The following is a 72,089-nucleotide window of genomic DNA, read 5'->3' on the forward strand; positions in this document are numbered from 1 at the left end:
ATGTTTAGTCGGACTTAAAAGTATTAGAACCAGGATATATAAAATGCATACACCGACTTTAAAGTTGGTTTTAATAGTAAATGTACAATTCAATATATCTTAAAGATAAAATTAATAAACTTTGTTAGATGCATTTGAGACAGTTCTGTACTAATTCTGCTTTGATGCGACTGTCGTACAAGTGCAAGATTTAGCTCTTAAAAAAACAAGTTAAATCCACCATTTTCTACAACAGAAAATGCCGGTACCAAATCAGTAATCTGACAGTTGTTATCGATTCACTAGATGTGTTTTAGCTTTTGATTTTGCCATTTGTTTAGGGACTTTCCGTTTTGAATTTTCCGCCGAGTTCAGTATTTTTGCGATTTTACTTTATTTTTTATGTTAGTTAGTGATTGCAGTATCGAAGCTTAGACATTGCACTTGAAAACTATGTTCAATCAGGGAATATCATTTAAGGAAACAGTACAGCCCTTAGATGGTGTAAACTTAAAAACAAACCAACGTGTATGGCGTTATGATGTATGGTTTATGGTACAATAGTATAATGTGTACGATACTATAGTCGATCAAAGTTTAAAACCATGCAAAATATTGATAAGAACTAATTTATATTTTCATACATTAATTTACAATATTGTGATCAATATATACAAAATATTCAAATATTTTTTAAATAGATAAATTATTTTATAGTCGCACGTTTTCTTTGAAATTGAATTGCATTGTGGGTAATTTCGAATGGTTTAGATAGAATGTGTATGGTGCAAACGTGTATGGTGTAATGGCACAGGATGTATGGTGTAATGGTGCATGGTGAATGGTGTAAAGGTATATGGTGTTAGTGGGAAAATTACACCCTCCAAGGACTGTATCAAGTAAAGACTATAATAAGATTTTTAAATTTTCTCATCTCGTTAAAAGATGAAATGCGTTTTTCAAACATGGCAAGCCAATTTAGCTTGATTTTTATAAAGGTATATCTGATATTTATTTAGATTTAAATTGTGTTTCCTTTTCAGATGCACCAACAACTTTGCCGTGTAAACCCAGAACCTTAACAGATGAAATAACAACGTTAACGTATAAATACCCAACTGAAGCAGATGCATCAATAACTTGGTCAGACAAACTGACAACTCGCAAAGTATTCCGTTCCGTTGGGGTCTGTAAATTATGCAGATTAAAATGCGATTGTGCATGTGTACAGAGAACATGTGTTGATACCAGTTGTTGTGGTAGTAAAGGCACTGTTACCGCGTCAACACCAACAACACTCAACAGTACTCCATCTTGATAGCTTTGCAAGCGATAACCTATGTGTATGAAGAGATGATTTAGAAAAAAAAAGCACGAATTGGAATGCATATCAGATTGATGAAACTTAAATTTAATATACTTTTAAATAACTAATTTTATCAAATTTTATTGCTACAAAATACCAAATGTAATATCGTTATACGCTCACAGCTGCAGTTACTCAACCCAGGAAATATCATTTTTGTTTATCAAATGCTGACAAGAAATAACACGCGAGACACACGATGTATTCCCCCCATGGGGAAAAATCTCCAAGGTTTTATCAATAATTTCATGGTAATATTCTGTGTGTTCAAATATGATTTAAGGTCAAGGACGTTAAGAGAGAAACATAAACTAATATAAACTTGGGATGCTTTAATTTTGAGCATAATCATGATAATGATGCATTATTTAATAAAATATTCTCATTTTCCTAATGAATATTAGATCAAACACATGTGTTGTAAGCTCAAAATTTAAAATGATTTTACGATCATGATATATCTTGTCGACCATATTTGTTTTCTACATAAAAGATTTTTTTTTTAATTTCACGGCTATTGTAATAAAAGTGAGTTTTAACACAGTGACGGAATAGACAGAAAAGAATCTTAAAAAGGATTATATTTGTTATTTCTTTTGCAAATATGCTTTTTTATTATCATCCCTTTTATAGCCAATAATCTTGAAAGTATAAAAAGTATATGTTTATATTGCAGCAGTTGAAAATCCTATGAATACCGTAGTTAGGCAATAGGATATCAAATTTTGCGTTATTTTGGTTTCGTACCTGATTAATATGACATTATTAGAAGTTAAAATGTTTAAAGCAGGATCGATTGTTAAAATATTGTTCAAAAAGGGATCTAGCTTGTTTTTTCGTTCGATTTTTTTTAAATCGTTGGTTAAATATTATTATCATTTTCACTCTCTTTAATGAGTTTTAGTCGGTCAGATATTCCAAGACGTTGCACTATTTGGTCTAGATTTATAATTGTGCGCTATTTACTTAAATAGATTATTAACACAAATTATCAGGATACTAGGTTTGCAATCGTAAGCTACTTACCTTCATAAATTAGTTATGCATGTTGGATATGAGATATCAGGAAAAAGTTTTATTTTATAGATATCTGAATTTATACATAATCATAAATAATTTTCCTTATTGTTCTTTGAAAACCAAATTTTATTTTTAATACTTTCTACAAAAGTTTTGCAATGCCTATTTATAACATCTGGTATTAAAAACATTGAATTAGAATATGATCAAAATATAGATATAGTGTAGCATTGCTATACATTGGATTACTAGAAGTTTTAAGTATGAACTTTTCTTTTATCTGACGCGTTATAGTTTATTGACATGACTACATGATAAAATATATATTTCATGAGTAAAATAATTATAATTAGTTTTTTTTAAAATTTGTGTTGATAACAGATCACTGATTGTTTTTATTTAGTTGATTTAAATTTAAGTGCTTCTTCGATTCACCTTTTTCTATTTAAGAAATGTAATGTCAGGGAATAAGACAGTTGTTATGTCGTTTGGTGTGTTTGTACGTTTTAATGTCATGGTTGAATTATAACGGTTAAATGCTGGTTCACTCACATTCTTAGCGACATTAGATAAATGTCCAGTCACATAATTAGTTTCTCTAATTCTTACATTACTTATCCATTTCCTGACATGTTGATTTTTATTTAATCAACGTGTGGATCGTTTAATCTCAGTTTTCATTGGTCAAAATTCGATTATGACTTCGAATTTTCTTACTTTTCTCTGAATTCCATACTGTGACGCCACGAAAAAAGGCGACCATGCATGATGACGTCATCATTTTGCAGATCATTTAAAAAAGAAGTATTGAATTTGTCTGCATATTGTTTAAAAATCATTAAAGAAACAGATTCCACCACCAAATCTCTTGTAATACGATACTTATCAACTCTCGACAGTTAAATTTTAAATAATTAAAACGCTCGGCGAGCCTCGCATTTAAAATGTGTTAATCTAAATTTCTCGATTGGATAAATAACGTATCACACTCGATGCAGTGGTTGAATCTTTATGCAATTTGAACAACATTTCTCTATTTGAATGATTACAAAAACCACACTGATCAAATGTTTCTTAGCTAAAGTCTATCATTAATTCATGCATAATAAATTGATACTCATATCAGTTCGCAAACACGAAACTTAATGTTCTAATTTGACGCTGAAAAAAATTAAGCTAGTTTTTCACAGCATTTCCCATGACAATTAAACAATAAAACAATCAATTGTAAACAATTATGTAAAATGACGCACAATTGAAAATCTATGCAGTTATGAAACTATTCTAGAAGCTGTTGTAAGGAAGGAGCTGTTCATTTCATGTCAGATAAGGTCTCAGTGATATAAGCGTTTTCAAAATGATTTAAGGTGTTACCCAACACTTCCACTAAAATTTATTTGGCTCATTTAATTTTCATAAAATTTTGTCAACGTATTTACTTTGACCCTTTAACGAAAATATAAAAATTTCAAAAATTTTGAACCAACCGTTTTGTCAGAAAAATTACACAAAAAGACAAACAACAGGGTCACATCATGAGATAGAAAACTAAACACTTATCAAGACGTACCCAACTATAAAGGAGAGGGTTTGAGATATAATCTTCATATTGCTCAACTTGTTGTACCCGTCGTGCTTCTTCTGTATTTACAAATTTTGTGATAAGTTTAATTCGATGATGTCACATTCGAGGAAGAGAAGACTGGATGATAGTGATGCCAATGCCAAAGTGAACACATGCGTCTTCTTCTGTGATGTACAGATATTTTGCAACGGTAAACCGAATTTAAAAATGACATTAAAAACGTAATGGCTACTTGATTTAGTAAAACAATACACAAGTAGAAGTATCGACCCAGTGGTTTTAGTAATACCATTGACATTAAAAATAAAACATTCAATTAGAGTCTGTTCTGTAATAGTCTGGCAATAGAAAGTTTGGGCTTCAAAAGTCTTCATGATTAATAAATTTATACAGAAAATATACCTTTTTAAAACATTTGATATTTCACAAATAAAACATGGATACAAAGAAAAATCATTTCTTAAACACTGATAAAACCCATTCTCATTGGCAAAGTGATATTGTCATAAAAGAGGGCCACAGATACCAAAGTGACATTCAAACTGAACCATCTGAAAATAAATACTTAACAGTACTGAATTGACTGCAGTCAAAATAAAAATAAATTAACAACAAAAAACATATCACATCTTCCTATATCTATCTTAAAAAATATTTAAACCTCTTAACAAGAATCAGGTTTTTAGTTTTGTTTGTATCTGTTAAAAAGTACCTAGAATTAATAAAATCAAAGAATGTAGCACAAAACTTAACAATACATACTTTCGTAAAGTATATCTATATTATTTTGGTATATGATTATTTCTAATCTCATATGTTTCTACTGAAAAGGAATGAAAACACTTATGATTGCATTGAGCTCTTCACGTTTTTAATTTTTTTATACATCTTTAACTTATGACATTGGAACACAATTCAAGACTTATTTCCATTTATATGAAACAAACATTAACATAGACGGATGACATCTTTCACTCTTTTCAGAACATATCTGTTGATACGAAACCATTTTGTTGTACAGCAGCGTACAATGTTTAAGGTTCTCGACGTTTTTAAATCAATGTAGATTTAACAATATCTCTTGGGTTTCACTTTACATAATGAAATGCCTGTACCGAATCAGGAATCAGGAATTTGTTTTCCATTCGTTTTTTTATGTGATTACGGTTTTTATTTTATAAAGACTTTCCTTTTTAAATTTACTTAAGAATTTTTTTTATTAAACTCTTGACTTATGACCATGATAATTATTAACTGAACACACTTTCACTAAACCAAAAGTTGGTAATGATCGTTATGATTTATGCTGTAAATCTACCCCCTATCTGACCTTACCTACAATAACCTCATTTGTTTTTGGTGACAATCAAAATTACTTCTTTTATTCACCTTTTAAAATATTTCTTATTGACATGGCGTATAACGGATTCTTGTCATAAACTTAAATATCACATTTTACATCTGCAGTCATTGAACCGATCAATTTAACTTTTAATGCAACATTTGTATGTTTCTTTAAAAGTAAGAAGGCGTAGCGAGATTGCAAATTAACAAATATCCACAAGACTAAAGTTCATTGGCATTATCATTTAAACGCCACCATATGGCTTTCAACAATGAGCAAAACTTATAACGTTATCATATAGTAAACCTAACAGAATCCAAAATCATTGTTCATTTCAATACAATCTCTTGTTATTTGTTTATTGCACCTTCTCCAAAAATCATAGGACATAGATATGATAGAAATTTGAGTCTATGGCATTTAGTTAATGTACTGATTTAAAATTCCAATGCATAGCCACAGGCATTCCAGAACCTAAAATAACATGGACAAAGGGAGGAGATAAACAGTTATGTCAGTGGTATGTTGTTATAGATAGTAAAAATAACTTGATGTTTCTTGATCTGTCAAAAAAGGCTTTGCTAACAGAATTAACCATGTAAGTTTTAGATTTATATCATTCCGCTAATTCGAATATAATTTTATAATATTTAAACAACATTCCTGTTTCTATGTTTGCCTTACTGTGGAACGACTGTACACGACTGTTTATTTTTAATTTGATGTTAAAAGAAAAGCCCAACATTGTAAAAAAACAATGTTTGCACATGACATATTTTTCAAATATGACGTCATATTTGTGCTGTTTCAGAAAGTCAAATATCTGCATGACGTAATATTGTACCTTTTCAACACTTCGTATGTGACGTCATGGTTATGACTTTTTGCGTTCAGGCCTGGTTTGTCACTGAGGCGGGTGTGTCTATTTTCTGTGTTGGTCTTCAATGCATTATGTATTATGGTTTTGTTTTCTGTAATTAGTTAACGTCAGTTTGATCATGTAAATCTTTTATATTCATTTGATAAAATTTACTGTTTGTAATAGCATACATTGTTCTTTATAATAAGGATGTTCTTATCACAAGCAAAACATCCTAGCCGTATTTGGCACAAACTTTTTCAACTTTTGATCCTCAGAGCTGTACAACTTTGTCCCCCTTTTTTTGACTTTCGAACTTTTATATCTGGGCGTCACTGGTAAGTCTTGTTTGCATGAGGTGCGTTTTTGACGTAATGAATTTTAAACCTGATGCCTTTTGTTATCTATTATTCATGTGTTTTTTTTATGCCTAATACGTTCTGCTATTTATTTGTATTGTAGTCCTGTATTATTATGTTGTCATTTTAATGTTATATTTAACAATGCCATCAAAGTGCGAGGTTTGGCATGCCACAAAACCAGGTTCAACCCACCATTTTTTTCTTTAAAGATGTCCTGTACAAAGTCAGGAAAATGGCCATTGTTATATCATAGTTCGTTTCTGTGTGTAACATTTTTACGTTGTGTTTCCGTTGTGTCGTTTGTTTTCTCCTATTTTTGAGTTTGAATTCACATTACTATAAGACGTGTCACGGTACTTTTCTATCCCAAATTCATGTATTTGGTTTTGATGTTATATTGGTTATTCTCATCGGATGTTGTCTAATGCTTAGTCCGTTGCTGTGTGTGTTACATTTTAATGTTGTGTCGTTGTTCTCCTCTAATATTTAATGCGTTTCCCTCAGTTTTAGTTTGTTACCCCGATTTTGTTTTTGTCCATAGATTTATAAGTTTTGAACAGCGGTATACTACTGTTGCCTTTATATGTCGACATTAGATTATCGGCTACTTGATTTATATAATTTTAATTGTAAAGCAATTATATGCATAGGATTATTTTGAGTATTCAAAGTTTTTAGAATAAGACATGGATAGAAAAAACTAATATTCTTTACGTGCCTATAGATGAAACTAATATATTTTATTTTTTAGAAATTTACCTAAAATATTATAATTGTCCGAAAAAATGCATCACTTGTTGTGACAATGATCCATGCATGTGACACGCATTTCATATTTCGTTTGTGGTGTTCTGGTATGCTGTCGTACATTCATGGGAGATGTCCGATGTCTGTGGTTTACATGTTTTGATCTACTATTATATTATCATTTTTATATCTCTAGGTGCTTAGTGTTTTGCGTTTCTTTGCGCTGTAATCTTGTACGTAGATTTGCCATTTTAGCGATATTTTTAACACTGTCAGATAAGCGAGAGGTTTGGCTAGTTATTAAACCAGGTTTAACTTATTTTCTAAATATATCCTGTACTAAGTCATGAATATAGCTGTTGTTCTCTGCAGTCCGTTTCTATGGATGTTGGCGTTTGCTTTTGTTGATAATCAGTGTTTCGGTTGTTCTGTTTTCTTCCTCTTATTGTTGATGTGTTTCCCTAAGTCTTAGTTTGATACCTGGAGTTGTTTTTGATTAACCGAATTATGATTATTGAACAGCAATATACTACTGTTGCATTTATTTGGTACGCCAAACACTCGTTTGGTTTACATTATAACAACTGGTAACATCCGAGACACACGAGTAAAAATAATATGACGGCGTGTTACCTTATACGTTAATTGTGTGCATTAATTGCATGTTATCTTTAAATGTTGATTTATATTCAGTTTCTAAATGATAGCAGATGCCAGTGGTATATTTATTTTCTAAATAATATTGCCTGAAAATTCTAACTAAGTTTTAGTTTCATCCTTACGCTATAGCTAATGAATATATATATATATAATCTGTTATAAAACACTTCTGACATTGCTGTTACATGTAATTGAAAACAGGTTTCACAAGATAATATCTTAATTGAAATCCGGATATCGTTGTGAATGTAATTTGTGTTGAAGTTAGACATATTCACAAAAAATAGTCAATTTATTAACACAACTTGCTTATTTTTATAATTGAAAGCACTATCCTATATGTTTTTAACAAGGTACAACTTATGGGTTCTCAACTAAAATTTGTAATTCTTATATATATACTATAACAGATTTGTTTTTTTACAATTTGTTAATTTTTAAGGTAAAATTATGTTGTATTCTACTAAATTTTTCAGTGTCCAGAAAAATGAAGAACTCATTAACAACATGGAATGTTACTGGATTTTCCTTAGTGAAAGTATGCACCACTTCTTACCAAAACACAAACTATCGAAATATAAAAGCCTATTTTATGGTACGTTATCTGTTTTTTTTTTTTATTTTCTCCTGACATTGTCTGCTTTGACAGAGCTCGATGTTACATTTTCCATCAATAACAAGAGCTGACAAGTAACAGTATTTTTGTAAAGCTGATAATGGCTTACGAAAAGCTGCCACAACTTTTTGAAATTTGGATCATAATGCTCTTCAACTTTGTAATTGTTTGGCTTTATAAATATTTTGATATGAGCGTAACTGACGAGTCTTTTTAAGACGGAACGCGTGTCTGGTGTACTAAATTATAATCCTGATACCTTTGATAACTATTATGTAGGTACCAGGATTATAGTTAAATACGCCAGACGCGTGTTTCTTCTACATAAAAATCATTAGTGACGCTCAGATCAAAATAGTTATAAAGCCAAACAAGTACATAGTTGAAGAGCATTGAGGACCAAGCGAATGGAAAACAAATTTCACATTCCTGACTTAGTAAGGCATTTCCTTATGTGTAAAAATGTTAATTAAACCTGGTTTTATTGCTATCTAACTCTCCTCTTACTTGCATGACTACATTGTTTAAAAAAAACATGTTGTATACATAACGGCATATCTATCAATAAACAAAGATTTGTTTCTTATTTCTAAACGCTGACGCATAAGTAATTTTACAATTTAGATAACTAAATGATTATCAACATTGATTTTCGACATTTGAAAAGCGACCTCCGACTTTCCGTATATGACTGTGTCAGTTATTTGTTGGGATTTATTATAAACTGTTATATTGAAAGTAATGTTGATTGTGCGTTTTATAGATGAAACATGACTACATTTGTATAGCTATATAAATATGACTTATGGCACTTCATATTGCAAATATAACGAGCGTAAATGTTGGTATTTTAGAGGGTTAAGCTATTCTCAGACTGTATATGAAGCACTTACACAGCATGTTATTTACTGATCAATAATAAGGTCTCAGAAAAAAAAAAATATTCAATAATAATATGCTAACTTATGTGAACCAGCCGTCAGTTACTTTGAGAACTCTTAGACCGTGTTCACATTGAACTAATCTCGATATAGTGTAAGTATAATCAACAGTAAAACTACACATTAGTACGTTCCTATTGATTAAAATCAATGTTAACATGCAGTTCAAATATGGTTTTGACTACATGCAGTCCATAAAAGGCCTTGTATTTGTTTAGTATACATAAAACTAGATAAAAAGAAGGAAGTTACATTCGTTATGTCTGCTGATAAAAAAAGTTTATCAATTAAGTTAACTGCAATGTATAGTAGGATTTTTTTTCTACTAATGTCAAGGGAATATTGTGTTCGAGCTTTTTCTGATGCAACCGGATGCAACCGGATGTGACGGATGTAACGAACTATTATTCGATGATATTTCACCTCAAAGTACTGTTCTTTTCGCAAATATGTATATTATATAGTATGCATGCTGAAGAACACTCATATTTACAATATTTAAAGATATATCATGCTTTTCCAATATGAGTTTGTTACTTTTTTGCTACATTTACTGGCAATGTGATAAGATGATGAAAGCTGTATATTTTTTTCTCCTTGGAAATAAACTCATCATAGATACCAGGACTAAATTTAGTATATACGCCTGACGCGCGTTTAATCTACAAAAGACTCATCGGTGACGCTCGAATCCAAAAAAGTTTAAAAGATCAAATAAAGTACGAAGTTGAAGAGCATTGAGGACCAAAATTCCTAAAAGTGTTGCCAAACCATCTATTTGCATTTACAAAATACAGTCTACCGATAGGTGGTATGGATATCATATTGGCATGAAGTGTGTCCCTTATATGCCAGATTTGTTACTGTTTAGTTAAAAAGCCTATTATGTTATCATTCTAAGAAAAGACCCGTCTATATTCAATGATTTAATACTAAAAATTAAACAAAATTTTCCGTAATATCGATGTCAATTGTTATCATTTAGAATTTCTTATTATACAAACGATTCTTTAAATTCTAAAAAGAACAGCAATAAAAGAGAGGCAACAATTATCAAAGAGATAATTAAACTTATAAGTTGTAAACAAACAAAAAATGCCATGAAAAAAACACCAAACAAAAGTATACTTAAAATAACTTACAAAACTAAAAATCGACCAACCAAACCACAGGAAAATTCGAGGTTGCTCCCATGTGCTCAGGAAGGGTATGACTATCCTCATCAACATGTGGCACCCGTCATATTGATCATGTAAGATAAAAACCCGGTTACGAGGCTTATTCAGTAGGTCACATTTGAAAAACAAACAGGACGGGATTATGATAAATACAATTGAAACATATCTGTCGTTATCTGAAAAACAGGTATTCCATAACGATCAACCAATTTATGATGGCGTCCGTCCAATTTTAAAGGGATGCTTTAAGCTTCATCCCTTATAACTCTTGGTTTTAATTAAAGATTCCCAATACACGGAAAACCTGAAGGGAATCATGACAGGAGTTGTCTGGAATAGTGTATTAACTGATAGATGTTAATACTCCATATATATAGACTCCCCTGTAATGTTGTTATATATAAATGCAAATGCATCAACTAGGAAGATAAAATCATTTCTTTAGGCGTACAATTCTTGGCAGTGGAAGAATACAAACCAACATAGATACCAAGATCCCAAATCCTTCAAGCTAATGTCTTTCTTATCCAGTCTCATTGGCACTCATACCACAACTTCTCATATCTATAAGCTACATTACTCGAATTTGGGTACATATATATATATATACTTCCCTAGCTTCTAAATTATGCGAATGCACTGTTTCTAAGAGAAGCAACTAGTAAATAAGGCTCGTGAAATTTATAAAGTACTATTTTTTTGCCAACAATGGTAATATTAAAAGAAAACACCTTCTATATTGGTTGGGTTTTGATTGAATTTACCTTTAATCAGCTTCCAAATTCCCTTCATTTAACATGATATCTTCCGACCTTCTAAACCGTTTCTCAAAAAATCCCAAACGCCAAATATCAAAAATAGATTTCCCCATGTCAAATTTGGTATTGTTTATCCTCCTTCTTTATGGTAAGTAAGATTTTATTAATTGTTTGTTAAAAAAAAAATCAGTTAGGCTCAGAAAGTGTTTCTTTTCAAATTAAAGATAGAAGGATGGTAAGCTTGACTATATATTACATGCAGATCTTTCGTTCCTCTTTTGTGTTCGCCATTTCGCGCAACGCATCTTGAACTGATGACAATTGAAGTCAGCTTCATATCACACTAAGCTAACAATTTAAAAACTAAAGACTTTAATGCTGCATACCAGCCTATATAAATTAGTCATTTGTTAAACATTTAATTTCGTGATTCGTCTGTATCCACGTAATTCACGAAAATGAGTATCCAACGAATATAAATGAGTCCATAGTATTTCAACTCTAGTTATAAATCATGTGAACTGCTAATTTTTCTCTATAAGACAAACGATAAAGATAGTTTTTTTATCATAATTTTTATCAAATGTAATTGATGTAATGTAACACGTACATATTATATATGTGGTTATATTGATGTAATGTAACACGTAAATATATTTAGGAATACAAATATCAAAAGAATGAAAACATGTTGTTAATATGTTAATTGCACAAGGAAACATATTTGTCTACTTCAGGATAAGAATTGTATGCGAACTCTCACATGTCAGTACCTTCCACGCGCTATTTTGATAATAAATAATGTGTGTTGATGATTCATAACATTTAAGTACGTATGTTTATATTGTTTACAATTTGTTTGTATCACCTACCTTCAAATATAATTTTTTTTTTTTTATATTTCATTTTTCCTTTCTCGATGTATCTTTTTGATATTGTCTTCCATCACTTTATATAGTTTAAGTAACTTAATACATTATTTTTCTTTTAACACATTTAAAATATATTTTTTAATTGTTACTTAATTAGTAGGATCTGTTTATTCAATCTTAGACCCACATGTGAAATGGAGTTTATTATGCTCATTTTACAGGTTTAATAATCGGTTTCTACAATAGGTTGTCTATTATCTTTTCATTTTGTGATTTTGTTGGTTTCTCTTCAAATTTTGAGTATTGATTTTTCCTTTTATATCTTATGCTTCTTTGTTATAGTTATAAAAAAGACACAATCCTCAATCCGGAATGTATATGTTTCATTCATACATGTGATATACACAAAGAGATCAGGTTCTGCTTAACAATTCGAATTTTTTTTTGTATTTTTTTTTTCTTCTAATGAGATAATGGCTTATTTTCATCTATTGTCCTTTGTATTTACTTTTGCAGTTATTTTAAGCACGACAAATGAAACCTACGGGTTGCAATTGAAATGGACAAGTTTATAGAGTACAAAATCAGGAAAATCTTTCAATTGCATGGTATTGTAAATAACAAGATGATACGGAATGATTTTCAACGAGAGAACACTCCACAAATTATCAAATGACGTACCAGCTAAAACCTAATGTATACCTTTTCTTTGGTGGATTTTATGGGAAAAGGTGAAACTCGAATTTAAGTGTCAAACAACCTACACAATTTTATATAGTTGATGTGTTCCTTCGGTTTTAGTTTGTAACCCGGATTTGTTTTCTCTCAATCGATTTTTTGACTTTCGTACAGCGGTATAATACTGTTGCCTATATTTATAGACTTGGAAGCACTTTGCCATATTCAGGAAAATAAAGTTATGATACGTATAGTATAACTTGCACAAGCCCGTTACTTTTAATGCTTTATTTTTTTTAATGATATTCAATTACATCCAATATGAAAATCGAAAACGTAATATTGTTGGCTACATAGTGTGCTAGTAATCTTATACAGTAGATATGGGGTCAGTAAATTCCAAATGGAATGAGAGCGAAGCGGTTGCTTTTAATTTATCATATTCCAAGAAATGTGTATGTGGTAAGCTAAGATTCTATCTTGCTTGAAGATTTGTAAAGATAGTCAATATATTTTACAATATCAATATGAATGTAAACTCCAGAACTTTAGAGAAAGTCGTTGCAATATACACCACTGTCATAAGATGAATTACTGTATATAGAAATAAAATGCTTGAGTAAATAATTTCTAATTTTATTTTATAATTCCAGTATGTGCTCTGTATTTTTCGGTCTACTTTTACGGGATGTTGTGAGTAAAAATTCATTACTGTCACCACAATTTATAATTATAACTGTCATATAAGAGAGAGTGTAGCTAGTTATTCATCAAGGTCGAATCCAACAGAAAATGCCTCTACAATGTCAGAAATATAAGGGTTGTTTTCGATTTTGATTTTTCCATTTGATAAAGTACTTTCCCTTTTGAATATCCGTTGGAGTTCGGAATTTTTGTTAATCTACTTATGCCGGACGGGCGATGGTAAACATAAGACTGACAAGTGGCTCTCTAATCAATCAGTTTCAGATAACTTTGAAGTGCATGAAAGGACCAAGAAAATTCTAAAAGGTTTTGAAAAACGACGTTAGTAATTTTTACCTAGAGGTAGAAGGTACTCTTGAAATAAAGTAATTCATTCCGTTAAATATTTTTCATCAGCTATATACGTTATTTATCTTACTGATCGTGGTCATATTTAAAAAAAAACAAAAATATACATAGAAGAGATAAATGTTAAATATTTATGATAGATGACTTCAACGTCCTTGAGAAACCTTTAAACCCGGATATGAAATTTTTATATCATGTATTTGTTGTTTTAGTGGAAATTTATCACTGAATCTGACACCAACACGTTCTTGACAAAAAACATAAAACGCAAAACAATACAATAGCGATTGTTTTAAAAAATGATAAATTAAGTGTACCGATGATAGAAACCGGTTTATTTCTGTAATATATATATATATATATATATATATATATATATATATATATATATATATATATATATATATATATATATATATATATATAGACGTTTTAACATTTAAATAAACGAAATTAACTTTCATCTTGAACAAGGTAAGATAGATGTGATATCTCATTGATTAGTTTGAATTTTGATGTTTATGAAAATGATTGGATTTTTCGCTACTCATATTTTAAACTTGTTCTTTTATTTCGTTGTCCATTTCAACATTATCTGTTGTAATACGCTAAAGCTTTTTGTCAAATAACTCAGCCAGCAGTTATTCAATTCGTATAAAATGTGCAAATCAATTTCCATTTTTTATATTTAAAAATCACTATGTTAGAATTTTTTATTTTTTTTTCAGATCAAAGATAGAAAGGGGTGTGATTAATTATGGTTCAGCATTGAAGTTGATACAATTTTTAAAAAAGTTTTTATAATGTAGTACATAACAAGCTTGTTCAAAAATATAATGAAATGATTGGTCTCGTTTTTTTTTATTCAAAATTGTCTAAATGTCTATAGATTGTATATAATAACATTAACGGTATCAACTTCTCTGCACCAGATGCGCATTTCGACAAAGATGTCTCTTCAGTGATGCTCGTGGCCAAAATATGTAAAATCCAAAGCTTATATAAAAGATGAAGAGCTATAATCCAAACGTTCCACAAAAGTATAGCCTAATCCGTGAAGGAAACAGAGCTTGCATGAAGGAGATACATTCCTTAATTTATAATAATTTTTAACATTTTGTAAATGGTATACTCAAGTTTTTTTTGAAAAGAAATCTAAACGATAGCATTTTAAAATAAATGTTAAAAGAAGATAATCTGAAAAAATGAGGTCACGGAACTCATTTTCTTTCTACATAACAAAATAGGCAAATTCAAATCAAATTCTTTTATAAATGTAACATTGTATGAGTCATCTTCAATTTTTACAAGGCAAAAAAAGAAACGTTACATGCTTGTAAGATCATTTGATTTTACAACAAAAATTTGATAACAATAAGTTAATGGAAAAGTTACCTAACATAATTAACAAATAATAACAAGTTTTCTCTATTGAAAACAATATTGCACATTTTCTGACATTTTTAACAGGACGAGTACAGAATTCAGGTTAACATGTCAATACCTTATATGACCACCTCTTGCATTTATGACCACCTGGAGACATTGCTGACCAAGGCAACACACGAATATAGTTATTCTCTAAAAAGGTCATCGAAATGTGTGCCACGTGACAACGGGTGTTGTCCTATTGAAAACGTGGTTAAAACGATGTCTTCGGAGAAACGGGAGAACAACTGGAGCCAGAAATTCGTCCGTATACCTTGTTGCAGTTAGGTTATAACCAACGATGATTTTGAGCTCGGTGCGTTCCTAGTAGGATATTCCGCCCCATACCAAGATTCCGTCAACACCAAACTGAGGTGTTTCCTGCACGCACGCATCAGAAAATCGTTCATTGCGCCTCCATTAGACCCTGGCTCTGCCGTCGCTAAATTGCAAGTTGAATTTAGATCCATCGGTAAAAAGAACCTGTCTCCATGTTTGCCTGTTCCATCGAATTCGTACCCGAGTCCATTGAAGTCGCGCCATCCGAGACGCTGCGTAAGGATAGATCCCTTCAATGGACGACGAGCTCTTAGACCAACTTGACGTAATCGGTTACGAACTGTTTGAGCAGATATTCTGTTGTTATGTCTTCCGTAGGTTTGACGTGAAGTTTTTGACGCGTTTACAAATCGATTCCTGAGAGGAATGATGCGGATGTGCCTGTCTTGACGTAACATCGTTTCACGTGGCCTGCCACTACGGGGGCGATCATTTGTTGTGCCAGTATCTCTAAGACGAGTCTTAAGCCTTGCAACAGTCATTCTAGAGACATTAAAATGATTTGCAACCTGCACTTGAGTCATCCCTGCTGCCAACATCCCAATAGCTCGTTCTCTCTCACTTTGGCGTAGACGGGGCATTAACTTACGTGTAACTTTTTCAATTTTTTAATGCGATCTTTTGTTAACAATCGTGTTCGACTCAATTAATGACCAAAAGGACAACTCGATTCCTTCTCTATACTGGTAAATTAAAAAAAAAATGGTTATTTGTTTGAAATCAGAAAATGACGTCACGTCATTTCCGATTTTTTTTATAAATGAGTAACTTTGATAGATACATCATTCCGGTTTCTAGTTTTAATCATGAAAATATTTGAAATTAATGTATGTGATATTTTCAAATTAAAAAAACAATATAACATTTCTTTTTTTGCCTAGTATATTTGGCAAGTTGAAACAATACGATTCAAGCAAAAAGTGTTCTTTATTTGTAAAACAAGCAGTCGTTAATAATAAACATTAAAACACATATTTATCTTCATAAAGACGGAAGCATTTATAATAATCCATCATTCTTGCATTTTAATTAAATATCTAGACCGACTGTGTACTGCTGTTTTATAATCCAAGATTGCGGAATACAAGTTTTCATTCTTTTTTTGATATTTATATTCCTACACAACATTTATTCACATCAGTTTGATAATGTTTTGAAAATGTTATTTGAGACCAAACACCTTTTACAAGTTATTGTTAGCGTTACAATATTTGTTTTTGTTTTTTGACTTTTCAAACCAATTCCAAAATTCACATTTTAAAAACAAAGAAAAGAAAAAGTATCCTCCGTAAAAGTATTTTTTAAGTTCAGGAATAAAAATACAACAAACACACATAATTATCTTTTTCTTTAATGAGATATAACACTACTTTTATTAAACATAAATTTTTCATACTTAAAAAAAAGACTTCTATAACCTTATCTTATAAAAGTTATAAACAGATAAATATTTACTTTTTGACATATCCTCTTTGTTATAAACACATAATGTATATCATGGTAGGAATTTATCAATCAAGCATACTATTCATGATAAGTTGTAATTATTTTGGAGGGATACAATTATTGTGTCATGTTTACTACATAATTTACTTATTTTATTTTCGTTCAGTCAAACTTGTTACTAAAAGATAATGAAAATCTGCTATTTAATATGGTAGTTGTTGGTATTTATTTGTTTAAAGTTACTATCATAATTAAAAATGACATTCTTGACATTGGTAACATCAAGAGGCATCTTTCAGAATAACCATGAAGCCAACTATTGTGACCATGATTTGTCTTGTGCTGCTATGTGTTTTGTCGGAGGCACGTGGTAGAAGATGCAAAAAATGTCCACAGTATGATACAAATCAAAAGAAGTTATGCCGGGCTACTTTCGGTAAGCTTGAAGATTATAAATTATTTAATTGTATCAAAGTTTGTTTCATACTTTCTCAGTTATTTCAGAGAAGGAGATTTTTGTAATTTGGACAAGAACAACCTGAATGTGTCGAATAAATCAACATTTTATAAATAATTTATTATATATATGAAATGAACATATCAATGATATTTCATGTAACTTCGAAAGTGCTAACTTCTCTTCTTGTGATACTCTCGGGGACAAAACGCCTACCAGCAGTGCCATCAAAATATAGCAGGTCTATAACTATGGATGCTATAGTCACGTTCGTTTACCAAAGAATCATTAGTGCGCTTGGATACAAAAAGATGGTTATCCCGACAAATAAAAAAAAAAAAGCAAAACAAACCTATTTCTGAGTCTTGGAAACACACTTTTAAGAGATTTTATCTTTAATGCATGATATGCAACAATGATTAATGTATATGCAAACCTGATAAGTTTGACAAACATCATTTGAATAGAATTTTATTTTGTATTGTAGCAACAAAAGGAATAATAAAAAGCAAGAGACGCGTGGGCGATAAGATTGAATAAACAGTGAAGCCAAATTATAATTTTATAGTGAGTAACCATGCATTGTTTTATAGCAATTTATCGCAATGCACTAATCTTAACATTTAGAACACAATACGGTAGTTTTCTTAATCTGAAAAATGTGCAGATCAAAAAAGCAATTACATATCAAATTGGTTTACGTGTGCTCAATTTATTTCCTAATTAAACGGGGATATAACAAGTATTGTATTTTCAGATTTTTTCGGTCATTAATCATTGCTATTGTTACAGAATGTGCAAAAATGTTTAAATTTTTGTGATCACCGGACATGCTCATACTAGAATTTGAAATGAGAGTTGTTTTTTCCGACATATTTTTTTGTCCTTATTTTCACAACAATAAAAACTTCCCTCAAATTCTGAGTTTACAGCATAATAAATTGATCAAATTGCACTATTCGTAACTTCACAAAAACTAATCGCCAAATCAGTTTTGAATATTTTGAAAACTGCAAACACGTCGTAGAAAAAAAGAACGTGGTATATTTTACTTTCATATTATGCCAAATTAACTGCACTCAAACAATTTCTAAAAAAAAACAAACGTATACAATATTCCGACATATACTATATTGCTAAAACATTCAGAAGGATGATATCTGGGTAAATTATACTTGATCATTTAAACGAACAGAAGCTTTGAATGATACATATTTCGTTAAAATTCTTGGATTATATACTTGTGTTATAAATACATATACATAAATAATAACAAAATCATTCGATTACAAGTCAATTCTTAATTTTAAAAGGTAATATATTTCAAATATCATTACGTGTTTTTATTATATTTTTGTAATGTTGTAGATCAAGCTCCCAAGTATTGTTAAAATTCTTTCTCCGACAAGTGAATGCGGAGTGTTTTTATCTACAGGATATGAATATCTTATATCAGGTCAGTATTTAATGCATTCTCTGTTTTGTTTAAGTGACTAAAACAAAGTTGAGTAATTAATCATGTGAACAAGTTAAAGACGATACCAATAAAAAATTCAATAATCAGACATGCAACAAGATAACAATTTAAAAAACTTGATTAGTTATGTTCATTCAATTGTTTAGGAGTTAAGTGTGCCTTCTGTTTTCACTAAACTAGTATACATTTTTTTTGTCCAATTTGACGCCCGCCTCCAGTTGCGGTATTTTCTCACTGTGTTGCAGACCTAATATCTTAACCCTCGGTTGTTACCTGCCATTGACTGGGGGTCTCATTGGGGGGTTCTGATCCCGGATCCCGCTTACTGTTTTGTCAGATTCCCGTATCCCGCTTATACCATGTACCTTAGCAATTCTCATTTTTTGGACTTTCCCGTGTCCCGCTAGACCTTAATTCCCGTTTTCACGGCACAATAATTTGACTTTCCCGTGTCACGCTTACAAAAAATCGGCAATTCCGCGTCACACTTAGACCCCAATGAGACCCACTTGACTCGGTTGTTGTCCCTTTTACGTAATCTTGATTTAAATAGCAAACCGTTACATTGAAAACAAAAGACTAAATGACGCAAGCTATACCAAAATACAAAGACAAACTCAGCTGTTGCTGCTTCGTATGTTACATCCGAATTGTTGTTTAAACAAATATAAACCATGCAAAAAATGATTTCTGTATTGTAGCAATCGAAAAATAAGGTTGGGGTTATGCTCATGACAAGGAGACATATCAATCGTCATGTGTGAATTAGATATACCATTACGTTCAAACAATCCACAGAGGCTTCCGATAATCGTATTAAGGGATATGGTCATCTTAAGAATTCGGAACGTTTAATACAATAGCTTCTTTCTGAGCAGTAAACCTATATCAATAGGATTAACCTTACACATTTTAATTCATTTTGTTACACCTTTGAAAAAATATGATCCATACAGATCTGTTGACATGTTACTCCACAGAAAATGTAAAGTTAACAAATTGAAGTTTGAAAATCCTCTTTTTTCTTGTTAAGTTTAGTTCTAAACAGACCATCATTATCAAAATGTAGGTCAAAATATGAAGCAGCCGAAATTAAATAATCACCATGTAACCACTATAGGATGCGCATGTATATGGAAAACGTCTTGCATGTTGATAATTCCATAGTGTTTTTTTTTACCAAATGTGACGTGTTGAAGTGCTCCTTCACAAGTAGATAATTTGATGAATTTAAAAAAAAATCAGCTTCTTTATTGTTTTGGTTCGTAGAAGACCAGCAAAATTGAGTTCCTCCTATTAATATACAGGTATAAATGTCAAAATTGAGTTCCTCCTATTAATATACTGGTATAAATGTAATGCACTGCTATGAATCGCGGATACCATATATAAATTCTTTAATGGAGTTCTATATTATTTTACGTTCGAACATTTTTCTTCATAGAAAATCACAATTCATTTTTCGTATTTGTCCATATATCTGAATAAAATCTTATGATTACTCAAAATGCTTTAACATTTGCTTGAAAGAAGAAACTCCAAGTCAAATTCATGAAGGAAAGAACTTATTAAATGGCAAATTCAAAAGCTCAAACACAAACTAACGAATATATAACACCTGTCATATTCTTGACTTAGTACAATCATTTCCTCATGTATACAATTGTGGATTGAACCTGGTTTTATTGCAGGGTAATACCTCACTTGTATGAAAGTTTCATTGAAATTAGCGTTGTTCTATCCGCATTTCATTTAAAATGCATACGGCACGTTTTTTTTAAACTCATTTTTCCAAGCCAGGCTACGACAAAGATACATAAAATCGAACATAAAAACGAGCAGATAAACTTATGTTAGATCTTCTTTAGTTGGGGACGTTCGCAACGTATGTAATAAACACACAACCCATTAAGATATACATTTTATTTCATTATTCCAAAAAATATAAGATACATTGGAAAACATACAAAGCTTAATTTATTATAATTACTTTTCCTTTTCATTTTCCAGGAGTGAAATCACGATATGGAAATACTTACGAAACACACAACTGCTTTTGGAATGACCAATGGATTGATATTCCAGCAAATACACAAACAGAACTCACAAATGGAAAAATGTATGCAAGATGTAATTCATAAACCGATATTTAAATGTTATGAACATTTCTATGTGATTACAATAATAATAAAAGCATATGCACAATAAATGAATTCTAAACAGTATTATTTTCAAATTTATTTAGAGGGGCGAAAGTTTAACGCCTTAAAAGGCATATATTAGTTTTACTGCTATACAAATGGAAACATTTTTCACATGTAACCTGATCGTACAAACCAGTTATTACTGACATGATTAGAACTCATGTATGATATAACATGCTAGGTGGAATACAACATACTATGTCGAAGTACAAAAGTACACAAACAACAAATAAAAAAAGACTGAGCTACACGAACCCCATAAAAACTTGAGTTGGTCTCATGTGCTTCGGAAGGGTAAGCCGATCCGGCACCACATGTGATATCTGTCGTGTAGCTCATGTTCGAAAATAAATAATTCTAATTGGTAGGTCAGTTTTATAACATCGGAAGTTACTTCCAATTTATTTTAAATATTGTCGATTTTCTGTGTGGTAGAGATTGTTAAAAGATGACAACAAGTTATCAATTGATCATGCGGCTATATAATCATAAATAAATCTTGCAATGCGACACACAAGCAAACTTGCTTTCGATTTTTTGAAAAAAATTTAAAAAGTGTGACAGTATATACATATAAGAACACTATGACTTTCAGATGAAAAACATTAACAAAAGCACCTTTTCTCTGATTTTTTTTTTTGGCGGACAGATTTTGTGGTAAAGACTGATCCTGCAATCCTTTGTTTTTCTATTATACCCAAAATTGGTTTTTGTTTATTTTGCAAATAAAGAACATATATTTTATCATTTTATCCTTATAAAAGACAAACATAAACATGGCAAATGTTCATAACAGTTGAAGACTATATCTCGATATGTTTTGTTTGTTATTTTTGAAAATTCAAAATGGAAAATCCCTTATCAAATTGCAAAATCAAATGCTCAAACACATCAAACAAATGGACAACAACTGTCATAATATTTTTTCGCATTATCATCTACTTTTTATATACAGTCCGCTAAAAGTTAAGCACCACCATTTGTATTGCTTCTATTTTTCTTTATTTAAAAACATCAGTTAATCCTCGAAAAAGACAAAACATTCATGTAGCAATTTTGCAAACATATACCATACACAAACCATAAACTTAAGTTTGGTTGCTTATGAAGCTACTATATATTTAAGTTTTGCGTTCATAGAAATAGTGTAAATTACACAAATCAGAAACGGAATTTAAGTTTCACCGTGATTTTATTATTTTACAACATCAAATAATCAAATGTTATTAAAATTCTCCACAATTAATCTATGGTATTCGGCAAATTTAATGTCAATATTTGAGTCAATAGGAAGTGTATCTTTCTTCCGATACAGATCAATAGCACAGACCTATTTCATTCATCAACATTTGCAACTCTTAAATCGCCAGTATTTTGCAATGGTGGATCTCTGTGATTGAGATTTCTGCTAATGGTAACATAGACATGTTCGATAGGGTTCATGTACGGAGACAGAGTAGGCAAACTGTTAGTTGTAATGGCTTCTTGGTCTTTATACAAGGTTACAATTCTTGCCCTCTGTTGTCTAGCATTGTCTTCCATGTACATATGTCTGTTCGTTCATGCTGCCCTTCAAAATATGCATTCCGTGCTTACCACGGTATGAGAAGCAACCCCATACTGTAACACCACCAGCAACGAATGCAGTCGTTGGGCAGTTGTTATTGTGATCATAGGCAGTTTTATTTCCCCACCAAACCGTAATATGCCGTCGATTGGTCTTAAAAGAAACCAAATCTTATATGACCTGATCATACGGTGGCTGATCTCTTCATTATACTCCTAGGTTGCCTCATTGAAGTCGACGGAACAATGTTCGAACACTAAAACGACCACCTGGAGGCCAGTGGTGATCAAGCTGCCGGGTAGGAGTAAATGAGTTGGCTTAAGCACGACGAATAAGCAGTCTCGTCTCTCATCGCGACAGGTTGTTTAACAATGTTTAACGGGATCTTCCAAACCTTGGTCTATTATTTACAGTCCCTGTGTCAACGTTGTTAAAATCTGACAATGACGTTGTATTTAACATACAAATGGTTGCCTATGCTCTAGGTGTTCCACCAAGTAGCACGTAAGACAAAAAATAGCGCTTCAAGTTCTTTAATGTGCAAATTTTTGGCAAACATTACCATTTTACACAGAACAAATCATTATCAAAAATGCCACCGTTCGCAAAATGACACACATATGTTGTCACTTACATGATTAGGTATTTGTCACATGAAAATCAGATAAAGTGGTGTCACTAAAAACAATCTTGTTCGCTTTTAAGACGTGCCATATGGCAAACAAGCTAAATGAATTGATAATACGTGAAAAAAAATTCTGCCGCAACAAAACACCGCTGACACCCAGTTACTTTCCAAGCACGGATTTGCATTTGTTTCTGTTACGTCCCTTGCCTCACAGTCACCTTGGCAAACAGTTTCACTTCCATATTGGTAAAATATATTTTAAAAATAAATAGTTTTACTCAGCTGCAATAGTTATGCTCTTACGTGACATCATGAAGTTAAATATCCTCAGACAAATAATGGAAAGAATGAAAAAATGCCAATTTTGAACTTTAAAATGTTTTGCAATCAAATTAGGTCCACCAGATAATGTACTTCTAAAGTCAATTCCGTCCCACCAGATAATGTTCTTCAACAACATGTCATCGTTTGGTTAACCTTCCGTTTCTCAACTACAAAATAATGACTTAAAATTCATTTTTGCCGTGAAGTAGTTTAGTGTTACAAGTTGAATTGTATCATCTCAAGTTTGCAAAATTGTCAAGAAGGGTGATCTGCAAAATCGTTTGTACTATAAAGATTAGGGCGGTTGCTATCATGATCATGTTTGAGCCATACCCATATCACTGGCTTAGACATGACAATTATAGGATTTTTGGGAGTAACATATGCAAAAATATAGCTTTGTTTTCAATTGTAGTCAACAATATTCATGTGCTTTATTATAAAATTCCCCAGAGGACTTGGTGGACAAAAGAAATGTTAGCTTGATTTTATTTAGTAATATCTGTCGACTACATCAAAGTCAGAAAGAATCCCATGGAAAAAAAACCTAGATCAACATAACCAAAAATAATAAGATGGGTTATTATTGCCAATGAGACAAATTTCCAAAGATAAAATGAATTGGACGTAAGCAAAAATAATCAAGCTTTCATCTTTCAACAACGAAAAACGTCATACCATAGCAAAATGGTTTGTAAAATCAAATAAAAACGACTAAATTAACACGAATAAAATCACTATTCAATACATGATATGGTCATGTGTATGCCTTATCATTACTCCCTGTTTTTTTCATTGCCATCCATGTAGTGTGATTGATAAAGATACTTATTTACACAACTCGTACATCACTTAATAAATGCAACAGTAGTATAACATGTTCATACCTACAGTAAGTAATAAAACATCCGTTCTTCATGTTGAACTTTTTGGAAGAGTTCAAACCCAACATTAGTATTGGAGGCATATATAACTCAATTGCAGGTTGCGTGTTTGCTGTTTTAGGGATGCCAATATTTTTCTGAGGTCTTGTATAACCCTTAGTGTGATTTTTGTAATGAAAATACGGAACATCAGTATCTTACAAAACTTATGTATATCCCATGTAGCAAGCATATTGTATACTATACTGTGAGAGGCGAGTAAACAAGCAACACCGTCTGTAATAAATCAGCAAAAGACATTATCAACAGACTACGACAGGCAAGTTTGGGATTAACTGGACCCATCTTTCAAGCTAGCAGACCCTTAGATGAAGATGCTTTGAATGAACACGATTGTAAACAAATATATGATTCTTTCTAGAAAATAAATTCCAGGAGAATTTTTTCTTAATATGAATGCAAATTGCCAAATTTTATTTATCGTATTTAAAAAAAAAAAAAAAAAAAAAAAACTCAGAATCAGTAATTTTTCATAGAATGTATGTATAATTTCGGAGTAAAAATATTTTTTTTTTAAATTTGCAATTATTTCTTCATTAATCAATAAGCGTTTTTGACATCGAGATGTTGTTTCGTTATAACGATACATTAATTTAAATGAGATCATTTGTTGATTAAAAGACAAATCACTACCGTTTTTCGAAAAATGTTGGGTTTTTTTTCTTTCCAAATGGTAACCTGTTCTGAACGAATTATTTTTTCTTATTTCAGAACATAGTATAGACACATGCTCATAAAAATATCAATTTGGCTATTTTTAATTAAAGTTCATAGAGCTAAGGCTGTATGCAAAATGATATCAATTCTTGCGACGTTTCCATTTACTGTTCCTTGACCTTAAGCCTGTATGAATTAAAATAAAATAAAATGCAATTGATACATTATTTTTTCTTCCTACAATCTTTTTTGTTGTTTCATAAGATTAGTTTTACTGACTAATATTGATTGCCCTATGTGCGTGTATTCTTTGTTTGAATACATTAACTACTCTATTATAATTTATTGTTTGTTCTTTCATTTAAAAATTCATTGCAGTTGACTTTTTTTATAGCATTATTTTGTGCTATATTTTTTTGGATTTGAGCGTTACTGATGAGTCTTTTGTAGACCAAACACGCGTTCAGCGTAAAAACATAATATAATCCTGATAACTATGATGAATTTATTTACAACCACTGGGTCGATGTCACTGCTGGTGGAGTTTTAATTCCCCGAGGGTATAACCAGCCCAGTAGTCAGCACTTCTGTGCTGACATGAATTATCATTGTTATGTTAATATTTATAAATTAAATGTTTACAAAACTTTTGACTTCTTGAAATACTAAGGCTTTTCTACTGCAGGAATATATTACCGTAGCTGTATTTGGCAAACATTTCAGGAATCACTTCTAGGAATTTTTATTCTCAATTCTTTTCAACTTCGTACTTTATTTGGCCTTTTAAACTTTTTTGAATTCGAGCGTCACTGATGAGTCTTTTGTAGACTAAACCCGTGTCCGGAGTAAATACAAAATATAATCCTGATATCTATGATGAGTTTATTCACAACCACTGGGTCGACGCCACTGCTGATGGATTTTTGATTCCCCGAGGGTATCACAAGCAGCCCAGTAGGAAGAACTAGTACTTATGTGCTGACATGAACTATCATTGGTATGGTAATATTTATAAATTAACTGTTTAAAAAACTTGTGAATATTTGAAGTACTTAGGCTGTTCTACTTCAGGAATAGACTACCTTAGCTGTATTTGGCGAAACTTTTAGGAATCACTTTTAGGAATTCTGGTCCTCAATGCTCTTCAACTTCGTACTTTATTTGGCCTTTTTAATATTGTTTTTATTCGAGCGAGTCTTTTGTTGACAAAACGCGCGTCTGGCGTAAATACAAAATGTTATCCTGGTATCTATGATGAATTAGGAAGCATATGTTCATCGCTTACAAAAGTTTGGCTCCTAATGAAGATTTAAAAAAAAAAAATACAAATCAAACACTTAAAATTTACAAAATATTATTGCATGTTCAATGTATCATATTCTTAGTCAGAAAAATACCTGTACCAAATCAGAAATTTGACGGTTGTTACCAATTTGATGTATTTGAGTATTTGATTTTCCCATTTGACAAGAGACTTTTCGTTTTGAATTTTACTCGGAGTTTTGTATTTTTGTTATTTCATTTTGTATTTATACTGGTCACTTCCAGGTATAAGACAGTTGTAAAAAGTAACTTATAAGTACATGAAGTAATACAGAAAGAAATCAATCTCACGAATAAATGTTTTTCTAACTGTAAAATAAAAAAGCGCCTTATACCGCAGTCCCACTAGGCCACGATCGCACTACGATCTGTGAAAAAAATGCAACTTTTGATGATCGTAGTGCGATCGTGTAGATCGCAGTAAGGTCGTAGCACGGTCGTGGTGAGGTCTTCAAGATCGTGATGAGCGTGGCCAACTTTGAACATGTTCAAAACAACCATGGTGAAATCATGTCGTAGTAGAAGCGTAGTGAGAGCGCACTAAGGTCGTAGTAAGATCGCAAAAGTCGCTGTACCATCGTAGCGAGAGCGTAGCGCAAGCGTGATTCTATTCGGAGAGACTGCACTACGATCTCACAGCGATGTCATTACGACCTCACTACGACCATCCCGTTCTCACCACGAACCAAATATGCTTCCACTACGACTATACCACGTTTATACCACGCTGTTTAAGACCATAATACGATTCTTGCACGCCCTTGCCGTCCTCATTACGCTCTTTTTACGACCTAACTACGTTCATACTACGACCATCATTCTCATTGTCATTTTCACATAAAATATATTATATATCTCAAGATTTTGTTTGTCTGTATGTAGTTCTTGTATGACTGTATTGTTTCCGAGAAATCTATGTTTTAATCAGAAATAGAAGGAATGGAATTGTATTGATATGGAACACGATGTTGACGTTATTACTGATAACGTAATTAGATCGCGGTATGAACGTAGAATAATCGTAGTAAGAACGTACTTTAATCGCAGTAAAAGCGTGGTAAGATCGTGTTGCAATCGGATAACTCGTGGTATGGTCGTAGTGAGAACGTGCTGAGCGTAGAAAAATCTTGATAAGCGTAGAGAGATCGCAGAATCAACGCGATGAGAACTTGATATAATCGTAGCGGGATCGTTGCAGAAGCGTAATGGGGACGTAGTAGCATCGTGAAAGCAACGAAAATTTACATTTTCATGCCGGTCATACCGCGACCTCACCACGATCTGAATTAATTTTAGATCGCAGTGAGCGTAGTGCGATCGTGGTCTAGTGGGACTGGGGCTTTACATACAACGAAAATTTTAACATCTATCATGCAAAACGAAAAGCAAATGATTTTCCTCTGTGATAAAGAATGCATATGATATATAAAAAAAAACAAAAACTGACATAAAATCATATTGGCCGTGCATTCCTTTTGTTCCGCAAATGTGGCTTAACATTCAGACATTAAACCAATATACCTCTAGCACATTATTTGGTCTGAAAAAATGAGATACAATACCAGGTCTTGGTGAATTAATCATTAAATTATCATCTACAACGAGCTTAAGGTATGATAACTGTGATACTACAATATAATAATGATAAAGTCGGCACACACATTTTCACTTTACAAATTTTTGGCGGCTGCTTTCAACTTTTTCTATTGTTTAACACTTTCTAATTTTTCTAATAATTTTTTTTAACTGTATGCAAATTTACAAATTCTTCAAAAGTTTATGTCTTTCTATAAATTTAGGGATAAATTTGTATTCAGAAATGAAGGTTTTCCAAATCCTTCTGTCAAAGTCGACCTTAGTTAAATTTGGCTTTTATTGTGAGATCAATTTTGAAGAAATAGCTCTTCGTCTTACTTGGTTCTTTAAATGTAAATACTCGGAATCGAGTGTTTTTAATGAAGGTTAAAAAAAATGATGAAAGCATGAACTTGATAAGATGTTGTTTTGATCTATTTTGGTCGATGACGACACTTGTGTTTTAACTTTTTAGTTGGTATCAATTTTGTTTCTAAACGGCGGAAATCAATTATTATATATATAGAAGTAAGAATAATGGTTTTTTAATATATTTTGCTGAAGAAAACAAATTATATTAAATAGTGATCGGTCTATAAGTGTCAATAACACAAGATTCGCAACCAACTTGCAACCATACAGTTAATTGATCCACCAATACTTTATTTATTGCTCAATTGTGAATAAAAAGATATCTTTTGCTGATGGTACCTGACTATGATATAAGACTTCATTTCTATGGAATTTACAGAATGACTTATAGATTTTTATTACATAATGTTAAAACATTGCAAATGTAATGAAGCACGTTTAATTCGACTGCGTATTAATAAGTGATCAATAGGAATAGATATACCAATCTAACATAGATGCCCTATTAATACTTTTTGATTGTTTTTCATCATCGTTGAAAGATTTCGAGATAAACATGATAAAAACATAGCAAAAATGTTAAAAGGCAGTAAGTCAGTTCTTAATAAAAAAAATAATTATCTATAAAAAAAAATAGAGCTGGTATAAATTATTTCAGGTAAATAACTATTTAGAAATTAGAAACTTCCTACTTAAGTAATTGTATTTTATGTGTGTACAGCATTTGCATGTTGAATAAAGACACAGACAATTTTGTTAATCAATGTAAGATTTAATATTCCTTTTTCAGATTAACCATGAAACCAACAATTTTTATTATCTTTTGTCTTGTACTAATCAGTATATGCTCTGTGGCGTATGGAAAATGTCAAAAATGCAGAAAATATGAAACAAATGAAAGGAAGTTCTGTAGGGCTACTTTTGGTAAGCTTAAAGATTAGTAAATTTCCTTTTTTATCACAAAAAAGGTTTCATAATTTTAAATGACATCAATGACCTTTATAGCTTTTGTTCGGTGTGAGCCAAGGCTCCGTGTGGAAGGCCGTACATTGACCTATAATGATTTACTTTTATAAATTGTTATTTGGATTGAGAGTTGTCTCATTGGCACTCATACCACATCTTCCTATATCTGTAAAGTTGGATATTAGTTTTTGTTTCATGTTAATTAAATGTAATATATTTTGAATAAAAGAGAGAAGATACCAAAGGGACAGTCAAACTCTAAAATCTAAAATAAACTAACAACGCCATGGCTAAAAATAAAAAAGACAAACAGACACACAATGGAACACATGACACAACATAGAAAACTAAAGAATAGACAACTCGAACCCCACCAATAACTAGGGGTGATCTCAGGTGCTCCGGAAGGGTAAGCAGATCCTGCTCCACATGTGGCACCCGTCGTGTTGCTTATGTGATAACAAATCCGGTAAAAAGTCTAATTCGGTAGGTCACGTTCATGAAAGGGAAGGGGATTGTAGTTACGACGTAAGGAACATATCCAATATCATTTGTAAAACGGTGATTCCGTAACGGTCAACCAACTCGTAATGGCGTCCGTAAAATTTACGAAGGGATGATTTCAACTTCACCATTTGGAACTCTTGGTTTAATAGCTTCCTTGTGAGCAGCAACCCTCTATCAAGAAAATCGTGATAGGAAATGCAACCACGGGAACATCGTATCAATTGGGAGACATATACCCCGTATGCATGTGCTACTAGAATGTTGCTGCTTAGAAATGGAAAGTTCACAATTGGAAAGCTGAAATCATCTCTTTTGTCGTAAAGTTTTGTTTTCAACCGATCCTCATTGTCAATTTTTAGATATAAGTCAAGATATGCGGCCGACTTTACTGTATCTGTAGTATCCTTTATCTCTAGTGTAATGGGATAAAGAATAAAGATAATAACACAAACGATATATTATAATATATTTGCATAGTTATTGTTTTGGTATGAGGATTTTCAAAACAGATAATTACCTGTAATTTACGTGAAGAAACAAAACGAATAAGTAACTAACAACAAACAAATAATGGCCTGTAAAAAAATATCATCAGCGAATTATGAAGTAGAACAACATCATCAAGACATAAACGAATGACGAAATGTCTTTCACTTTCTTGAAATATAAGTCCAAGACGTAGATGTTAATACCATGTTTAAAAGCGAGATAACCGAGTGGAGAATTAACACTTATAATACGAAGAGGTACTGACAAACCATAGAAAGGAGACAACAATGAGAGACGAAAAATAACAAAGGGACATTCAAAGCACTTCGGTGTTGACATGAATATCAACTTTATTGTCATTTTTATAAATTTCCTATTTACAAAACTTTGAATTTTTCAAATATCTAAGGATGTTCTTATCGCAGGCAAAGATACCCTTTGCCGTATTTGGCACATTTTTTTGGGGGTCCTCAATGCTCTTCAGCTTTGTACTTGTTTGGCGTTATAACTATTTTGATATGAGCGTCACTGATAAGTCTGGTGTAAACAAACACGCGTCTGGCGTATTGAATTATAATCCTGGTACCTTTGATAACTAAATCAAAACCATAAAGCTGCGTAAAAAAAGGGAAAATAAAAATTTAATGCATGGTATTTAAGCTTTTTTCTGAATAACTATATATTTACAATTCATTGAACATGTTGATTTTTTTATGTTGAAAAGTATACAATTAAATATAACGAAGTCCCCTCAATAGATTTAAATCTTTGGGTATCGCAAATCACACATTCATAAATAAAGCAAATATCTAGCAGTTCAGACCGAGCCAAAATGATATATAGAGGAAGTGTATCTTGAATTACATCTAGAAATTGACAATGAAGCTTGGTTGAAAACAAAACGTAATGACAAAACAGATGATTTTTTTTAATTGTGAACTTTCCATTTTAATGAAGTCACATTCAAGCAGCGCCTGTATATGGATTATCTATCTAACGTCCTATAAATTTGGAGGAATATGATTGATCAAAATTAAGCAACCGCGTGGAGACCGTGTATGTTTTAAATTGGGTTAGTAAGGTTCCAGTTTTTATTAGTAGGCGGCGGCTTGTTTCAATAGTGGTGTTACATCCCTTAAAAAATAACACGGTGTTGAGGAACAATCTTAAAGGTTTAAATAGACACAGAAATTGATGATGAACGTTTGAAAAAAATTCCCAAAACATTAAAAGCTAACACGGCGTTATTGTTGGTATTTGGTTTCATATAGACTATTGGAAGTAGGTTCTTGATACTAACGGCATTAAATCCTTGATCTATTGGATTAGTCACTAGTCTGAATATCATATGTTAAGAGTTTGGTAAGATAAATTCGGTACATTGTGTTACATTCGCTGTTTCCCCATATGGCATTTACTGATAACTATGTGACTAATACAATCTCCTAGGGTTTGTATTTCCTATCGTGATTTTCTTGATAGAGAGTTGCTGCTAACCAGGAAAGTAGGAAACCAAGAGTTCCACGTTGTGAAATTGAAATCATCCCTTCGTTAATTTTGACCGTTACCGAATATCCGTTTCACAGTTGATAGTGGATATGTTTTTAACTTCAATCCCGTTCCTTTTTCCCGAATGTGACCTACCGAATTAAGCTTATTATCGGGTTAAGACTACCATGAGCAACACGACGGTTGCCACATGTGGCGCAGGGTCTGCTTGCCAACCCGGAGCATGTGAGATAAAAGTTTATGATTCGGTTCATGTGGCTCATCCTTATAATCAGTTTTCTACGTTTAGTGTTGTGACTCTTGTTTTTCTGTTGGTCTTTTTTTAGGCATGGCGTTGTCGACTCAATTTTGACTTATGAGTTTGAATGTCCCTTTAGTATCTTTCGACCTTCTCTAAAAAATATAAAAATAAGGACATGTGGTATGAGTGCAAATCAAACTATTCTTCATCCAAGTCACAATGTGTTAAAGTAAACAAGTTGAGGTCAAAGTAAGTATCATGTTTTATATGCTTATAAATCAAAATATATCCCTTGAAACATTCCAATACCGTATGTATTGTCTGACTACTGGTAAACTTCTTCCTGTACTAAAACAGAATCCATACAGAACCTTCTAAAAAAAATTGCATTTTCAACGTTAATTGCAAGATTTTTATGATTTTCTCTCACTAAATAACTGCATTTTCAATGAATGTAAATTGGTCAATTATCACATTGAACTCGAGATTTAGAATACTGCATTAAGTGGATGGTATGTATCATATAAAGAACTATTTACTAGACAAAGATGGATGACTTAAAATTATGATCTATGAAAAACGTCATAACTTCAACTTTACAATCATCAATATTCCATTTTAAAGCAGTTACATACCATCTGTTGTATTACATGACGTTTGCCTACCTCAATATTTACGCAACACGCGTGCATTGAATTCAACCCAATAGATAAGTCACAAAATTTACTCAAATAAAGGCAACAGTAGTATACCGCCGTTGGAAATTCATTAATCGATTGAGAAAACAAAACTCCGGGATACAAACTAACACTCAGGGAAACACATCAAATATAAGAGGAGAATCACGACACAAAAGAATTTTACACATTAAAATTACAACATTACAGGAGAGGACTACAGTACAAATTAATGCAAGAACATTCATGACAAAGAAATACACAAATAAACATTACAATAAGACGTTGCGACATGTCAGCAGATTCATGCATTTATCTTCGTTGTATTGTTTTATGTGTTCAGTGTGGGTTTTCAAAAGTCAGATTGTCCATCACCATACACAATCTATTTGTATCTACAGAATCCACTTGTTATTTAAAAATACAACCATTATATAGACGTTTAGTGGAAGACATTATCTTCCCGACTATATATTGGTCGCTTTAAGCATTTGTGTTATGTATGTATATATAATTTATAATCATTAAACATGTGTATCGTCATTGTACATGTAAATAAAAAAAAATAAGGAATCACAGAAATTAAACTGAATATTGCTGAACAACAATCCATATGCAAACTTCATCTTGCTTTGATCAGGGATGAAAATATAACCTATATTTCCAATCTATTTCATTTAGTTACACTGTATTGTGGATATTTGCATAAGGTTTTGACCTGAATAATTTTAAAGAATTTAATTTATTTCCAAAGTTATACGAGGAAAAGTAACAGGCGGGAGGACTTTACCAGAATTTCAACATAAAAAAGAGGAGGCGGAATTCCAAGTGTATGCTAATTATAAGGTAGTATATTTACTAGATTATTGGTTGATATTTTCATACAATTGCTTAGTTGTTCATTTATACTGCACTTCTATCTTGTATTTGAACTTTTTCCTAATCTAATTTACACGCTAATGTAGAATAAGAGCAGGACTGGCGTACCAAATTATACGCTGGTTCTGTGAAAAAACTATTAATCGCAGGTATCAGTTTTCGTGGTTTCAACAAAAGTAATTTGTTCTTTGGTTCTAAAATTCGTCGATTTTGGGTTTCAGTTTTCTTTAAAATCGAATTAAGTGGTAATTGAAAACATCAGAAAATAATATACTTGAAAATAATCATAAGGTAACTTATTTTCCGTCTTTCAAAATTGAAAATATTCATCAAACATTTTTTTAAATATTGTTGATGCTGTTGGAAATAATCCGATTCATCTATGCTTACAACTTGTTTCGTTTGTAGGATATTGTAGAGTAAACATTTCAATTGTTGCAAATATATAATCCAAAGTGATGCCACTAATTAATTCTAGATCGAATGAATCACAGTTAAACTGTCATCAAAGGTGTTTTTGGGGCCATTCACATGTCACTTAATGATACGGTTATTTGAAAAATGCTACAAATGAATTTCAATTGTACAATTATTTCTTTTTAATTAAGTCCAACACGATTTGTTTTTCGTATGAGAATTATGAGGAGAAAACATGAACACTTCATCATCATCATCATCATCATCATCATCATCATCATCATCATCATCATCATCATCTCATATCATCACCGGAAGTCTGACTGTCACCGATCAGAACTAATTTTTTATAAGAATTACAAAAGTTTTAAGTCGTACAGTTTATTTTTTAAAGATTGTATTGATAGGATTCTCACTAAAGTTGTATATATATATAGGTTCTTACATTAATACCAGTGGATTGTCGGATTTATCCAATTGTGATCGTTCAATTGTCAATTTTAAAGTCCAAGCCTCGACGAGTAATAATTCAACTATCGAGATCGATCCCATAATCCACGAGAAACTGTGAGAATCTGTTTCTCTAATGATTGAAATATAAATTTTCTTTTTTTGCTAAACGAAATTCCCCTTTGAGTGCCTTCCACTTTTCACAAAAATGTCATTTTCATTAACACATGTTAGCATTGTTTGATTCATCCAGTGAGCTAGTAAAGATTATGACCCCCTAAAGTCATCAAATCATCTTCTGAGATCACCGGCATCCACACGCTGATTAGTTTTTAAGTTTCTTAATTCGTTTGCTAATATCCAATGTTTTCTGTAGATTATATATCCGCACCCAGTGTAGTCAAACTTATATATACATGTGGATCTTTCAATGTCCTAATTTTGGACAACAGTTGTTTTATTTCGTTGGACAATGGATTCGTAGATAAAGTCATCTACGGATTTCACAACAAATTGGTACCCCAAGAATAAAAGTACTCACAGTTTATCAAATGAACTTTTACCTTACTTGCAAAAAGATCATTATATGGAAATATTTTTATTTCTTCCGATGTATTCGATAGTACAAGTACAGATGTCTATTAGATATCATTATCTTACTTTAAAATTTTGACTCACATATTTGATGAATGCTTTCAAACTTCTCGTGTGCAAGAAAAACTGAAAAACTGCAATAAAAGCATTATTTCGCAATTGAAATATGCAATTGTGTGCTAACTAAAACATTCAAAACTGTTATATCTCGTTAGGAAAGTAATGCATTTATTGGTTTTTGCATACTAAGAGTGTACATACTTGTATAACACAATAATTGTATCCGAACAGACGATATGGTCGTGCCACTTATTGACACCTTTAATTTTATATATCCGCAATCATTATAATATTTACCAAACAACATCATGAACATCCTTCATTAATCTATCAGAGTTCACTTTTTACATTTTCAATTTTGTTTAAATGATGTTTCAACAATAAATGGTCCAGTTTATATTGAATTATTCATTTACATACATAAAATATGTGCCTTGTTGATTTCACAGTTTTATTGCAATTTCATGAGCAAAAGGATGGTTTTAGGGTATACAGGTACCTTCTTATCATACCTCTTCCTTTAATGAAAAATCTGCTTAATGTCTTTTTCTTGATACGTCCTGACCAAACCTTTGTTTAGCATGTTTATAACGTCATTACGACAAGAAACATGAAATTTCTTTGGAGACAATTGTCCAAACAATGTCAATAAAGGTACATGGATTTCCTTAAGATAAATTTTCAGATATATACAACTATTTATATTGTGAACAGAAAACAAATATAATACACTCGTGTTAATTTTAAAACAAATACTAAAAGTAGTTTAAAATTTTACAAGATTTTATAACTAGATAAATTATAATTTATTCACTGACCTTAATACATATCAGTACAAATGCAATATTTTTTGTTATCTTTTTCTGCGCATTCTTAGATGCAACGCAATTCATCGCTTGCTTCCTAAATTTCCGAAACAAATATTTTACCTTGAATTTTATTGTAAATCAGAATTTGCCAGGAGGCACAGACTAACTTTTGAAAAAACACCATTGGAAGGTAACACACACCAATATAACAACATAATGTCCTCTTCTTATGTTGACTGACCTAGATATTGGATATATCTGGACTTCACGAAATGATTTTTTTAAATCCAAATTTCTACTTTTATTATTAACACTGTGATTACTAGTTTGTCTTCATAACTATTTTGAACCGAGCGTCACTGATGAGTGTTATGTAGACGAAACGCGCGTCTGACATATTAAATTTTAACCCTGAAACCTTTGATAACTATACGTAAATTTGAGCAAAAAAAGCATCCAGATATTCCAGATAAATAACGAACAATATAATTCAATATATTAGAAATTTGTAGGAAAAACAGTACTTCTAAATGTCGTTTGTTTGTCGTTTTTATTTTGTTTTCTTATCTTACAGAAAAAGGTTCCAAATGTAATAAAAGTCCGAACAGATAGAGATGCATGTGGATTCAGTTTTCAGAAAGGAGTTGAATATTTAATGTCAGGTGAGTTTATCTCTAATATGATATTATTTCATTCGTTTATACGAAGAGCATTTCTAAAAACAATCAGATAACAATCGCGAAGTGCAATTACTTTTTTTTACAGAGAACGTCATGTCAAGGTTGAATAGCCAGTTGATACACTATCCCGACATATTGTAAAGCAAGAAATTTAAATCATAAACCACAACTAATATTCCCTTTAAAATTCAAACATCCATCGTTCTGTTTGGTTTCGAGGTTTATGTTCTTTGTAACTAGGTTTAATTAAACTAATATAAAGAAAAAAGAATATAACCTGAAAATCACAATCTCACGTACGATACTAAAGCGCTGATTGGATGATACAGAACATGACATACGTGCCACTGTCAGCCATTATATCATACACTTTATTGGTCACCAACATGTTCTAATGATATTATTGATATCAAGAGAAAATGATACAAATGACTTTATTCATTTATTGGTAATACCAAACTTGCAAAATGATGCCTTCTAGCAGAACATTTATCTTTACATTGAGAATGATAGCGAAAATACAAAATAGTTACGGTTTCAATCTGTGAAACCATACAGATATTATATAAATGGAAACAAATTTCTTTGAAACAATTCATTTGCACATTAAGAATCAATTTTACACAAATGTATAAAGAATTCATTTACTCATATTTCAGGAACTGTAAGGAGATCACGATATGGAATAATATACGAGACTAATAGCTGCCTCTGGAATGATAAATGGCAGAATATAAAATATGGCACACAGCGAAAGCTCAAAAGCGGATGGTTTGCTAAAAAGTGTGATTAGTATTAACATCCATTCATGTTAGATTACTTTTTTTGCACAATGTACCAATAACGTTTATTAGTTAAAAGAAATAAATCATTTTAAAAAGAATTGTTCTCAAATGCAGTACTTTTTGCACGCACAAATGTTTAATAATGATTGTATATGAAAGCTGAAATGATATGCACTTCTGTATCAGCTGAGATCACCCCAGTTTTGGGTGGGTTTCGTGTTGCTTAGTCCTTAATTTTCTATGTTTACAATATATCTTGAGTACTATTTTTTGTCTGTTTGTCTTTTCTCTTTTACTTTCGGCCATGGCGTTGTAAGTTAATTTACGATCTATGAGTTTGTCCCTCAATTTTTTTTCACCCTCTTTGTCAGATTGATGCAGCCATCTTGCAGGCAACTTAGAACTGCAAGTTTTATAGTAGCGTTTCATGCAATTTGGTGTGAATTTAACGTATACAGGAAAAATACAACCAAAGATTGTACATACCTCAATTGACCGCAATCAATTTGTCTCAACAGTATCAAATGATTGATTATGGACTTTCCGAATTGATTTTCCTCTAAGTTCAGTATTTTTGTGATTTTACTTATTAACCACTGTTGTTTGGCTAAAAAGGATTTAATGACTTAATTTATTGTTCTGTTTTTCTCATTAATGTGCTTAGTTTCTGTGTCTCTCCTTTCGTTTTACTTTTTATGAAATTGTTTACTACATTGTACTTATTTATCAATAAAATTGAGAATGGAAATAGGGAATGTGTCAAAGAGACAACAACCTGACCAAAGAGCAGACAACAGCAGAAGGTCACCAACAGGTCTTCAATGTAGCAAGAAATTCCCGCACCCGGAGGCTTCCTTCAGCTGACCCCTAAACAAATATATACTAGTTCAGTGATAATGAACGCCATACTAAACTCCAAATTTTACACAAGAAACTGAAATTTAGAATAATGCAAGACTAACAAAGGGTAGAGGCTCCTGACTTGGGACAGGTAAAGCTTAACTGTTATCATTAGACAAAATTGTAAATTATAATAAGAGTTTAAAAAATAAGACTAGCACAAAAATTATAACTGTAAAACGATTTTCTAATTTTATTTAAAATGGGATGATATTTAAAATGCACAACTCACAAAATAAGAACCGGCGAAAATGAATACGATTACGGTATAAGTAATCGCATGACTACTGTGGCACAATTTCTTTTACACTTAATTCTCCAGTGAGCATATTTGCTGTAACTAATACGTTTCCGTCATATGTTTTGCTGATTAAGCGTTGGTTAAAGACATGAAATAAACCATACGCTGTAAAAAAAACAATTGAAATGTCAAAAAAAATTTAAAATACAGGCTCATCGACCTCAAAAACAACAATCCTGTCGAAAAAGTATGTTGATAACATTTAAGCACATTTTTACATTGAACAAATCATGAAAGAAGATGTGGTATAATTGGAATAAAACATCTGCCCATCAAACTGCAAAAGTGAGACAAAAAATACCAATGGGACATTCATACTTATCATTCGAAAATTTACTGTAAATGCCATGGCTGATAAAAAACGACAAACAGACAAACAATTCAAAACACCTTCGTTTCAACAATGACGCTCGATTGTTTGTTTATTTGTACACATTTTTTTATTTTCTAAGACAAACTTCATATATCTTACGTATGGTGCTTTTCATCGTAACTGCATATCTTAAATCAAGTATAGTTCCACACTTCCTCTTTTACTTGCCATTTGCCATGTTGTCACATTTGAACAATGTCTACTAAAATCCCACTTTGGTGTGTTTATGCTCTTTAATAATATAGCACAATTATTTGGGTCTTGCTGATTAGTCGTCAACAAATTCTGCCAACGATGGAATGTGTGAAGCGTAGAAATTATGGAGATGTTTTCTCCAAAAGTAAAACATTTTTCACTTTTGAAATCCGTAATAGTGGATTTCTGAATATAACAAGGAAGCAAGTGGTGAATTGCAATTATCCTTTCAAAAATTAAACTTACGCAATTACGAGTTGATCGACAGTAAGAAATCTGTTTCAATGATGACGCTAGATATTTTCTGTCTCGAATACGATTTACCGAACTGGATTCAACATCTGGTTCCTACTTGCATGATCAACACAATGGGTGCTACTAGTGGATGGCTTATCGTACCGGACCCAGAGAAAGTCCCCAGTTTAGGTAGGGTTCGTGATACTCTGTTGTTTGTTTTCTCATGTTTCTGTTGTGTTTTTTTAGTGTTGTTTATCTTTTTTTCTGTTTTGTCTATTGGCATGGCGTTGTAAGTTTACTTTCAACTTTTGCGCTTTCATATTATTTCAATAGCTGTCGCCTCTTTTGCACAAATTTCTGCACAGAAAACAAAAAAACCCACTAAAGAAATGCACCTACTCTATCTTCTTCTTCCACTTCTTACGGATGTAAACCCTATATGCAGGGTCACCGCCTTTGAAAAAAACATGTCTATTTCAAAGAGGCTTTTTTTTTTTTAAGTTTGTATATTTTGTTCATGTTTGAATTAGAAAGCGAATCATGAATCCTAATTAGAACTGAGTTTTCTGTTCTGATAAGTCTACAATTAAATCTGTTAAATTAAGAAGAAACAAAAAACAAAAGAGACAAAATATACCAAAGGAGCAATTTGACTGAATAGAAAACACTGTCATACTTATGCATTACCATTTCAGGTTGGGAAAGTGAATTACTTGAAAAGAAAATGAAAAAGAACCCAAATATTCTGGAAAACCTTATGCGTCGACCCTGTATCTAAGATGGTCTGTTAGATAAGAATACTATAACAAAATGTAAAATCACAAAAATACTGAACTCCGATGAAAATTCCAAAGCTCTTTTATAAATATGTTTTAGGTGCGAGTTGCAAGGGTTTTATTCAAGTTTTGTCTTGAAGAACTTATTTCCCGAAAAAAAAAAACTTGTCAATATGTTACATACAATTAATCTCTACTGTTGTTTTTGTAAATAATGCTGTATGGAACTTGAATAAACTTGTTTGTAAAACATAATACGAATTAAGTTCTAAAATAGATATATATATATTTGCATCTTAATTTTACAAACCCATCTCACAAAGTTCATTTTAAGCACAACAAATGAATGTACTAGTTTAACCACATGTTTATCATTCGTCTCGTTCGTTTTCGATACCATAATGTGCCCTTCCGTAATGTTATCTAATTTCCACGTCACTCGGCAATATTCGGAAAATACACCTAACTGGTACTTTGTTTCAGTGAACAACGTAACAAAGAAGGACACAAAACAAATATTAGGTAACATGAAATATGCTATGTAATCTGCAAAACAAATGATACAATACAAAACATTTTCAAAGTTTTGAAAATAGTTCTTGTCTGTCTTTCTTCTGCTGAGGTATATTTTTTGCTAATTTTGTTTTAACGTCAATATAAAAGTATACATAACTGTTGTTTTGTTTTTATATCCGGTCTAGGCATATGCTAGAATGATTTCATATCAGCTGTTTTTCATTTAGCGTCCGTCGTCCGTAATTTTCCCTTTTTTGCTCTTCTACTTGAGAACCTCTTACAAGGATCGATATATTAAACTGTTTATTTTGCCATCATTGACGAATAAGATAGACAATCATTACATATCACAGTCGTCGGCTGATTTAACACTTGGGCTGATAATACATAAAATAAGAACAATGCCATGTAATAATTCTATACTTATGTATTTATCAATCTGTTCATCAATCAGATCATCTCAATTTGATTTTAGATTGAATAATAAGGTAATATAAGCAATAAAAACTCTCTTTACTGAAAGGTTTGTTTACATTCGGTGAAGATCTTTAAATGTCTACCTAAATGTAATATGTTGATTAATTTGCATTGCATATACTGAATTATAGTATTATTCCATATTTACAATTTACAACATCAAAATCTCCCCGAATTTTAACTTTAGGAAGATAGAGTATTTAAAACTAGGCTTCTTTATTGCGTTTATAATGGCGATGCTATACTTTTTCTCTGTATTCTTTTTTTTGTGTCCTATTCTGACTGATCATAATTTAATGATCAATATAAGTATGCCCACTCTTATTCCACTCGTGATTTTCACTGTCTTGTTGATCGTGAATAACGTTTTGTTCACTCATGCTTCCTTCAGTATTGCACAAAGCTGTTTTAACTATCTCAGTGTCATTACGTTTCTTAAATTGAAAATATATAATGTTATCTTATGCATGCCTATTTGATACCTGGGTTGACCTCGCCGGTGTTAATGACCAATCAACTTTATTCAAATTGAATTAAACGCAACTATCTAGATATTTGTTTTATATTGAAGTAGCTCTATTCCCGGCGATATTGTCATCCTTGAAAATTATTATAGGAGTCATATATACTCCCAGGTACAGGACTTCAATCTCGAAACTAAAAGTTGTCCGGCAAAAGATTTCGATTGATTTACAATATAAACTCTTTCGCAAATGAGACCCTATAAATTATCGGAGTAACCTTTTGTATCCTTCCACATGACGCCAATACTCGAACCGGTTGCATACAATTGACAATAATGCTTGCAGTTAAATCTTTTATTAGAACAAAAGTTAATACCTTTTGAAAGATTCATTTATTTTAGATGACTTTGTGTTATAAATTTTTATTGACAGACACTACTTATAACGACTTAGTGATATTACGACTAACAATTGTTAAATTGTCCTTTAAAGAGTTTCTTTTTTGTATCAGAGCTAATATCCTGCCATTTCTGGTTCCACAGGCAATTATTTGTATAGTATGTTGAACCCCTTACATTTCCTGAAATTTGAATACATTAAGCATTTGTTTGTTACGTCGTATTTTTCTTATGTTTGATAAATTGACACTCATGACGTCCTAACAGTTGATTGGTTGAATGTGTATATATTGATATTGTAGTCTCAGAAGACATGATTTATCTATTAGTGATGCATTGCTTTAATACGCTTTTGACAACTGCAGCACTGTTTGCTTTCTGTGTTTTTGTTTGTTATTAAATACTTGTCCTTTTGAATACATTTTTACAGTACGTTTGTATGTTATGCTGAAACACTAATCTTCCAGGTTCGATCGACGTAGAGTATTCAAGTAAGATTCTTGTTATTCACTGGTTTTCGTTGGTTGCTGTGGCCAATTTTTGTTTTAAAGTTTATTGCATTCGCACAAAAGTTGACCGTTGGGATTATCGTTTGCAGATGCCGCATTTTATCATGCGTTTAGTCTTAGATGCATGATTTTTTTGTTAGTTGTAAGTGGCTTTTTGTTGTCGGGATGTACAAGTACCCGGCCACGTCCACTTGTATTTTTGTCCATCTGCTGAGTTATGCCTTTTCAACTGATTTTTATAATTTGTTCTTATGTCTGTTATACCACTGTCCCAGGTTAGGGGGAGGGTTGGGATCCCACTAATACGTTTAACTCCGCCACATTATATATGTATGTGCCTGTCTAAGGTCAGAAGCCTGTAATTCAGTGGTTGTCGTTTGTTTTTGTGTTACATATTTGTTTTTCGTTAATTTTTTATTTAAATAAGGCCGTTTGTTTTCTCGTTTGAATTGTTTTACATTGTCATATCGGGGCCTTTTATAGCTTACTATGCGGTATGGGCTTTGCTCATTGTTGAAGGCCGTACGGTGACCTATAGTTGTTAATGTCTGTGTCATTTTTGGTCTCTTGTGGACTCATTGGCATTCATACCCCATCTTCTTTTTTATTTTTTGTGATTACCATTGTTTGAGAAAGATAATGTACTTATACAAACCTAGCGAAAACTGATATCAGAGAGATATTCAATGCTATGTTGATTAACTGTTGTCTTCAACCACAAAATAATCTATACAATAAGCGCAAAGAAGTTTGGTATTTTGTAATAAGTAAAATCACAAAAATACTGAACTCTGAGGAAAATTCAAAACGGAAAGTCCCTAATCAAATGGCAAAATCAAAAGTTCAAACACATCAAACGAATGGACAACACTACAACACGTAAGTCAAAAAGTCAGAGCGATGAATAAAATGTTTTACATTGAGCTTATGATTTTGCCATTTGATAAAGGATATTTTGTTTTGAAATTTCCTTGGAGTTCAGTATTTTTATTATTTGACTGTTTACATGAAGCTCTAATTTTAATCTGAAGATCGTGTGGAAAAATGCGACGAACAATTCCTCGAATGGAATAAACACAAAACCATCCCGCCCTAAGCGAGAAGATAATCGAATTACTCACCTGAAATCAAATATACAACTCCTTGCTGTAAGTTGACCCCACACATAGCTGGATCGCCGGAACTAACTTTAAGTGTGTTTGGGACCTTGATCTTTAACATAAGAAAAGATATGAAAAGATTGATAAGGAAGGATGTTTTTCTTTCAATTTCTAATCGATTTGCTACTGAACACAATCTTTGATATAAATTTAAATTCGAAAAAAATTCTACCGTGTGTATCAAGTTTCAGTACTTCGGTATTAGTCTTTTCTTTATTTTAGATTTGCCAATAACCTTTTTATCAATCTTCGTATAATAGTGAATATATATCGATCATGCATAGATCTGTTACCTTCTCTATGCATATTTAAAAGCATTAAGAAATAAATTTTACACAAGCATGCATTATTGCAGTTAAATTGGTACCCTCCATATTGAACAGTTTTGGTTGAGGTTTTCTTTTTTCTTGTTTTTTTTTATTAGAACTTTAAGGAGAAAAGAAATACTGTCAACGTGTTTTGACCTTCTATAAACATGATAAAAGGTTGAAATGAGACGAAAGTATTGTTTAATATCCAATAATGAGTGTTTGAAGCCAATTGGCTTCACTTTGGGAGCTCTCAGATCAACTGTTAGCTATTCTGACATTAAAATGTGTATACGACATCTCAATAAAACATACATTGTCTGAATTAAGGCTGTTGCAAACTTATTAATATTATTAACTATTTGATGTGATTCTGCGTAAAACAAAAATCAAATATTTAGATACTGATATTTTTTAGAAGATGTCGTGTGGACATAGACCAATCACTCACCTTATAAATCTTCTTATTATATTGCGATATATATATTAAATGAAAACCTCTCCAAGACTAAAAGTATATCTAAATAATCCTATTATATACTACATGTACCTTAAAACTGTGATTAACTGCCACTGTGTATTCAAATTTGTTTCCTTCTAGGTTCTTAATTCCTAAGACTTTTCCTTTTGAAACTAAAAATTTAATCACCGTTATTAATTAATGATGGACGACCAAAACCTGTAGTGCTTGCATAGAAGTAAAACTGAATAGAGGAAGTAAAAACGAAAAGTAATACAAGCCAGATTAATACTTTGGTTTATAAAACTGAATTAAATTTTAATCAAAAGAAAGCATTGATTTTCCCATTGTTTTTTTTCTTGATAATCGTTCTCATATAACTAAAAGATAATTATAAACGAAAATATGTCTGATTTATTAAGTGCGTTTGACATGTCAGAAGCGAATGCCTGAATTAAAGTTCATTCGTAACGCTGAAACATCTTCTTCTTCTTCCGAATACGGGAGAAGACTCGTAGGAAGGAGTGTAAAACTTCCCGGAACTTGTGTGCTATGTACATATGGGCTTAATTTAAAAATATTATGACAAAGAAAAGTCGTTAACAATAACATATATACATTATGTACAGTGGCTTTGTAATTTAATAAGTTGTTCATCACCTGGAGCAGTTTCAAATTTCATTAAATCATTGGAACTCATAAATATCGGCATACAATGTAAATATAAGGCTATTACCGAATGTAGCGGTACAGAACAATTCTTCATTCGTACCACCAGTTCATGAACATCCATAGGCCACGAAAATTAAATTTATCAACACAAAACAAACGATGATCCCTATCGTAAGCTTCATGGTTATTCTAAAATAAAAACTACTGTATGTTGTTCGATATAAAGAATGTCGTTTTAAATTATAAACGTTTCATAAAACATTTTTTGCGAAAAATAAGATCTCATTTATGCTGACGTTACAATAATATCAGATACGTTTAGTAGCATAATAAAGACAAATAGGAATATGTTTCGGTTATATATGAAGTTTGTTGTTTCCAGTTGACATAAAAGACCAATTAAATTGTTTAATTGGCAAATAAGATGACTCAGCAATGCCAACACATATGTATAACTCAAATTTCATGCTCACACCGTAACAACATGCAAAAATTAGGGCGATAATTGTTTATCGATGCTCAAGTTTCGTAAATCGATGAATGAAAAAAACGTAAGGTGCAAATATTCAAACAGCGAGACAAGAGCACCCTTAAAATGTTAAAGTTCTTATTTACATGGCATAACAAAAATCAAATGTGGAATCTAGGTGTGCGTATATTTTTCACCAATTGGAAATAATAGGAATTACTGGTTTTTGTTTTAAGCATTGACTTAGAAAAGGTTGAAAGTTGTCGCTATAGTAAGAACAAATTGAAGATGTAACTAACGACAATTTACGGATTTTAACACATTCTGTATATCTTATTAAACATAGAAACAACATTCTATATGGTATAGTGAAGATCAAAATTATCTTACCTTAGGTTCTTGAATAAGAAGATGTGTTTTTGTCTGAATTATTAAAACGTTTATATATACACTTAACCGGATTTCCATATAAATAATCTGAAGAATCCTGTATATGACATAATAGTATTATTATGCATCTCTTGATTGTCAAAAATCTTTTTTCGTCTTCGCAAAATGATAAGTTGTGTTGTATATTGATGCAGCACATTTCCCTTTTATGGTTTTCAAAGAAGTGAAACGCATTTATTATACAATTTCTGCACATATGTCCTTACATAATATTTTTAAATATAAACGCAGGCACATCACTGTCAGAATGCAATTTATACAAAGAACCGGTAAATACATTCTGTTATTGTAATTTCTTATTTCAAACCTATAAATAAAGAAGATGTGATATGATTGTCACTGAGGTAACTCTCCACCACATATACAATGCCATCGAAGTTTTCAACTATTAGTAACTGTAGTATCTTCAAAAATAATCAATAACCCATAACGTAATGGACTTTAATAGGTTCCGAAATGACACATGTTTTATTTCTCAGTTCCAACATGACATTATCAAGGCGCCAATAGCTCCCATGGTATTATGTTCAAATCTTGCAACTCGATACGAAAGAGACAAATCACGGCAACAAACAACAACTGATTGAATTGTATGAACTCCTAAAATATCGAGAACGAATGTGTCTATAGAATACATGTCTCCTGCTATCTATTTTTAATTCAAAGTTGTATTTTTTGCAGTTGCAAGTTGACATTTTGCGTTTACAGGTGGTATTTATTGTTTACAAGAAAGTATTTCACATTAACAAATTAACATTTTTATTAATTACTTGACAATTCTCATTTACAAGTTGAAAGTTCTCATTTAACAATTGACATTTCCCATTTATAATGTGTCCTTTCTCACTTACCAATTGATAATTATCATTCACAAGTTGTCATTTCTTATCTTAATAGTTGACATTTCTCATATACAAGTTGGCATTTTTCATTTACAAGTTGAAATTTCTCAGTTACAAGTTAACATTTCTTAATAATTTAATTTTGGATGTAACGCGTCTTCTGATTGGCTGACGTTATTTTGTTATCAGCCCAAAGACATAATTTAGTCATGTGACCTTGACGTCATCAACGTTTTTTCATGGTTTTCTACGGTTTAAAATTGATTTTAGAATTAAATTAGAAGAAGTGACTGTAATATTTTTTCTGTCTATTCGAAATAACATAAAAAATGCTACGCGCGTTATTCAGTGTGCACCAATTTTTTTTAATGTTATTTCTTCATAAACAGAGTATTACAGTCATTCCTTAATTAACATGTTGACATTTTCTCATATCCAACTTTTCATTTCTGACTTCTAAGATTTATTTAGAAAAATTATAAAATTAAATATCGTCTTAATATAAAGTCTTTTATATTAGAAACCAGAGGAATAATTCAAAGACTAATAAATTATGTTACTCTTACCAGCTGTTATTTTCCTCCCACATTCCTTGTTGAGGATATTATCAAAATATTTGCAAATAAAAATGAAATTTTGTACATACTGCTTATTATGTTTATCGTAGGGTTATGGTCTTATTGAGGAGCTCATATCATTTGCTGTTGCAACCATGCTATTTTGAAAATGTCGTTTTATGATTGACTTTATAATCAATAAATTTCCTTTCCCGCGAGAAAATAAGACTGTGGATATTAAAGATCGGCTAGACATGAAACCAGGTTGAAAGAACCATTTTTTTTCACATAAAATGTGCTAAACCAAGTCAGGAATCTGGCAGTTGTTATCAAAAAGTTTATTTCTATGTATGTTACTTTTGTGTTTGTTTTTGTTGCACATCAGTGTTTCTGTTGTTTCGTTATTTTGCTCTTATGATTAATGTGTTACCTTCGGTTTGAAAATCCAGCTTTGTGTTCTCTCAACCAATTTACGACTTTTAAAAACGGTATACTACTGTTGCCTTTAGTTAGAACTGATATATATACATGTATAAGTAATTAAGAAAGCGAAAATATATTTCGAGCAATTGATTTTGTCATTATATATTTAGAATATTGAAATACACCGACTTAGCTTTTTTTTTTTTACCTATTTATCACTTTTAAAAAAACGCACAAGCAAACGTATTTCATCATATTTAACAATGTTGAAATAGTACCCGTTGTAAGTCATTTTGTATTAAGATTAATATTAAACAGTATAAAATCAGGTTTTAATAATAATTATTTCATCTTGAAACGTCTAACTACGTGACTCGAGAAAGTTGGAATTGTTATGATATTGTAATTATTGTATTTATTTATGTTGGCCTGATTTGTGTTGTGTGGCCTGATAGTTGTTTACAGAATAATCTTAGAACTGTGCAGTTTAGAAATCACTGGAACAATTACAGAATGATTGGAACTTTCCAGAATGATCCTAATAAAAGATGCGTTATATAAACTTCTACATTTTACTAGAAACTTCCGTTGTAACTTTCTAGGATGTTCCATTATAGACTGTTCTAGAATATTCCATGACAACTATATATATACAGACACTAAAGTTAAACACACACTTGGACTTAGACATCGATAGACATTAGCATTCACAGCATTTAGATTGACACTTTTATTCTACAAACAACATCATACTGGATTGTGACCTTAATAGTGAACGTAATATTCAGATTGGATTCAAAAAGATATCCGGATACAGATAAAGATAAAAGATTGGACTCATATTTTGACAGTTAAGTTGACAGTAATATTTGTGTAATACTTCTTGTAAACTTTTGTATAATAAATATTGTTAAATTTTACTATTGATTTGTTTTTTTTGTTGGCTACAATTTAAAGGCGATTTCTGGCCGTAACAGAAGTTGGGGGGCTCGTCCGGGATAACGAAAATATCTTATTCAAAATTTATTCAGTATTTTATTATAACTAGCCAACAAAATTCTACAAAATGGCATTTGATGCCGGTAAATTTTTGAAAACGCCAGACCTGGAGAGTTTTGATAATTTAAAGAAAGACGAATTAGTGTTGCTTGCTAAACATCTGAAATTAGTTTTTAAAGTATCTATGAGAAAACAAATTATAAAAAATTTGGTTATAGACAAATTAGTTGACGCAGAAATTTTAGGTGAAGAGGCTCTTGAACTTAAGGTCGAAAATGTTGATGCCTTTAAATTAAAACAGCTTGAATTAGAACATGAATTTAAATTAAAACAAGCAGAACTGGAAATGAAGGAAAGATTAGAAATGGAAAAAAAAAAGAAAAAGAAGATGAATTTAAACTAAAAGATCTGGAAATGAAGGAAAGGTTGGAGATGGCTAGAAAACAACAAGATGAGGATTTGCAAGAAAACCAGTTTGATTACATGGACCTTTCTGACTCTTTTCTAGCTGACATTGAAGGTCCTGGTTGCTCAGAAAAGGCCATAATAAGACCACCTAGTGTTAACAAGAATGTTATTATGCCATGGCCAGACGTAAACAGCCATTCATTAGACCGAAAGAATTTATTCGAAGAACAACATAAAGACCCTGAGGTTCTTCAGCTCAACCAGCGGGCTCAACCACAGGAGGAAGCAGACAAAAAGGCCGAATGCTATTACCATCAGGACGGCATTTTAATGAGGAAGTGGAGGCCTCCTGATGCTACCCCAGATGAGGAATGGAGAGTGGTATACCAAGTGGTGGTGCCTAAAGTTTATAGGCAAGAAATTATTGGTCTTGCCCATGACACCCCCTTGGCTGGACACTTAGGTATAAGGAAGACTTGCCTTAAGATCTTGCAGCATTTCTACTGGCCCAGACTTCGAAATGATGTCGCAGAATACAGTAAATCATGCCATATATGCCAGGTTGTTGGTAAGCCTAACCAGAAAATACCACCAGCACCACTTCTGCCTATTCCAGCTTTTGACGAACCTTTCAGCAGATTTCTAATTGACTGCGTTGGACCTTTACCAAAGACCAAGTCTGGAAATGCGTATTTATTGACAATCATGTGTACATCTACTCGCTTTCCTGAGGCTATGCCGCTCAGAAATATCAAGACACCTACTATCGTCAAAGCTCTGATCAAATTTTTCACGTTAGTAGGACTTCCTAAGTCTATTCAGTCCGACCAGGGATCAAATTTCATGTCAGGTTTATTTCAGCAAGTCGTGTACCAGTTAGGGATTGCTCAGTATAGATCAAGTGCGTACCATCCAGAACCTCAAGGTGCCTTAGAACGTTTTCATCAAACACTGAAGAACATAATTAGAACTTTTTGTCTTCAATTTGACAGAGACTGGGATGATGGAGTTCACTTTCTACTTTTTGCAGTCCGAGAGGCTGTTCAAGAATCCCTTGGATTTAGTCCCTTTGAGTTAGTATTTGGCCATACTGTAAGGGAACCGTTAAAATTGATTAAGGAAAAGTGGCTTACTGAACATACTGACTTGAATGTTTTAGACTATGTATCTAGATTTAAAGAAAAATTGTATACTGCTTGTCAAATTGCTCAGAAAAACTTAAAAAATGTACAGAACAAGATGAAAATTTGGTATGATAAAGATGCCAGGGATAGAGTTTTTGAGCCTGGTGATAAGGTACTTGTATTTTTGCCAGTCCCTGGACATCCTTTACAGGCTAAATATTGTGGTCCTTATACAATAGAGAGTAAAATCAATGATTTGAATTATATTGTAAAAATTCCAGGTCGGCGTAAACAAAACAGAGTGTGTCATATTAATATGTTAAAGCCATATTTTGAGCGTACTAATGAATGTGAGAGTAAACCAATTGTCACTTTAGGCATGGTTAAATGTGAGAACAATCATGACAAACCAGATGTAATTGAACCACCTTTTAGTTCTAAAACTATGGAAGAGACAGTTAGATTGAAAAATGTCAAATTTAGACTCAAAACTTGCACATCTGTCTTTTGAACGTAGAAAAGAAATAAAGACTTTGGTATTTTCTTTTAAAAATCTTTTCCCAGATGTGCCAAACAAAACCACTGCTGTTTGTCATGATGTTGATATAGAAGATGCTTCTCCAATTAGGCAACTTCCTTACCGGCTCAATCCACTCAAACTTGAAGCTATGAGAAAAGAAATTAAATATATGCTTGACAATGATATTATTGAGCCGAGTAACAGTGAATAGAGCTCTCCTTGTCTCCTTGTGCCAAAACCAGATAAAACCTTTCGTTTCGTGACTGATTTCAGAAAAGTAAATTCAGTCTCAAATCTGATTCCTATCCGATTCCAAGGATAGACGATTGTATTGACAACATTGGTCAAGCAAAATTTGTGAGCAAATTTGATTTGTTGAAAGGTTATTGGCAAATTCCATTGACACAGAGAGCTCGTGAAATATCAGCTTTTGTTACACCAGATGGTTTATTTCAATATACTGTAATGCCGTTTGGCATGAAAAGTGCACCAGCTACATTTCAAAGAATGATCAATAATGTTATAAAAGATTTAAACTGTTGTTATGCTTATATTGATGATCTAATTGTATGTAGTGATGGCTGGGAACAGCATTTAACACATTTGTATGATACTTTTGATAGATTGTCACAATCAAATTTGACTGTTAATCTTGGTAAAAGTGAATTTTGTCAGGCCACTGTTGATTATTTAGGGCATACAGTTGGCCAAGGTCAAGTGAAACCTATTATGGCTAAAGTGGAAGCTATTTCCAAATTTTCTCCTCCTACAAATAGAAAACAACTTATGAGATATTTAGGCATGATTGGAATTTACAGAAAATTTTGTTCAAATTTTGCTACTGTGGTTCAACCATTGACTCATCTTTTACGAAAAGATTCTAAATTTATCTGGAGTGAAAATTGTCATAACGCTTTTGAAAATAGCAAATCACTTTTAATTAATAGTCCAGTTCTGATTACTCCAGACTTTGAAAAACAATTTAAACTTGCCGTTGATGCAAGCGATGTAGGAATTGGAGCTGTTTTATATCAAGAGACAGATGATAATGTTGAGAAACCTTTATTTATTCAACTATCGAAAAAGAGTGTTTTGCAATGTTGTCAGCACTTCGACATTTTGATGTATATTTGAATCCCACTGTATATCCTATTCTTGTTTATACTGATCATAATCCCCTCACCTTCATACATAAAATGAGAAACAAGAATCAGAGGTTGACTAGGTGGAGTTTGTTGTTACAGGAATATGATGTAATTGTAAAACATATTAAGGGTAAAGATAATGTAATAGCAGATGCTTTATCTAGAGCTTATTAAAACACTTTGTATATACAATGTATTTTTGTTCATATTATTCATGATTAAGTTTTTGTTACACTAAAACTTCTTTTAAGGGGGGAGGTGTTATGATATTGAATTATTGTATTTATTTATGTTGGCCTGATTTGTGTTGTGTGGCCTGATAGTTGTTTATAGAATAATCTTAGAACTGTGCAGTTTAGAAATCACTGGAACAATTACAGAATGATCGGAACTTTCCAGAATGATCCTAATAAAAGATGCGTTATATAAACTTCTACATTTTACTAGAAACTTCCGTTGTAACTTTCTAGAATCTTCCATGACAACTATATATATACAGACACTAAAGTTAAACACACACTTGGACTTAGACATCGATAGACATTAGCATTCACAGCATTTGGATTGACACTTTTATTCTACAAACAACATCATACTGGATTGTGACCTTAATAGTGAACGTAATATTCAGATTGGATTCAAAAAGATATCTGGATACAGATAAAGATAAAAGATTGGACTCATATTTTGACAGTTAAGTTGACAGTAATATTTGTGTAATACTTCTTGTAAACTTTTGTATAATAAATATTGTTAAATTTTACTATTGATTTGTGTCTTTTGTTGGCTACAATTTAAAGGCGATTTCTGGCCGTAACAGAAATATATATATAAAAAGTATAATTATCACAAATGATACAGGATGGATTCGTGATTAAGATTTCGGGTATTGATGCTTTGTATAGTTTTGTTTAATTTTACCGTTTTACATTAGTGTTTGCATTGACATTTTCTTTTTTGTAGTAAGAATATTGACATGACTTGGTACTTTTGCATCCGGCTTTTTGTTCAGTTCTAATATCAACACGTACAACCATAAATATGTTCCGGACCATATGAGTATTCGGACCATACGCGTATGGTCATGACCATATGGGTATATACTCATATGGTCCGACCATACGCGTATGGTCGGGGTAATTAACACTCTGTTACAGTTTACTTTAAATATTTCTAAACTCTTCATATGGTATGACCGTTCCTTAAAATTACGCTATCATATAGGTCACTTTATTATCATATTATAATAAAGAGATTAATCAAATAAAAAATAAGAAGTTTCACATAGTTAATTTTACTACCTAGTCAAAACTATAATAAACACATTTTTTACCGATGTCCATTACCGATTTGCTATTACGAGTGAATAACAATATGTCGTCTTGAAAAGATAACTTCCAAAAATTTCTCAATAAACTGTTACACAAGAAGTCACTGGCAAGGAACATATTTTATTTAAGTTGTTTTGTGAATAAGATGTACTGTAGTTATATTACGACATTTGAAATCTAGAGCGTCCTAAACACCGTAGACACATCGGAATAACCCAAAATCCCGGCAGCACTGCACGCAGCTGCAGAGAAGACTATCTTTTCACTTGCAAACAAAGGGTGTAACTGAAAAGGATGACGTGCAAATGCGAAAAAAAGTTATGTTACCGTATGGAAGAAATGGCACCATAAGCCTACATGCAAGAATGTAATAAGCGATGAAAATTAACTTTGGCATCAATATTTAATTTTAATGTAGCCTTTCAATTAATACATTGTCATGTTACCATCAATTGTATTTTTTTAGATAAAGTTTATTGTATTATTGAACCGTTTTGAAAACATACCTATATGGTCAAAATACTCATATGGTCCGGCCCGTCAATAACCATACGAGTATATACTCATGTGGTCCGACCATATGAGTATACACATATAGTCATGATCATACGCGTATGGTCCAAATACTCATATGGTCCGGAACATATATAACTATATAGTAAAACTGTAATTTTCTGTAAACTCAGTCATTATGTTCTACTATTATTGTCGGTGTAATTCAGAATTAAAAAATATTGTAATGATAATGACTGCTAAAGAAATGTTATTCTTTGTTTCAAAAACATGTCTTCGTTCCATTAAACCATCTTGGATTGTAGGTTAGACTGTTTTTTTAATACGCTGTTCTTGCTTCCCTTTATTGATTGTCTGCAAATATTTATACACAAATAAATTAGCACACAAGCATATTCTACGACAAGCGTACAATGAAAATTATTTTACTTATTAAATCTGACTACCCATTAGTTTAAACATATTTATTTATAGTGGATTTGAAAACAGTTTTGCAACTTATATTAATCCCTTTCCACTTAGCGATCTTAGGGTGAGAGTGCTGCCTTGTAGCGGCATTAGCCTGCTCTTTTACGAAATCTACAATGGTGTCTTTAACGTGCAAGAGATATGGATCTCTCTTAACACGGGTCAGCCATTTATCGTCCCCTTCCGACGGACTATCATCGTTTTCTCAAGACCATACTCGCAAATGGTGTCAAGGAAGAGCCGACAATTCAGTCCCTGACTACAGATTAATTAGGCAGTGGTATTTTTCTTTAATTTTCTTTGTGCTTAAAGTCTTTTACAAATGCATTACATTATATATATCTGTATACATGTGTTTACATGTTAAAATATACTTGACGGACATAAAACTAGGCCATTACAGATATTTCACTGTGACAAAAATTTAAAACATTAAAACAGGGAAACTTACTTCCAAATTGAACAGAACATTTTAACATATTTAGCAACACATACATCTGACCAATGGTGTATTGCTCACTTGAATTGATGCACATGTATTTAAGTGATATAAAAGTCGGGTTAAGAAATGATATATAGAGGGTGGGTAAGTATTACAAAATCCGGTTCATTGGTGTAATTATACACGATTTCAGAGTAAAAGGAAATTGTCTTCCAGGCTTGGTACTCGGTATACAAGAGGCTTTATTCTATATACGCCTATATCAATTATAAGAGTGACGAAAGATACCAGATGGACAGTCAAACTCATAAATTGACAACGCCATGGCTAAAAATGAAAAAGACAAACAGTCAAACAATAGTACACATGACACAACATAGAAAACCAAAGAATAAGCAACACGAACCCAACCAAAAACCAGAAGGGTAAGCAGATCCTGCTCCATATGTGGCACCCGTCGTGTTGCTTCTGTAATAACAAATCCGGAAAGTAGTCTAATTCGGTAGGTCACATTCATGAAAGGGAAGGGGATTGTAGTTATGACGTAAGGAACATATCTGATATAATTTGTGAAACGGTTATTCCATAACGGTCAACCAACTCGTGATGTAGCATATAAGAACGAATGGTTTGTAATTGATATGACACTGATATAGTGTTTTTCTTTTTTTCTAAAACTCTAAATGCAGTCTTTAGCATGTTCTATACGTCCCTTAATGGTTTTACAACATGACAATGATAAAAACTAAGTTTATCTTTTTTTCAGGGTAACCATGAAGACAACTAAAGTGATTTTGTTTTGTCTTCTGCTAATTAATTTAATTAAGATCCATTACTTTGATAATACCATCTAGTATATAGTCATGATTAGCAGCATTATCACACCTGACTTGATCACAGGTGAGTTATAACTGCACAACGTTATTTTTTCTGGATGTACTAACATCAGGAACAGAGAAAGCCGAATATTTGAAAGTCATGAAAATTGAGGACCAAAAACGATGCAAAACATGTACTGTTCATACTGGCCGTGTTAGGTTGAAGATGGGTAACCAGTATCCTTATAGTCAATTTGAAAAGAAAAACGACCATGAGTCTCTAAAAAAGTGAAATGAGAAGAAAAAAAACGAACAAACAGTCTCCTAGACGATTGACTCGCTGGTCTGTCTTATTACAAGGATGTGCTTATAACATCTGTTCTCACAAAGCCACTAGGAACACACATGCAGACTTTCTCGTATAGAGAAACCATATTCTGACAACAATCTTCTTGAATCAGAGGACAGTTTTCCCTTGATTGACTTCAATGGATCCAACTGTCTTCGTATGTCATTTTGTTCTTTACAGAAAATCTCTCTTTCAAAACATGTTTTAATCTATCTAGACATTCCCATATAGTTCAACATCAGCAATGAGAACATAAGAGATACTAAACAGTAATGTCCAAATATATAACACCTTTATATAACAAAAACCAAACCGGAAAGGTAAAACATGACTTCCAACAGTATTGGCTATTAGTGCTTTGTCACTTTTTCCAACAAATGCCAATTGTCATTTCAAAAAACAACTCTGAAATGACGGATTGCTGTTTTAGGCCTTTCGCATCAAGTTTTATACATATTTTGTCAGATAAATTTGTCTTTAGTTATTGCGTAGATGTTAACTCTTTGGTTAAAATGATATAAGATATGGGAAATACTTTAATGATGAAGAGGCCAATAAACAACAATACAAATCATCGTTTACAGAGTATCAAGCTCTAACTGGCTCATGCTTGAAAATTAAGTATCAAATAAAGCTAAAGTTACCTGTAAATGTATGTCAATCACACAAGATTTCACCACGACCACAATAAAACTATATTATAGCAAAATCAGCCTTTGACGCAAATATGTGGTGTAATGATGGAGACGTTCACACTGTTGTTTTAATATACAGCGCGTCAATTTCAAATAGCTTATTAAAGCATATATAATGGACATTTTAACAGTAAAATATTGTAACTCTCTCTCTATCAAAGTTTGTTAACACATGTGAAGCAAAACTACAATAAGCAATTCAATTTCATAGAAGCTTGTAAGCATAAAGCACCAAACTTGATATTATTTATTTATTTATTTTTTGGTGTTTTAACGCCACTTTTAAGCACCGCATTTAGGCTATTTGGTGGAGGAAGCCGGAGTGCCCGGAGTAACCACCCACCTTAGATAGGAAAACTGACAATCCTAGTCAATTAAGATTGGAGTCAAGTGCAACCGCACGAGCGGGGTTCCAACTCACAACATCAGTGTTGACTGGCTAGTGATTACAGTAGTAACTACTTAGACCACTTGGTTACCGAACTTGCCAATAAAACGCTATTTTAATATCCAACTCAATGTAGATTTCATACACTAAAGTCAAACATATTTCCATTTAAACAGAACAGGATGATCTTATACATGGCTCAATATTTCTATTTATATAACATGATACTAAAAAACTGTAATGTTGTTCAAGAGCTAATTCTTTGGAAAGAATCACATGGCTGAACACTTCTATCTGTACTCCCGCTTTTTGTACAATGGTTATAATTTACTGTCTTATTAATTTTTATTCTATAGAATAATATCGTACAAGTATAAAAAAGAGGACGAAAGAAACCAGAGGGACAGTCAAACTCATAAATTGAAAATAAACTGATAACGCCATGGCTGTGAAGATGTAAGAAATGCCGATTACGGGAATATTAGTCTAATTTGGAAAGCAAATGAAATAATGGAGGTTTAAAAAATGATTATTTGTTTGCAATGCAATGTATTTCTATTTAGGATTGACCTCTCTTGCCACAAAATGTATTTTGTACTTGTTTGGCTTTATAAATATTTTGATATGAGCGTCACTGGTGAGTCTTATGTAGACGAACGCGCGTCTGGCGTACTAAATTATAATCCTGGTACCTTTGATAACTAATTATACACGTTTTGATAATTATGTTTTTACATGTCACGTAGGGAAAGTATATAATTGAAAACAACATGAACATGAATATGAATATTCTGGAGAACCTTATGCATCTAGGTCTGATAGATTACTATTGTCTTTGAAACACGCTTTGTAACCACTATGTTTTGAAAACGATTTGCAAACGATTTTCATAAAGTTTCGTCTTGAAAAACTGATTTCCCGATTACCATTATACACATGTAAATATGTAAAATTAAATTATTATGTATGAAATTTCAATAAACTTTTTTGTAAAATTGAATATGAAGTTAATGAATAATAGATATGCTTCTTAGTTTTTCAAAACCATCTAAAAGAGTTTACATTTAGCACAACCAATGTATATACTAGTTTAATCACCTTTCTGTCATTCGAATCGTTCGTTTTCGATGCCATAAGATGACATCATCTTACCTTTTATACATTTCTAGGAATAAGATTTGTTAAAAGAAACAGCGTTGCGACCATGTATATTTCCTATGGGGTTAGTAGGCGCGTGACTTAATTAATGATGTCATGTCCCTTTGTCAAATCAACACGGTCTTCAGGAAAAATCTGAAAGGTTTCATCAAACGAAGATATTAACGATGAAAAGTTGAAATAAATTCATAAAAAACATTTAAAGCTAACAAATTGTTATTGTTGGCGGCTGTTTTTGTATAGACCAATGGAAGTAGGTTTCCAATACTATCTATTGAAGACTTGATCACTTTGATAGGCCACATGTTAAGATAGTCGGTAAGATAAATTCGTTACACAGTGTACTAGTGACCTAATACTATATATATAGAGTCAATAAATTCCATATTGGGATTTGATCTTCACTTTCAACCATTATGAAATTTCCTTGCCCCATATATACCATTATATTCGGTCACTAGCACACTATGACACTTATAATACATATCAATCTGTGTATCTAATCATTACACATCGATTTAAAGTCTTTCATTTTAATGAATGAAAGAAAGACGAAAAATACAAAATGGATATCCTAGCTCAGAAGTAAAAAAAAACACGATATAATATGAATATTCTTACTGATCAGTATATAAAAAAAACAGGACAATGATATGAAAGAAAAACATCTAAAGACGAAACAACAAGCATCAGTATAGAGAGCACAAAATTAAAAAAAAGACTCAGAAACACAAACCCTACCAAACCTGGGGTAACAGTGTCATATCATTGTTTTTCTATGTTTTACTAATACATCTAACGGTTTGTAAGTCAGTATAGGTTCAATTATACATGTAAAGATCTTTTCACTAACAGTTTTTATACATGTACATTCGGCAGAGATATTTCAAAGTCAACATCAACTTATAATTGAATTTTTACTATTAAAAACACTGTCCGAAACCAATACAAATGTCACTGATTGATTAATTTGTATTGTATATACTGAATTATGATATAAATCAATATATCAATATATGCAAAATAATTTAGCGGTATACAACTATTGTCCTTATTTACTATATATATTGTGTTCTTTTTTGTGCTTTAATATGATTTTTTGTATAAATACAATAACAATATTATACAGCGGTATACTACTGTTACCTTTATTTATACTGTTAATTCTAATTTGACATGTGATTTTCACTGCCTTGTTGATCTCGACTGTCTTTTTATTTATTCATGATCCCTAGAGTATAGAATTTCATTATAAACGATATTGTGTGTGAGAATACATATTTATGGATAATATTAATGAGTCAGACACAGTAATTTTTGGCTAATTAAATGTATTCAAATAGTGAACAAAGATGTTTTAAGGTTTACTCTCCCAATGTGATTACTTTGTCTCAAATTGAAAATACATAATTTTATCTTATAGATGCCCTTTTTATACATCGGTTGATATCGCTGGCGTGTATGCCCAATCAATCTATAAAATTTTTATTGCAAAATTGTGTGTATGCAAGTTTGTGTTGGACGCATATACTTACTATTTCCATATTTCCATACTGAAGTAGCCTGATTTCTCACAGAAAAACACTTCCTTTCGGCAGGAACTAAAAAAAAGTAGCTATCCTTGTTAATTGATATCGTAGTCAAAAACTCATCTCTAAGAACAGAAATTAAAACCTGAACTTCAAAAGTGACCGGTAAATGAGAACGGTAGATTAACAAATTAAATCCTTCAGCCAATGAGACCCTATGGAAATCGGAGTAACATTTTGTGTCCTATCAAATAACGTCAAGACTCAAACCGTAGTCATACACTGAACAAATTATGGGTACAATTTGAAAAATTTTTATTTCATAAAAAAATGAATATTTTTTTTTTATTTTGCATGACTTCGTGTTATACGTTATCATAGCATTCGACAGAAATGTTTTATAAAACTAGAGGCTCTTAAGAGCCTGTGTCGCTCACCTTGGTCTATGAGCATATTAAACAAAGGGCAAAGATGGAATTATGACAAAATTGTGTTTTGGTGACGGTGATGTGTTTGTAGATCTTACTTTACTGAACATTCTTGCTTCTTACAATTATCTCAATTTATAATGAACTTGGCCCATTACAGAAGAAAATATTTTGTTAAAATTTACAAAAATTTACAAAATTATTCAAAATTGACTATAAAGGGCAATAACTCCTTCAGGGGTCAACTGACAATTTTGGTCATGTTGACTTATATGTGGATCTGACTTTGCTGCACATTATTGCTGTTTACAGTTTATCTCAATCTATAATAATATTCAAGATAATAACCAAAAACAGCAAAATTTCCTTAAAAATTTCCAATTCAGGGGCAGCAACCCAACAACCAGTTGTAGGATTCAACTGAAAATTTCAGGCCAGGTAAGCTACAAATTGTAACATTACAACTAACAATAATTCATCTATCCAACTAAGAGTTTTAATCGTGTATCAGAGCTTATATCCTGACATTTCGAGTTCACCCAGCAACTACTTGTATGGTATTTTGAATCACTTAAAGTTCCTGAAATATGAATAAATTATGCAGTGATACAGTTATGTTTTTGTTTCGCTTTGTTTTTCTTATGTTTGATAAAAGAGGGGCGAAAGATAGCAGAGGGAAAGTCAAACTCATGGGTTGAAAATAAACTGACAACGCCATGGCTAAAAATAAAAAGACAAACAGACAAGTAATAGTACAGTAGACAAAAAATAGATAACTAAAGACTAAGCAACACGAACCCCACAAAAGACTGGGGTGGTCTAAAGTGCTCCGGAAGGGTAAGCAGATCCTGTTCCACATATGGCACCGGTCGCTTTAAATTCGCTGCTTAATTTCTTTAAGAATCCCTCTCCGGACTACTATCAAGTTTATCCTTCTTGTTGCAAAACGTTTTTTATATGACAATAATTATAGGAAGATGTGGTATGAGTGCTAATGAGACAACTCTCCATCCAAGGAACAATTAATAAAAGTAAACCATTATTTGTCAAGATACGGCCGTCAAAACCGAACAACAAGCTATAAAGGGCCCCAATAATTACTAGTGTTAAACCATTCAAACGGGAAAACAACGGTCTAATCTATATAAAAACGAGAAACGAGAAACTGGTATGAACTACATAAACAGACGACAACTACTGTATATCAGATTCCTGACTAAGGACAGATGCAAACATATGCAGTGAGATTAAAAAAGAGGAACGAAAGATACCAGAGGGATAGTCTAACTCATAGATTGAAAATAAACTGACAACACCATGGCTAAAAATAAAAGGACAAACAGACAACAATAGTACAGACGACACAACATAGAAAAAATAAAGATTAAGCAACACAAACAAAATTGAAGTATGATACCACTGTGACATGTTAAACAATTTTTAGAAAATTATCACTTTTTAAAAAACCATCTGGCCACTAATGTAAAAATTCGTGTATTTAAGCCGGTACATATGTCCCCGTCATTATGTTGAAATATACTAAACCCGATTTTGATCTCTACTTAAATTAGAAACTGCGATGAAGAGAGGTAAAGACAACCAGGATTCTAATTTAAGTACTCACCTAATATCAAATATACATCTCCCATCATAAAATTGACCCCACAATCAGCTGTACTTGTGGCGGATCGAACTTTAAGTGTGTTAGGTACCTTGATCTGTGACATTAAAAAGACATAAACAGATTAATAAGTTAATATGGTATGATTTCTATGAAAATTTCTACAGTTTTTTGATGAATATAAAAATAAGGAGATGTGGTATAATTGTCAATGGGACAACTATTGATTAATGCCATTGGAGATTGTTTAATATGAAGTTGTTTTTTTTTTTTGGGGGGGGGGACCGTTTGGAAGAAAATAACTATTGTCAATTGATTTTTATCATACAAGAAACATGATTCAAAAGAAAAAAATAATAATGTGTTTAAAAAATACCTGATGCTTGTCTGATGTCAGGACCCAGTAAACACACGACGTACTCACGACGTCGGTTAATGGTCGTCTGAACGTCATGTCGTACCAACGTTGTGGGAACGTAAAAATCCAACGTTGGATGCAGACATACAGACGACGTTATAAAATTACGTCGGATTCACGTAAATTTAGTACCTTGTCAGGACGTAACATTTTATTACGTTGTGACAACGTGCTTATAACTGTCATAATCCGACGTAACATTTTGTTACGTCGTATCGACATTATAAGAACGTAGTGAATACATTGTAAAAATCTGGTTTTATTGGACGAATTTTTTGGGTATGTCATAATGAGTATTCCTGGATATATCGATCATTCACCTTCACTAGAATATATTTACGATTTTTTCGATTTAAAAAAAAAAAATCCCCCTTTTTTCCCGCAGACATAATTTGCACCAAGATGTCAAAGAAAATATTACAAATCCAATTTTAATGTTCTAATATATGTATTTTATATGAATATTTATTGTCTAATATATATATATATCATTAAAATTTTGTCATCATTTATCACTTGGATTTCATAATCGTTTTTTACGATTTGATTAGTGTAACGTTCAGCAGTACTCGGGGTTTTACCGCTGCATACTATGAAAAGTCTGAGCATACGCACTTTTGCCGCTTGATTTTTGAAAACAGTGAGAAATTTGCAGTGGAAATTTAGCTTGATCCAGATTCCAGAACAAAGAAAAAGGTAAAATAATGATTACACATTACATCAAATAGGTTCTCCATGATAAAAACAAGTTTGATTGATGAAAATAAAACAGCTGTTACCGTGTTGGTCGCCTCTTTCACGTCTGTTATACGTGACCGTGTTGAAATATGATACTTTTTCTTAATATACTGTCAATATATTGCACTGATACAAGGTATTTTAGCCATAATGTGTGTTATTTGAATCCATTTATCAAATTGCTTGACTAACTTGTGTTGTTTCTGAAGATATATGCAATTAATAATAAGTAATAACTGTAGAAAGTAAAAAAAGGGGGGAGGGGTGCACAGCCTCAAGTACTTGTTTTCTATCTGTGACGAGAGCTACTATCCCTATATATTAAGGCTACAAGTGTCTTTTGCTCTGTTATTTTTTGATATTCATTGAAGCATAAAAGTCTTATCCATGTTATCAATATCAGAAAATGTGAAGCTAAACATCTCAGCACTTTAGATATCTGGGTGCATTACAAACTCCGCACATTTCAAACTTGGCATTTTACCAACTCAGACTATTAATGATAATACTGCATATATCACTGGGGGTTGTCGCTAACATGCATGAAATATTTGCCACTGGATGTTGAGCAACAAACGATCAATCATTGTATCACTGGGTCTGACATGGAAATAGACAATTGTGCCAATAAAGATGTAAAATATAGGCGTCACAGAAAAAAATTAAGATAGCCATCAAAGTTGTCGTAATGGGACTAGGTCGTTGTAGGAAGGCGTCCCAGAAAAAAAATAAAAAACAGCCTTCCAAGTCTTGAAAGTGTCATAATGATTTAGACAAGGATCTACAATGTAGCCTTGAAAGTTGGGTAAAATTTTCTTGTTTTCAGGGTAAAACCAGTTTACAAGTGTTAAAAAAGAGTACATAGGGACATCTTTTTTGCTGTACAATTTATAGTATGAAATCTACATATTTATCAATGACGAGCTACATGTACAATCACTAAATATGTGATCAGAAACAATGTTGTAATCAATCATAAAACATATGCATTTTGGAATGCATTTAAATTTGTCACTTTGTTCTCCTAAAGATTTGTTGGACTAACATGCATACATTTTTTTTTATATAAATAAGGCGGTGAATTTTCTCGTTTGAATTGTTTCACATTGTCATTTGGGGGCCTTTCATAGCTGGCTATGCGGTATGGGCTTTGCTCATTGTTGAAGGCCGTACGGTTACCTATAAATGTTAATTTCCGTGTCATTTTGGTCTCTTGTAAAGAGATGTCTCATTGGCAATCATACCACATCTTCTTTTTTATATGAAACAGACAGAAGAATATAAAAGATAATTGAATGTATTTTTAATTTTTTTTCCAGAGTCTTGTACATATATCCACAGATCCAATGTGTCTGAGGTTGAGGAAATCATTGCAGTAACCATGTAACAGTTAAGCATGCACCAGCTCAAAAATTTGGACCAAGATTTTAAAAAGGTAAACATCAGTTGATCAGCTCTTTTTATGTCCTCCTTAACTGAGTGATATAGTTTAACTCTTGTACTGTATGTACATACATGTACATTGAACTCAAAATTGGATTCTGTTATCTAAAGTTTGCCTAAACCACATGTTATGCAACCAATACACAACGCTTATTATCATAAAACGCAGAGTTTGAATTTGGAGAGCATCTGCTTTACTGTTCTCTAGATATGTCCTTTAAATTAAGTTTGATAAGATCATTTGTGACTCATGGACACATTCTTCTTATATTAATTTTATTTATCAAATTATAATTTGTTGATTTTATAGATTGCGTTTATTGGCATATGCTATGAGGTCTTGTTGTATCGATGTACATTCTAAATTTATTAAGGTAGAATCCTTTGCATATCTTAAATTAATTGAAAAATGACAATATTGTGAAACCAAACTTCCTTTATTAATTATTTCGACTCATTATTATTTGTGAAATAACCACTGGTTGCTCCAGAAAATATTATGTCCCCTCTCCCACAGTAAAAGCTCTTTTCTTAAATTTTATTTGGGGGTGGTTGTGTATGAAATACCAAAATGCAAAGGGAGTGTTGTTCTTATTAATTTTTAATTCTGTCGGTGCTGGGATTTTTTTTTTAAAAGGGCTTAGGGCTATCCCTTAGGGGCGGACATAGTATTTCCTGGAACAGACATAATTTTATTAACACATGTTCAATTTAACAACTAATGTATTTTTTAAATAAGAACAAAGGTTAATCATAAGTTATGAATAATTATATACTGTTGAAATTGTGTTAAATTTCTAACATACATCATCAAAATGTGTATAATTGGCAAAGATACAAACATCTCAGTAACAACACAAAATAATTATGAATCTGCAGTTTATTATAGGACCAGCAATAGAAAAAATATTGATTATGTTTAAACACAGGATAATTTTTAAGAACTGCTGTAATTCATAAGTTGGGATCAATTTATTTTTTTGTATTTTATAATTTATGATTTTTTTTCAGAGATCTGAAACCAACACAAGACCAGCTGGTTCAATATTCCTAATGCGCCTCCAAATGAGGAACTAATGCGCCATCAAATGAGGAACACAAAAATTGTCTCTGTAGTGATATTGAACATGTTTCATTTTTAAAAAGTGACGGAGCTTTACCATTTGTGTTGATCTGGAAAGTAGAGGATCATATAGTATAAATATGTAAAACTATGGAGTTTTTTAATGTATTCAAAGTATTAAATTTTCAAAGAAATTGTTGTGTGAAAAAAAATCGCACTTCGTATTCCGAAAATTTAACCACATATATGTGAAAATGTCTTAGCTTCGAAACAAGCCATCCTACATATCCAGTGTACTATATTGACTGAGTTAGAGTAGAAAGCATTACCAATACCAACTACATGTATGCAGAAACAATTGCGCAAATTGCCCAGCTGATTATAGGGCAGAAAACAAACATTTGGAATGACATGTACAATGTATACAACCAACACAAGACTAAAATTTGGAATAAAAATTAAAAATTCAGAAACAAACTATTATTTTTTTTATTGGTTCATGTAGCTACATGTACATTGTAAGAAAAAAGAAGACTTAACTTTTGGATGGGTCTATCATTTTGGTCTCTTGTGGACAGTTGTCTCATTGGCAATCATACCACATCTTTTATATTATCTCTAGTTGGTCAATGGAAAAAAAGCAATAGTTAGTTGAATTGAATTTCAGGTATTTTCTTCATTTGGGATATTTTTAGAAGTGTGTATGAATTGTGTAGAATATATATATTTATAAATTAGACAGTCAGATTTTGGGCCAATTTTCCTAGCTTGTAATCGTGTAGTGAATCCAGCTGAATGAATTTTCAGTAAATATAAAGGTAAATGTGGTAGTTTGTTGTAGTTCTGAATAATTCATTAAAAATGGTTTTCCGTCGTCAAAGTGAAACCTACATTCTAGAATTTCCGCCATCATAGTGAAATCTATATTCTAGGCCACTGAAACACTAAACATTCAGAATTTGAAGCATGTACCAAGATGTCATGTTGAAGGCTGTACATGTACCTATAATTGCTAACATCATCAATATTTGATTTTAGGATAGAGGGTTGTCTTATTGCCCATCATACACAATCTCCTTTTTTTGAAAAGTATTATGTGTTAAAAGAAAGAAAAGTTGCATTTGTTAAATGGAAATGTGTAATTCTTGTACTTCAGTATTGCAAAAGTTAAAAACTTAAGACTTTATAAACCTTAAACAACTATTTTTGGGAAAACTAGATATTTATACATTTCACACTGAAACCTGCCAAAAAGATTAAAAAAAAAAAACTTTTTGACAATTTCATATACAGCTGGCAGTTTGGAAATAGAGTACATATCTGTCCATCTTTCCCACATAGAAAAAATTACAACTTAAAACGGGTCAAGAGAAAAAATAAAGACCCTGTTTACATACTTCTTCAATGGAATTGCATTGATTCTATCAATTAAATGAGGACAAGGGACATTTATAGTTGTGCTATGACGTTGTTACAACGTTTTATGATGGTAATAAATTACGTCACAAATTACGTTGTGCCAACGTTGTGTGGATGGTTGTCAGCACGTGCCTTGGAGTTCACAAAATTACGTTGTACCAACGTAATTTTACTACGTTGTCACAACGATAGTATTACGTTGTCACAACGTAATGTCAACGTTGGATTGTTTACTGGGGAGTCTGTATTTCAGTTCAGTGATTGTCTTTGATTGTTGCCTGTTGTATTTGTGTTTCGTTTATATCTTTGTCATTAATAAGGTCTTTGGTTTTTTTTCTTTTGAATTGCAGTTATCGTCTCTTTAATATCAAAAGCAAAAACCTACTATTCTTGAAAGCAAGTGGTACTGTAGTGCTAGAAGTATTTTTAATGCATTACCACCTACTGTTATGCTTGTCTCTAACCTCAAATATACCGGAATGTACATGTAAGATGAGCCAGAAAATTATCAAAACAATGTTATACCGATAATCACATATGTTCATAAGTCAACTAAATGCAAAACATCGTTTTTATTAAAGCTGTTGAATGCATCTAAATAAAGGCAACAGTAGTATACCGCTGTACAAAACTCGTAAATCTATAGACAAAAATCAAAATCGGGGTAACAAACTAAAGCTGAGGGAAACGCGTTAAATATAAGAAGAGAACAACGACACAACATTAAAATGTAACACACACAGCAACGGACTAAGCATTACACAAAATCCGATGAGAATAACCAATATAACATCAAAACCAAATACATGAATTTGGGATAGAAAAGTACCGTGACACGTCTTATAGTATTATAACAAAAATACAGTAAGATAACAAAAATACTGAACTCCGAGGAAAATCCAAAACGGAAAGTCCCTAATCCAACGGTAAAGTCAAATGATAAAACAAATCAATCGGATGACAACAACTGTCATATTCCTGACTTGGTACAGGCATTCTGAAATGTAGAAAATTGTGGATTGAACCTGGTTGTATAGCGATTAACCTCTCACTTGTATGACAGTCACCTCAAATTCCATTATTTTTACAATGAGTGAACAAAACATAATAGGTAAAATGGTCGAAGTAGGGATACAGCCATCAATGCCGTGTCACAATCTTAATATAACAAAACAAACAAATATATAACAAAGAGGCACAAAAAAAGGAAATATAAAATTAAACAACAACATGTGTTACTACTCATATATGTATTCGAAATCAACCCAAATGACTGCAAGGTGAGGTTCCACGTGTCTGATGTTGAAATGTTACGTCACACATGAAGATACATAAAATGATTTTGTCGTTCAAAGTATTTGCAATATTATAATAGAGCAATACTATAATGGCATTTTAATAGAACAATAACATAATGACATAATTATAGAACAATAACATATATGGGAAGATATTAATAGTACGAAAGTACGTCATATGTACCAAAGAAACACAAAAAGTAGCACGTACAAAGCATACCAGCAGAAAGATATTACAAACAATACATTGACATAAAATAATTTTGTAGTTTAAAGTATTATCGAATTCATATAAATTTAAACATAATATTGTTTGAAGGGATAAAATAAAATATGTATAATGAAATTAAGTTACTGATATTATACAGAAGATTTCTGATAAACATTAGAGGATATTAATCGAAAGATTTATGATAATGGTTAATTCTAAATTTTATTGAACTAAATTTATTGAACATAACAATGCCCTTGAAATCTTACACTGCATAATAATATATTAAGTATAAACCTCTCCAACGCATCTAAAAGATAAGTATACTACATATTACCTTAAAATTATGAGTCACGACCACTGTGTAATCAGCTTGATTTGTGCTTAGGTCCATAATTCCTATCACTTTTCCTCGTAAAAGTATAAAATATAATCATAGCTTATTATTGCGAACCTAACGAGAATTTTCCACAGAATAACCCGAAAGTTGTCTGTTGAATTAAACTTTAAGTTCTTTTGTCCCATCTAATACATGCAATAGCTATTGTTCTATGTGTATTTTATTCAGATAGGAACAAACAATTGAACTGTCAATGGTGAAAATACTTGTTCCAATACTAAGTAAGGACTCCCACAGTTGCATGTGGTGTTGTATTTATTCAAGATCAATAATACAGTCTAATGTTTTCAATATTAACACTGATTTGAAAATTAAAACTTGATTTCTGATCTCAACTTTTCAATATTTTTTTGTGCGTTTGACGTCTCATTTTTTAACAGATAATCAGGATATAATTATATATCCTCCCCCAGCCAACCCCATTGTGGGGTACGTGAATGTTATTCAATGGAATATAAAACTATTTTATTAGTTGATCATTTGATGAAGTAAAATGTATACATAAATGTAAACACGTTAAGAACTGAAACGAATGGGGGACGAAATTGTGCTACATGTACATGTTACACGAAAACAAATATCAATACCTGTAGGTCACAGTATGATTTCCTATTCAGTATGTATTGTCATGAACCTGCATGAAATATTTGCTACTGGACGTTAAGCAACCATCAATCAATCAAACTTTTCAGTGTGAATCAATATGTTTAATCTGGCTTTATTTTTAAAGTGTTATGAATGTTTTACATTAAAATTCATCTCACATTATATCAGATAATGTCTCTGTATTGTACCGATAAATTAACAAAACTTCACATTATTTGTTTCAAAAATTAAAATGCGGGCAATGACGATTTATTTTACACCTATAATAGATTGAACTTTAAAAAATAAATTCCCAAATTGGTAACAAAAAGACCTATCAGACGAATATAATTTTGAAGTAAATTATAGTTTGCATTTTTATCAAGGAAAATAATTACCTCAAACAGGTCATTATGTTATGCCTTGGAGCATATTTCATTAAAACATGGTATCGTCCGGGATGATTCTTCGAAAGAATAGACTATCGTTCCATACAGCTCTGTAACAGTTAAGTAAAGTGTAGAAATATTTCTCTTTTATTTTTAATAATGTTATAGGTACAAAATGAAATTCATCATCTAAGGCCGTGTTCACACCAAACGCCGTGTACAGAAAACATGTTTACATTTGGTTTAATGTTCACATCTATAAACCTTGTTTAGTTACCTGTACATAAGATTTGTTCACACTTGTAAAGTATATGTCATTTAAATGTTCATTACGTAGAACCAAATTCAAATTTTCGAACAACTTTTCTAGCAGTTAGGAAACGACCATTTGACTTTAAAAAGGGGGGGGGGGGATTTTCCCACAATTTGATTAAAAAAAAAATGGCCATTCAGATGATTATAGAACGAACACATATTATGAATCCAAAGTTTCCCCATACATTATAGTGTTGAATATTGAATTGGTACCATCGAAAAAACCTAATTATAAACTTTCGCGCGAGAAAAAATTCTGACTGAGAACCCCCCTCCCCCCTTTGTTTTTAAGTAAAGTGGTTGCTCCTTTAAGAAAGTCATTTTGGATAATTTGCAGTAGTTTAAAGATGTCTCGATTACGCATTAAAAACGTAGAATCGCCATGAGCGTGCTAACATCTACGAAGAAAAAGAATTGCGATGTTAAGGATCACTACATTTCTATCTCTTCTGTTTGTTTCAAATGCTATTTTTTCTCCAAGGAGTATTTGGCAAAGGGAGGGGGTAATGTTTTTTTATTTTATTTGTTATTGTTTTTTAACGGTTTCAGATACTACACAAACAAACAATTAACCTCACCCTTTTTCAGTAATGCATATATAAGTGAATCGTTATTTGAGTATAAAGACCAGTGGCAAATATTTCTGTCAGTGTGTGCGTCTAATCGATTCGGGAAGACCTTTTCAAATGAAATATGTGTTTGGCAATGATGATGGATGAGTCTAGGGGTTAATAAGGCTACGTAAAGTGTTTTTATAACAAATAAATATATCAAGTTTAGACAAATACATTTCTGTAAAGAACTTTATTAATAAATGTTATAAGTATCAATTTTATATAAAAAAATGTTTCTTTTTTAAATACACATGGGAAAATTAAAGTTCTGAATGTCTAGTTTTGTGTACACGTAACCTACACAAGGCCTACATCGACTATCGACTGCATGTAGACAAAACATGATTTCAACTACATGTAACCATTGAGTTTTATCAATGGAACGTAATTATGTTTAGTTTATGTGTGAGTTACACTAACACAACACCGAATTTAGGTCAATGTGAACACGGCCTAAGATATAACATATTTTACATTTTCTTTTGTGTCTTGGTATTATGTATATTGTCCAGTTTCTTGGTGTTTTGTATATTGTCCAGTTTCTATTAAAAGACAATGGTCGCTTATTCTAAATTTGGTCAAAATTTGTCTTGTTCTTTATTTAGGTGTGGTAGGTTAAAAAGAAATTTCTGAGATAGTTTAAGTCAATTGATATGTATTTATTTTTTTTTTTTTTTTTTTTTATTTTTTGATAAAAAGGGATTGAAACTGACTTTTAAGTACACAGGATAAAAACTTATCCGACCATTCTTGACGTCTATAAAAAGTAAAAAAATCACTATTAAATCCATTCGACCAGTATTTAATAGTATTGACTACTTGAAGAGTATTATCCGGGGTGGTAAATACCGGTAAATATTGCCGGTAAATACCAGGAGCAGTATTTACCGACTAACCTTGTATTTAACAGATTGAAAATATGTAAATGATAGTGAACAAATACTCTAGTG

The 72,089-nt window shown here is 31.8% G+C and overlaps 1 protein-coding gene and 2 long non-coding RNA genes across 4 annotated transcripts; all 3 read left to right on the forward strand.

Moving 5' to 3' along the window:
* Positions 1 to 12,100: 12,100 nt before the first annotated feature.
* LOC143074387 (uncharacterized) lies at positions 12,101 to 21,389 on the forward strand. Of its 2 annotated transcripts, none has more exons than XR_012977830.1 (5): positions 12,101 to 12,245; positions 17,532 to 17,668; positions 18,177 to 18,256; positions 19,058 to 19,145; positions 21,177 to 21,389. It is a non-coding gene; the product is annotated as an uncharacterized LOC143074387 (long non-coding RNA). The 2 variants fall into 2 exon arrangements; XR_012977831.1 differs by lacking the exon at positions 12,101 to 12,245 and adding an exon at positions 14,426 to 14,493.
* Positions 21,390 to 28,408: 7,019 nt separating this feature from the next.
* LOC143074388 (NTR domain-containing protein-like) lies at positions 28,409 to 38,089 on the forward strand. Its single transcript, XM_076249869.1, has 5 exons — positions 28,409 to 28,424; positions 29,551 to 29,684; positions 33,904 to 33,995; positions 36,933 to 37,020; positions 37,698 to 38,089. The coding sequence occupies exons 2-5, from the start codon at positions 29,558 to 29,560 to the stop codon at positions 37,829 to 37,831; spliced, it is 441 nt and encodes a 146-aa protein (XP_076105984.1). The 5' UTR covers positions 28,409 to 28,424; positions 29,551 to 29,557; the 3' UTR covers positions 37,832 to 38,089.
* A 25,166-nt stretch (positions 38,090 to 63,255) lies between these two features.
* LOC143075376 (uncharacterized) lies at positions 63,256 to 66,386 on the forward strand. Its single transcript, XR_012978298.1, has 3 exons — positions 63,256 to 63,360; positions 64,722 to 64,837; positions 65,857 to 66,386. It is a non-coding gene; the product is annotated as an uncharacterized LOC143075376 (long non-coding RNA).
* Positions 66,387 to 72,089: the final 5,703 nt, after the last annotated feature.

This window comes from Mytilus galloprovincialis, chromosome 5, assembly GCF_965363235.1.
Source record: "Mytilus galloprovincialis chromosome 5, xbMytGall1.hap1.1, whole genome shotgun sequence".
NCBI classification, from domain to species: Eukaryota; Metazoa; Mollusca; class Bivalvia; order Mytilida; family Mytilidae; genus Mytilus; species Mytilus galloprovincialis.

Bases quoted from the DNA above. Each gene is read 5' to 3' on its own strand.
- LOC143074388 (XM_076249869.1), top strand. From the start codon at position 29,558: ATGAAACCAACAATTTTTATTATCTTTTGTCTTGTACTAATCAGTATA. The intron at 29,685-33,903 runs GTAAGCTTAAAG...TTATTTCCAAAG, and splicing joins GTTCTGTAGGGCTACTTTTG to TTATACGAGGAAAAGTAACA. The intron at 33,996-36,932 runs GTAGTATATTTA...CTTATCTTACAG, and splicing joins AAGTGTATGCTAATTATAAG to AAAAAGGTTCCAAATGTAAT.